Below are 72,089 nucleotides of genomic sequence, written 5' to 3'. Positions count from 1 at the left end.
CACTGCAACGAGGTGGGCCATATTGCTCCGAAATGTCCCAAGAAGAAGCCCGCACCCACTGGTGCTCCCGCCCCAGCATTAGCTAGTGTAGCTTTGGGTGGGGATTTGGTTTCTAGTGACTGGGGAGAGCTAGCAGTTATGACCCTTGTCTCGCTAGGAGACCAAGAGGTGGTCCAGGAGACCTTACTGCCCTCTAACACTAAGAAATATGGGCAGAAGGTGACCATCAATGGGAGGGAGGTTGAGGCTCTGAGAGACACCGGAGCCAGTGTGACATCCGTGAGGTGTCAGTGGGTGTCTGACGAGCAAATCATCCCTGGTGTACTCCGCCCCGTAGTGGCCGCTGACAGCTCAGTGCGCCTCTGCAAGCTAGCGAAGGTTTCCTTTGAATGGGGAGGAGTCTCTGGTCTTTTGGAGGTGGTTGTCAGTGATGCTTTGCCTGTGGACTGTCTGTTATGCAACGACCTGGAGAGTTCTCCATGGAAAGACATAGAACACCGAACTCACTTGGAGATGTTGGGTCTGCCTGCGTGGATCTGCGTGACCACGCGTGCTATGGCAGCCAGTAAGGGTGAATCAGCAGAACTGGAGCCTGAAACAGTGGCCCAGAGACCTGCCAGGAGAGGAAGAGGCAGAGGGCGCGGGAAACCAGCCCCAGCCGTTCCCACGGTCCAGGAGGAAGCAGAACCGGAGGGGGATGCCCTGGAACCTACAGGGGAACAGGTGGCCGAACTGGGAGACCTACCTGAGCTGACCCATTGGCAGCAAGAAGGTGGTCCCTCCAGGGAGGAGTTCTGCCGGGAGCAGAAGGAATGCCCTTCCCTCATTGGTCTGCGGCAACAGGCTGTAGATCAGGCAGCAGGTGGAGCAGTCAAAGATCACTATGTCTACTGGGAAGGTGACCTACTTTATAGCGAGCCTAAGTTTGCTGAGCCCGGTGCAGCCCGTGTGCTGGTGGTACCCGAGCGCTTCAGAAACTTCCTAATGGGTCTGGCTCATGACGTGCCTCTCGCAGGACATCTGGGGCAAGACAAGACCCTAAACCGGCTTGTCACCCACTTCCACTGGCCCCAGATGAGGAAGCACGTCGGTTCCTTTTGCAGATCTTGCCAAACCTGTCAAGCTAGTGGCAAGACTGGAATGAAGTTGAAGGCCCCCCTTCAACCCTTCCCAGTGGTGAGCACCCCTTTCGAGCGGGTGGGCATAGATATCGTAGGGCCCCTGGACCCCAAGACAGCCTTAGGCAACAGGTTCATCCTGGTCTTGGTGGACCATGCCACCCGGTACCCGGAAGCAGTCCCTCTCAGGACAATCACAGCACCCGTGGTGGGCAGTGCATTGATGGGGATCTTTTCCCGTGTGGGGTTCCCCAGAGAGGTGGTCTCCGACCGGGGTACCAACTTCATCTCTAGGTACATGAAGTCTCTGTGGGAGGAGTGTGGGGTAACTTATAAGTTCACCACTCCTTACCATCCTCAAGGAAATGGGTTGGTTGAAAGGTTCAACCGGACCCTGAAAGGTATGATTATGGGCCTAGCGGAGCCCATGAGACGTAAGTGGGACGTCTTGTTGCCATGCCTTTTGTTTGCCTACAGGGAGGTGCCTCAGAAGTCCTTAGGGTTCAGTCCCTTCGAACTCCTGTATGGCCACCCTGTCAGAGGACCTCTCTCGCTGGTAAAGGAGGGTTGGGAAAAGTCCCGTGGGAAAACCCCCCAGGATGTGTTCAGCTATGTGCTGGCCATCCGCAACCAGACACAACGCTTCAGGAAACTCGCTCAGGCGAACCTGGAAGCAAGCCAGGAAGAAATGAAAAGATGGTACGACCAGAATACCACTCTGGTCGAATTTCAACCTGGGCAGAAAGTGTGGGTGATGGCGCCAGTGGAGCCTTGCGCGCTCCAAGACAAGTGGTCTGGGCCATACGAGGTGGTAGAAAGGAAGAGTGAGGTAACCTACCTGGTTAACCTGAAGACTCCCAGGCAGCCCCTGAGAGTTTTGCACGTGAACCGCCTCAAACCACACTTTGAGAGGTCTGAAGTAACCATGCTCATGGCTACAGATGCAGGAATGGAAGAGGATAGTGATCCTCTCCCTGACCTCCTGGCAGTCAAAGAGCAAGATGGGTCAGTGGATGGTGTGGTCCTCTCGCCCACCCTGACCCCAGAACAGCAGAATGACTGTCGCCAAGTGTTGGGTCAGTTCTCCTCTCTGTTCTCCCTGACCCCAGGAATCACCAACTGGTGCGTCCATGACGTGGACACTGGAGACAGTCTGCCTGTGAAGCAAAAATTTTACAGGGTAGCTGACAAGGTCAGGGCCAGCATCAAGGAAGAAGTTTCCAAGATGTTGGCGCTAGGGGTGATTGAGCCCTCCAGCAGCCCCTGGGCTAGCCCAGTGGTCTTGGTCCCCAAGAAAGCTGCTACCCCCGGTGGCCCGCCAGAACTCCGGTTTTGCGTGGACTACCGTGGGCTCAATGCGGTCACGAAGACTGACGCACACCCTATCCCCAGAGCTGATGAGCTTGTGGATCGGTTGGGAGCTGCCAAGTACCTCAGTACGTTCGATTTGACTTCGGGGTACTGGCAGATTGCCTTAACTGATGGGGCCAAAGAGAGGTCGGCATTTTCAACGCCAGAGGGGCACTTCCAGTTCCGTGTCATGCCCTTTGGGTTGAAGAATGCCCCTGCCACGTTCCAGAGACTGGTTAACCAGGTACTGTCCGGGCTGGAGGAATTCAGCGCCGCATACCTGGATGACATTGCTGTGTTCAGCTCCACGTGGGAGGAACACTTGCAACACCTCTGCGAAGTGTTGAAGGCTCTGCAGAAGGCAGGCCTCACTATCAAGGCCAGTAAGTGCCAGATAGGGCAGGGATCTGTGGTGTATTTGGGACACCAGGTGGGGAGCGGCCAGGTGGCGCCCCTACAGGCAAAGATTGATACCATTCTGGCTTGGGAGCCCCCCAAGACCCAGACAGAGGTGAGAGCCTTTTTAGGACTCACCGGGTATTACAGACGGTTTGTCAAGGGATATGGCACCATTGTCGCCCCCTTGACAGAACTCACTTCCAAGAAGTTGCCCAAAAGAGTTGACTGGACTGACGCCTGCCAAACTGCTTTTGAGGCCCTGAAGACTGCCATGTGCACAGCACCGGTGCTCAAGGCACCTGACTTTTCCAGTGAGTTCATAGTTCAGACGGACGCTTCAGAGCATGGCGTGGGAGCAGTACTCTCACAGGCCACTGAGGAGAATGGAGACCAGCCAGTAGCTTTCATTAGTCGGAGGCTACTCCCCAGGGAACAGAGGTGGAGTGCGATTGAAAGGGAGGCTTTTGCTGTGGTCTGGGCTCTGAAAAAGTTGAGGCCCTACCTATTTGGGACTCACTTTCGTGTTCAGACCGACCACAGGCCCCTCAGGTGGTTAATGCACATGAGGGGTGAAAATCCAAAACTGTTGAGGTGGTCCATCTCCCTACAGGGAATGGACTTTACGGTGGAACACCGCCCTGGTACAGAACACGCCAACGCTGATGGTCTGTCCAGGTTTTTCCGCCTTAGTGAAGAGAACTCCCAAGAGGGTGGGTAGTTCTCCCCACTTTCAGCTGGAGGGGACACGTGTTAGACCTGGCATCTTTGGCGTGATTACCCCCCATCTTTTTGCCTCTGCCTCCTGTATTTTTGATGCTGTGCTGGAATTCGTTTTTGCTGGTTTAGATGCTTTGGACACTCTGCCACTGCTGATCAGTGCCAGAGTGTAAGTGCTCCCTATGTAAATTGTTATTCTGATTGGATATACATGTTTGGAATATTTGTATCACCATGAAGTCCCTAGTAAAGTGCACTGGGTGTGCCAGGGCTGGTGATGACAAATGCTACTAGTGGGCCTGCAGCACTGATTGTGCCACCCACAGGAGTAGCTCTAAAATGGTGTCTCAGGCCTGCCACTGCAGCACCTATGGGCAGTTTAGAACTGCCATGTCCTCCTGGTCAGTGTCCCCACTGACCAGGCCTAACCCTTCCCTTTTCGTGCACATCAGTCACCCCTATGGAAGGCCCAAGGTACCCCCCTGGGCAGGGTGCAGTGTATGTGAAAGGTAGAGCATGTACTAGTGCAGGTACCATGCTCTGGTAGTGAATTACAGCCATTTTCGTTTTTCACTATTGTAAGGCTATCTTGCTCCATAGGTTAACATGGGGGATGCTGGCTACAGTGGTTAACAGCATTTCTTCCCATAGGAACAAGATAGGACATAAGTATCTGGTATCCCTGAACTCAGAATTTAATAATACATCTTTTAGGAAAGGTGGTTTTTAAATCCTGTGTTTGAGAACAGCACTTTTAGAAAGTTGCTGTTCTCTTGTCTGACCCTTCTGTGTGCCTGGGCCTGTTTGTGTATTGACTGTCTGGTTTGTGAGTGACAGGGGCTGGGGAATTCCCCCAGAGGCTGGATGAGTCAGCACTAGGCTGAATGAAGCAATTGCAACCTGAGTGGTGGGAGGAGTTAGCACCTGGGCTGAATAGGGCTGTGCCTGCCTGCCACAATGCTGGCTCCACCTCCTGCTGGGCGGCTGAGGACTCTGCCCCTCACTCTGAAAGGAAAGATGCAGCCAGCAAAACAAAGTGCTCGGGATCCACCCAGAACTGGTTCAGACCGGGCTCAGGGCCCACATGCACAGAGAGGACAAAGACTTTAGGGGTATAAGTACAGGACCCCTGACAACAGAAAATTAGATCATCCTGGAAATCAAGAAGGAACCTCTGCCAAGGAGAAAGCTGACTCTGAAGAAGGAAGACTGTCCTGCTGTTGCTCTGCTGGACTGACCTGCTGTTGCTTTGCTGCCAAGGAGATGGGAAGGACTTTGCTGTGAGCTGTGTCCCCTGTCTTGAAGGAATCTCCAAGGGCCTGAGAAGAGCTGGCTCCCTGTTTTGAAGTCCCAGGAACAAAAGGACTTCACCCCCAGTCTCCCTGAACTCTGCTGAGAGAGTTCTGTCCTTCCTAGAGTGCTTGATCCAGTTGTGGGGCCTCTGGAGGTTGAATCTGAGCTGGGAAGCTTGAGACTAAGCTGAGAACTTGTGAAGCTGAAAAGTGTCGCATCGCTCGCTTGCGGAGCGCATCCCCGACAGTGCGAGAAGTTCCCCGCCGCTACGAAGGTCGAGATCGGCGCAGCGCCTGACGCCGCTGCCGGAGCCATTGCATCCTTCGTTTGCGGAACGCACCAGACCGGTGCGGGAGAATCGAACATCGCTGCGAGTGTCGTCGCAGAGCCTGTCGTCGCTGGGTGAGATCGCCGCACCGCTTGCTTGCGGACCGCATCACGTCGCTGCGAGCACCGTCGCAGAACCATCGCATCGAGGAGCTGCGAGAGAGAGGATCACCGCTGGACCGCGCATCGTCGCCCCGGAGATCGTCGCAGCCCCTACGAGATCATCGCATCGTGCCTTTTGCGAGAACAGACTTCCCACGGAACCTACGCACCGGAATCTACGCAAGCTGCCTTCCTCCCCATACAGACCGGATTCGTCGCAACACGCCCGCTGCTGCAGCGGGGCTGTCGCATCGCCTCCCCAGGGTCTCAGGAGTGACGCATCGCTTGTTTCCACCGCACCAGCTTCCTGCTTGTGGAACTTTGTTGCATCTAAAAGGTACTGTGAGTAAACGTGACGCATCTGTGAACTTTTCACGCATCTGTGGATTATTTTAACGCAACTTAAAGAACTTTGATTACAACCTGAAGAACTCTTTTGAAACAATATCCTTGAACTGTGTATGTTGGATTTTTGCCGTTTTGGTCTTGTGTAGTTTAGAATAAATATCTTTATTTTCCTAAACTGTTGTGGAATCAGTTTGTGGTGTTTTCACTGTGTTACTGTGAGTGTTGGTACAAATACTTAACGCATTGCCTCTGGTTAGCCTAGACTGCTCAGGCCAAGCTACCTTGAGGGCGAGCAGGGGTTATCTGAGAGGGTTATCTCCTTGTCCTGACTAGAAGCAAGGGTCCCTATTTGGACAGTGGTACCTGCCTCTGCCAACTAGAGACCCCCAGTTCTAACAGGGATACAAACATAACATTCCTTTACAGTTAATTATGACAACAGTCTCTACTATTTCAGATTCCCCCAATCCACGTCATGCTCTTGCACATGACACTACAGAACTGCCTGAATAAGAAGAGCATTGTACTTCGGCGGAAATATCTGCATTAGACGCACATCTGGAGTCTCAAGCAACGCTCTAAGTGGAATGAAACAACCAGTGAGCCTCTCAAAGGGGCGTGGCCGATGTAACTAGGGGTGTGGCTTAACAATTTGCACGCATAGTGGGCCAACGGCTGGTATTTTGCTGCTTCTGTTCCATTGCCTCCATATATTTAATACAATCAGTAACATTACACCTACAACAAGCCAGGACTATTGGCTTTGTCATTGGTTGTAAGTTGTGTAAGATAAATAAGAAACAACTTTGGCTTCGTTGTATAGAACATTGAAAATGCTTCAGTTCTGAGTTCTGACATGACGAGACTGAAAGAACCACAAAGTGTCTGTTTGACGTTACATCACAGGCAGTGAAGGGGGGCACTGCTGCAGTGATTTTTTTTTCACCCTGGGGGTGAGGGCAAAAATGGAGAGTCCGATAGAAACTCATCTTAGCAGCTGCTTTTTGGATCTGCCATTGCTGAGTACTAGCAGGACCCGGCCCACTTAAAACACTGGGCTCATGATTACATAGTAGAAGCAGGGTCATATGCACTCACAATGTGCATGAAAGACATTGTTGGGGCCCGCCCCGCTGCCTGCATCCTAGCTAGGAGTGCAGCCATGCCGGGGCTGGGGGCCAGGCGGGTGCTTCTCGCTCGGCCTCTCGGGGGCAGCCTGGTGCAGATGCTGATCCGCGAGCTGCCGCGGATCCCCCAACCCTGCTCCCACTGCCTGCTGGTTTACTGCGCCAAGCGCAGGGTGCCCTTCGATGACCCAAGAGCACGCACAGGCAGTACCAGACTGCATAACGTACTGCCCGCAAAACTGCAACCCCTCAGTTTGGCAAGCTGCTTGGGTGGATGCAGATCAATGCTGTGTACTTGACCCAAGCCATGTGCAGCGTGGGGGGCCTGAGCATTGGATGCGGGTGCACAAGAGTGTGTGGAAGCTAACTGCATGAGACTTGAAGGTAGCGCCTTGATGCCTACCCCGACCTAACGATGACCTTAGGGGAATAAGCGCACGCGCCTTACAGCAGGGGGAGGGGAGACAGGAAGGGGCCTGAGTGATTCACTTGCGGGAGGGAGCAGCTTGCACAGTGATAATTGCTGCCATATGCCAGCCGCTCGCTCCCACAAGGCGATCGCCAAACATGCACGCGTTGCAATAAAAAGCAATGCAACATGTGCACATTTTTGGAGAGAAAAGCTCATCCATGACATAAGGTCCTCTCCTAAGCAGCGCATGTGCGCTGCATAGGCGAGACCTAACAAATGAAACATAGAATAACAGGCAAAACTTTGCTCTGTACTAATTTGTAGAAGAGCACTTTGACTTGTCCACATGACAAGTTATATATAAGTAATGATTTAATAAATTAGAGGATAATAAAATGCCTGCTAGAGCTGTGTGTAACAAGGTAAAACTGGTCCCCATTGCAGAAGCACTCAAGGTTTAAATATTTACGAGTCCATTCTTATTTAAACTATACATCTATTTCAGGCTAAAATACCTATGGAGCCAAAGACAGGCTCGTTACCCCCAAAAGAGCTGCTGAAAAGTCTAAAAGGTAGAGTAGTATATTTGCCATTAGATGTCAAGAAAAACATTGGAACTGTAGGGGTAGATACAGATTTAGATGAAGGACATATAATTCTTGCAAATGGTGTGCCTACCAAGAACAAGAAGATATGGCAGGAGTTAGTAGATGTTACCAAAGTTTAAAAAAAACGACTTTATATCTGGTACAAAGCTATGTTTATTATAGAAATTTGGAAAGCCTGCAAGATATCACACATATGGAGGATCAGACATTTCCATCAACAGGTCAGATTGAGAAGGTGGATCAGTCCAGAACGGAAAACAGTTATAATCATTACAGCATTGACCCTTTGCATTCTAAAGAGGTTATTGGTGATGTGATTGAGGTGTTTCAAATGAAGGAAACAAAAGGAGCTCCATTACGTCTGTGGGAAAAAGGTTACGAAGATCAGTGTTTACCATATCTTTTTCCTATTGTAGTAGGGGGCAGGTGGCACAAGTAGCCTGTGCAAAACCTGCAGCCGAGTATAGATGTAGTAGACTTTATTCAGAAGACCCTAGATTTCCTCAGTGTTTTCCATATATATTTCACCTGTTATTTGAGAGTCACTTATCTGGCCTCTCATATGACATAAAACAGGAGTTAATTTAAAGAATACATCAACAAGAGAACTCTTGGAGAAAGTTCAAGGAAAAGATGCACGCTTGGAATACAATTAAATAAAACCTAATAGCATGTCAGCGTGGTACTAATGAATATTAATATCGACGCCGTGGTGAACTCAAGTGCATTTAGAGGATCCTTGGAGCACCTACTTGGTCCCTGATGCTGAGTTGTGCTGAATATGCATGGGATGACCTGCAAGAATTCTTGCAGGAGGCAAATTCAAATATAAAAGACATTCTCATCAGAAGACTCCAGGAGGACTGTGCTCAGTAGACCCTGTAAATGTTAGCAGATATTTTAATCACAGAAACACAGATTTCAAGCAAAGATGTCTTTGATCTTCAACAAAACAAAACCTCCTCATGGTGAAGTGATTGAGTTTTTTTGGCGTCAAGAGTTCCAAGGCAGAGGTGCTCCCCATATTCACATGCTGACAGTGATGTGCCTGTGTTGTCTTTTAATGGGCAGTGTGTAACTTGCTCCATCCCAAAGGAGAGTAGTGACAACATATTAAGACAACACGTTCTACGATTCCAAAGTCATAGATGCAGAAAATGTTGTCATCGAAAATACAGAGCAAAGGGTAAATTTTATACCATATGTCGTATCGAATTCCCACGACTTGTCATCTCACAAGGAAGAGTTAACAGCTTTTTGTCTGAAATCGAACATAACTTAGAAGGAAATCACCAAAGAATACATACAACCTAAGAAGAACAGAGGCCTCCAAGTATATTAATGACAACAGCCCTGTGATTTTGAAGATGTGAAATGCAAAAATGGATTTACAGTTTGTTGCTGATAACTCAATTGTTGTTGCTGGGTATGTTACATCTTATGTTGCAAAGTCAGAGAACTGCAACACCCCATGCATCCCTCTGAAGCTATGCACCATCACTTGTCAACACCACACTTATGACACATGGTTGCGCTGGTCAACTAATTTAGACATGAGCAGAACAAAGGTTATTTATAAATACAATACACATAAAATGTGTACTACGATCAGCCTCCCCGGCCTTCACTTTTCGTGACCTGTAATAATCTGAACTGTCACACTTGCATATAAAACTATAAAACACATCCAAACAAGCTTGCAGACCATTTGCGGTACAGGCCATCATCATCCGAACATAATGAAACTTTTGCTAGGATTGACTTGCCGCCATTTTATGTGCACACCCTCATTTTTGATGTAGAGCAAAGTCTTTGTTTTGCCAGGCCTAGGAAGAGAGGAAGGTGTGCAGGCAATAGGTAAAAAGGGAGGGTCAGACATTGCAGGTTTTTATCAGCGAGCTGTGTTATCTGACACTGGAATATGGTCAATGGTGGTCCCTTTGCCTCTTCCTACAAAAGTTGGAATATCTATCTGGTTTTACACCAGTAAATCCATTGCAAAGGTCAAGGTATTCACTAGTATTAGCCTTCTTAATGCCTCTCCATATGCTGAGTGCTTAGAGTGACCAGCAGGGTCACCCAACCCATTATAAATACCACACACGTGATTCTCACTATTGAGACATTTAGTTATATGAAAGCCAATAATATAGAAGCCTCCTGTCGATTTTATCTTATATATAAGGGCTGAAACAATTTTAAAGCAGAACTTTTTAGTGAAAATTGATTATATTTCAACAGACATTATCATATGACCTAATTTGATAATGCTTTTTCTAATTTTTTTAATTACATATATTGAAGCATGTCATATTTTGCTGCTGTTGACGTTTAAAGGGATGCATTAGCTTCCGGACAAAATATTCAGCCCTAGGCCATGCCTACATGTAGCCGTTAAGACCGAGAACAAAGCTAAACTTAGACCAAGAGTCTAAGGGGACATGCATCATTGAAAATACTGGTCGCATAGCATAGGGGCTGATTCTGCGAATCGGCCCCTTTGTGACCGGTATTTATGCATTTAGGATGCATCACCCAAATGCAAATTTGCAATGAAGGGAATCGCAAATGGAGTTATTACCTAAATTGCAAATGCATCATGCACTTCCAAATTGTGATTTGCGATTTGGAATCAGAAATCACCATCAACTTCAAATTTATGGCAATTTGCAAAAACTTTGAAAAATGCACAAAAGTGCATTTTTCAAAGTTCCATGTGTGTGCCACATGTGCAGACATGCAAATTTCAGGGGTGCATCAGGGTGGCGTTTTTGCCCCTTGCACCCTTGACGTTGCATGCGCAAATTGCAAGTACTTTATTGGTATTCGCAAATTGTGTATGCAATTCCCTTTCATTCCTTTGGGCCTCTAGGTCCATAGGAATGAATGGGAAGCTATTTCTTAATTGCAATGCGCAATTCAGGAATATGTAGGAATCTCATTTTTTAGCGATTCCTACATTCATAAGGAAAATCGCTATTAAGGAATCGCAATTCCTTACGTTGATGTATGTGCCACTAAGTTTACAACTGGTAAAGTTAGACTTTAACTCTAAACTTAGACTTTGGTCTAAATGTACGTCTGTAAATGGGACCCTTGCAGGGCGTGTCTTGTTCTCCTGCACTGCAGTCAGGGGCGGCTGGTCCATAGGGGCGCCGGGGCAGCGCCCCACAAAAGAAACTGCTCATTGCAGTTTGGGCAACAGGAATGTAAGCAGACGAATTGACAGCTTTCACAATTCGTCTGTTTACATTTCCGGGCCGGCTGGTGCTTCAGGGGTTAAAGTGCGCATGTCTCCAGCTCTCGCCTGCGCACGCAGGCGAGAGCAGGCTTCCAGAAGATGGTCTGACTGCGCATGTGAGTGAGGAGCATTGCCCCTTACTCACATTCATACACCATTAGGATGCTGCGCATACCCAGTGTAGTGCATGCGTCTGTAGATAGGTTCCTGCCCGGGCGGTGATGCGTTTTGCGCAAAGTCGCCCCATGCCCTATCAAATGCCAGGATACGAGGAAACAAGGGTCCGCCGCCTGGCCTCCCCCCTCCCCCACCCCCCCTCGCATTCGGTCTCCTGATTTGGCGCCGTTAGTATTTCCTGTTGAGCGTTGCAAAGGAGACGTGGGCGACGCGGGACCGAAGAAGATGCCTCATGCCTGGTAAGTTTAATTCATTGCATTAAAATTTAACCCACCCCTCCCCGCGCGGTTACCCCCTTTCCCCCCAGCCCCCTGATTCATGCCGGCCGTGACTGGAGTCGTTCCACCGGCCGCGACTGAAGAAGCAACTTTTTCATGAACCCTTGACGAAGCAAAGAGAATTCCGCCTGACTTGATGGATCCCTTCTAACTTATTCTCTCCGAGACGGCCCCTGTTGTTGTGAATGTGTGGGGCTCACTACTGGAGTACGACCCCTGTAAACATGCAATTTTGCGGCGTTTCCGGCATAATCTTTGATTTGCCACCCTTGCCACATAATCCATCACCGTTTGCATAACTTGCTGATTTTGAAAAAAAAGAACTTTTTCGAGCTCAAACAGATCAAAATGTATTAATAAAAACGGTACCGCATGTGTTGCTGCGCAGGGGCAGGCCTTCCTTCTATCGCGCTCGGCTGCAGGTCCCCTCAGACTTGTCAGTTGTTGATTGCTATATTTAGATATTCAATTGATAAAAAGGTGAAATGTTTACCCATACGGCGTTACTATATGCAGCAGTGGCAAAATAGTGAGATAGTGCTGCTTGAAAGTGTGCCACATTAAGCTGCATAATTTGCTTTGTTTTGCCTGCTTTTGAGGACAACACACATTTTAATGGTAAATGCCACTATCTGAGGGAAAACTCAGTAAGAGTTTAATACCCGTCTCTAAAGGGCAGGGATACTACTGCACGTTACACGAGGCACAGATTACGGATGTGTCGGTGATTAGTCTCCATGAGTACAGGGAAGCTGCTTGCGGGATGAGCCACAGATAGATGTCAGGAACATTCGGTTGGCAGTATGAAGCTCACAGCCTCAGCTGCTTGACCTGACCTCCTAGCCATGGGCCGCAAAGTCGAAGAATCCCACACGAAGCACCCATCTGCTGGTGGCATTTGCAGCATTATTGACACAGTGCCTTTGACATTGTGTTTGTCCGTTTCACAAGTGAAAGTAATATTGTTAAGTTAAAGCCCCCGGGGAGCCAGCCCACACAAATATCTTGCTGCTGATTTGTTTCCTGCTCCAGCATTAGCAGGAGTTTATTTTTCACAAGCGCAATACCCCTGATATTGTGAGAGGCATAAGTGGTGGAACATTGCAGTCGACCTCATTGATATTAAAGTATTGTATAAACAGTACTATAGATAACTACGTAGGCCGATCTCTGAAATTAAGGCTGACTTTACCATATTTTGCGAGGAGTATTTGTAATCATGTGTCCCACTCTACTATTGTTTCTGCAATCATGCACCACACGCAGGTATGATTTCAGTAATCATGCTTCACACATTGCTGTGATTGCAAACATCTTGACCAACACACAGGTATGCCCCCTTAATTGCTGAATAACGATGCTCCTCACTGGTGAAGGCAGTCATATTTTTCTGAGATGTTCTCTTTCAGGATTCTCCTTTAGTGGAGGGCTGGGCATCCCTTTTGCCTTCCTCAGTCCATTTGTCCGGTGTGCTTGCATTACATTCAGTCCTGGCAATAACAAATGTTCTGGCAGGATGGGGGGTACTTGCCTTTAGTCTGCTTCATCTTTGTGCAGGGCTGTGTCTAAGTAGAAGTGGAAGGATCAAAGCCCAGTGCTCTTGTTGCCGATACACCATCCTGTGATCATATTTCCGTGTCTCCTTCGAGTTCTCACCTATTATACATATGTTCTGCATGGTTGCCTATGACAGAGACCACACAGTTACTCGTTCCAGGGTGCTTGGTTTCTAGGGGGCTAGGGCTACATTCCTCATCTTGGGTAGTAACCTCCTGAGTCGTAATGGCTGACCCTTAGATTGGGAGCAGTAGTGGCTGGCGATAGTGGGGTATACCCTTTATTTCTCTACATAGAAGGAACCGTTCTCCTCACACCCTGGGTAAATCCAGTGGGGTCATGCCAATATTGAACCTGCACCCTGTGTGTTTTTGTACCAAAACTGCTTTCTCTTGCTACTGGGAGGTGTGTACGACTGAGTCCGGGCAGACCCTATGAATCTGGAACCTGGAATTCCAAGAAACATAGCAAGCTCAGACAGGTGAACAGTGATGTTTAATGGGGGCAGCGCCAGACACAAGAGGAAATGTACATATGTTGTAAATTATGTCATCCAACTTTTGAAGTTTGGATGTTATGTCAGTTTTGGGCATGTGACGTGCGAAATACAGACTGTAACAAATGTTTGACAAAACACACTATTTGGCTCCTGAAAATACTTCACCATCTAGAAATGCTTCATCACTGCCCGCTAATTATTTAATTGGTCCAGTGGGATCAGTATTGTATTGTAATTGTATGGAATATGAACTCTGCAGCCAATTGTAATTGTCCTTTTGTGGACAGAGTAATGAGTGCTTGCTCGTTTGCTAATCCACTGTAATGCGTTTACTTTTTCTTCTTTGTGCTCTATTTAACCCCTTGCACGCTGATGACGAGCTGGGCTCGTCATGAGGTAGCCTCCTCGCACGCTGATGACGAGCCCAGCTCGTCACGTAAAGTGCGCTCTTAAAAATCTCAGCGTTCGAGCGGAATTCCGCCCGCACGCATGCGGTTAAGGGGCTTCTTGAACGTTGTCCCCGTTCAAAAATGCCCTTCACATTGATACTTTCATCATTGCTTCGGTACTTGAGGGCTGTTGGGCGCTTCAAAGGATCCCTTTCATTGTGAAAGGAAAGGAGTATAAGTGCTGCTTGGAGAATTGTCTGGTCTTTGTGCATGGTTGAAAGGGTTGGCAGTGCGTGCCATAAATCCACTGTTTGCCCACTCTTTTTTCAAAATTTTCTTGGGGGAGTAGGTGGTTCGGGCTCGCTCGCTATGCTCGCTTGCTACAGTGTTGTACGTCAAATGGTTTACGCCTCACCATTTTCAAATGTCACCAGCCGCCACTGACTGCAGTCTGTGGGGATGTCGGGCGTGCCCTTCGGGCATATCCTGCACCCAGTCGTTCTGCCTTAGCTCTCTCGTCCCAGTCACAATATAATGTATTTGTGGCTCTTAGCGATGCTATTGCCAAAGAAAATGTTGTGACGCAACACATTTTACATGGAATGGTAAATCCGGCAGACATGCAAACAATAACAGCACAATATTGATCCGGTGGTCGCGCCCCAGCACTTCTCCCTGTACTTCCCTCCACACCAACACTCACACACACCAGCAGCACGTACAGAATCATGCATACAGATACATCGAGTGTACTCACGTCACGCGCTCGGCAGCAGTAGTCTCGGCTCCTCTCTCTCTCTCTGTGCAGCGGGTGTGATCTTGGCTTCCTGCCTCCTGGTATATGAGCCTCGGAGCCCCGCCCACGGCACAGAGTCTGAAAGTGCCGCTCACTTCCTGGTGGGAGCGCACTGCGCACACGAGCACTTTACCCGTGTGACTGCTCACTCCGAACCTGCCTGTGGCAGAGCCTGGTGGCTCCACGCGCTGCTTAACGGGGGCGATACCTCTTTCGTCCAGATATGGATGGGGCAGTGGTGCTGAACCAAGGATGCAAGAGGGGAGGCAGCACCCCGGATAAACAAAGAGACGGCCAGAGAAAGTCTGCCAATAACTCTTTTAACACAGTATACACTTTTCCTTGTTGCAGGTCACCTCAGTTTTTCCAATGCTGCGAAACCGAGGGGATTACAAGAGATACACGATTATTGGGAAATACACACTGTTAACAATTACAGGCCACTAATAAGTAGGACCTTTCTCTCCCGTAGTTTGTGTGTTTTCAACATCTCTGATTGTAGTTATTTTATACCATTGGAGGACATTTAAAGCAGCGATTACCCACTTGCAGTTAGGCAGAAGACACGTTTGAACGTTTTTTAAAGTTAACATAAACTTGAATTCCTTATGAAAGGGTACTTTTATGTAAAAGTTCAGCTTTTCTCACAAACACAAACGTTTTTTTTGTGTTAAATTCTTAATTATTAGCTGTTGCGGTAAGGTAGGACACTATCTGTGAGTTAAAGTAAAGGTACATCTGATGCAGTCAAATCAAGTTTGCGCTACATAAACTCTAAAAAAAAACATCTCATTGACTAATGTCAATATTTTGATGTTCTCTCAAGAACTTTCCACCCTATTATTCTTAGCGCGTGATGGCTTCTTCTGAGACCTGTCAGCCTTAGGCCTACATGCCAACATTTCAGAAGAGCAAGGAGGGAGATTTAAAAAAAAAATCGGGAGAATGGGGCCTTGAATCGGGTTACTGGCATGTATGGGCTTTGGAAGTGGCTGCTGCAGGATTGGACATTTGAAACACAAATGCGCGCTTTTTTCATAACTTTTAGAAGCATGGAGCGCAATGGCAGGCAGAGAGAGGGTGATGCAAGTGTTGTGCACCGGCCTGGCAGGTTGCTGGCAGTGCATGCTCCCCCCCGCCCCACCCCCTGCGACAGCCCGGGCTAAAACAGCTTCCTGTGCACACACACAGCCCCCCCCCACCGCCCGCAACTCCCCCAATACTTCACAGGTCTTTAAACGACCATTCCCTTGTTAATGACGCTTTGTTGTTTTTTCATCCCTTCTAGAGCCCCTGCATGGCCACTCTGACTATTGCTGGAAGAATTGGCACTTTACACAATACCGAGCCCTGTCAGATGAAATCCCGAGGAATCGGGTTTTTGCTTGCAGGAATCGGGAGGCGGGAGACTAGCCTTGAAATCGGTAGTATCACGCCTGAATCGGGAGGGTTGGCATGACTGCTTAGGGTTGTCTTCCCCCAAACATGTTGCTTACTTTTTTATAGCCTTAGAACTAACCAGTGCTAATGATTAAAGGGGCAGATTTACAAGCCCCTTGCCCCACTTTTGTGTCACTTTTAACATGGGAAAAGTGACGCAAAAATGGCGCAAGGGGCTTGTAAATCTGCCCCAAAGTGCTTGTGTCCACTCGCCTAAATGTGGTTTGATTGGCACAGTTCCTTCTGGGGAGGTATACCATATACCCAGGGTCTGTAAATTAAATGCTACCAGTGGGCCATCCACACTTATTCTGCCACCCACTAAAGTAACACTCTAAATCTTGTCCCAGGCCTGCCATTGCACCCTAATTGCAGTGTTGCACTGCCACGTCAACTTAGCATTTAAACCCCTTTCCAAGCCTTAATCTCCTCTTTTATTACATATAAGCCACCCCTAAGGTAAGGCATGGATAGCCAATTATGCAAAAGAAACAATTGATGGACGGAAAGCTGGACAATGCAAGCATTCACCCCCAATCACAAGGATCTGGGTTAAATCCATCATTCTGATGCTCACCACACCACCCCAGTTTAGACCAGACCTCTGTACTGGGGTGAAAGTATGGTATTGTTCTGCATTCTGTCCATCAATTGTTGTTTTTGCATTTGTCACGCCAATTGGGACGGGTATGCTCAGACGTGGGTCCGGTGCTCTCCATGCCACTGGAGTCAAGCTATCCCGGCTGATTAGGGGTGAAACCCCGAAACCGGTCCTAGGATGCTTGTTTCCAGTCCAAGGAGGATCTGGCCTGGCAGTTTGGGCTGGACTGTTCCTATTGGGCACAGGTCAAGACTGATTTGCATATGGCTAGGTCCAAACTGGAGTGGCATGGTGAGCAAAAAAAAACAAAGGATTTAGTCAGAGATCTCTGTACTAGGGCGAATGTATGACATTGTTCTGCATTCTGTCCATCAATTGTTGTTTTTGCATTTGTCAAACCAAGTAGGACGGGAATGCCCAGATGTGGGTTCGGTTCTCTCCATGCCACTAGAGTCAAGCCAACCTGGGTGATGAGGGTTGAAACCCCGAAACTGGTCCTAGGATGCTTGTTTCCAATCCAGGAAGGACCTGACCTGGCAGTTCGGACTGGACTGTTCCAATTGGGCACAGTGCTAAGACTGATTTGCATATGGCTGGGTTCAAACTGGAATGGCATGGTGAGCAAAAAAAATTATGGATTTAGGCCCAGATCGCTGCACTGGGGTGAATTTATGACATTGTTCTGCATTCTGTTCATGTATTGTTGTTTTTGCATTTTGCTGGCCCATTAGACAGGGTGCTGTGTAATCAAAAGGTTGGACATGTACTTTTAAAATGTACAAGTCCTGGTAGTGAACAAAAATCGCAAATTCATTGTTCACTACTGTCAGGAATAACCCTCCCATAGGGTACCAGTGGGGATTCCTTATTGCATTAATACGCTAGGATTCCAAAATGAGAGGATGCTGATATGTAATGTTTAATTCCAATGAAATATTAATGACTATCCCTCTTTAATGGAAACGTCAAATTTTTCATTACAATTTTGAAAATACCACTTTTAGAAAGTTGTAGAATGAACAGATAATACAAGGAATGCTGATAAATGTCAACTATTCATCCCTATCCAGAGATCTGGGTCTAAATCCACCTCTTCTTTGCTCAACATGACATTCCAGTTTGGACCTAGCCATATGCAAACCAGTCTTGACCCTGCTCTCAGTGGGATAAATCTAGCCCGAACTATCAGGCCTGACCTCCTTGGACCGTTAACAACAACCTGGACTAGTTTCATGGTATTACCTCTTATCAGCCAGGTAGCTTAAATCTGCTGGGGTTGGCCAGTGTAGTGCTTGGGAAGGGAATGGCACCAATTAGTGGGGTGAAGTCACTGAGGTTACCCTAGTGTTAGTGGGTAACATTGAAATGGTGCCCAAAGACCACATGCCTTCCAATACTGCAAAGTGGTATTCAGACAGAATATCGAGTTGGAAACGTTGTCTTACACAATAATTGAGTTGAAAATATCGGGATACAAAAATATCAACAAAGAATATTGTGGTGAAGAATATCAAATTTAAGGTAAGAAATATCATTTTCAAAAATATAGAAGTCATTCATATATTTGGATAAAAGATAGTTGTTTAAATATCGATTTTTTATTAGTTTTGTGTATTTTAGTCTATATTTTAAATGTATGTGGTTTGTTTTTTGTATTCATATTGTTAATGACTTTAATATATGTGTTAAATTGTTAGTAGTTATCAATTATATTTTAAGTCATTTTTGTGTTTTTTAGATTCCGTATTGGGTTGAGGGTTTATAGGGGAATAGGGTGGGAAGTTATTTAATGATAATAAATTAATTATTATTTTTTATTTATTTATTAATATTTTTTTTTAATTGAGATTTTATAGTGTTAATTTTGGGAAGTCATTTATTTGTAATTAAGTATTAATTGGTTGTTAATTAAAATGATTCAAATAATTGTTAATTCATTTTGGTAATTGTGTAATTTGTTTTACGTGTGGGTTGTGGAGTTTATAGCGGTAGAGAGTAGGAGGTAATTTATTTGTAATTAAATATTAATTTGTTGTTAATTAATGTTAATTAATTAATTGGTAATTCCTTATGGTAATTGTGTAATTTGTTTTAGGTGTGGGTTGTGGTGTTTATAGGGGTAAATGGTGGGAAGTAATGTTTTATTATTAATGATTTGTTGTTAATTTGTATTGGTTAATTGATTGAAAACTAATTATGGGAATTGTGTAATTAATTTTAGGTTCAGGTTGTGGGGTTTATAGGGGAAAATGGTTGGAAGTAATTTATGTTGAATTAATTAATAATTAGTTGAGCATTAATATTTTATTATTTGATTTTTAATTGAAGTATTTGTTTATATCTTACTGTTTGTGGTTTTGACTGCTCTAGGGGTACAGTGGAGAGAGTAAATACATTTTACTTACTTTATAACTAGTTGTTAAATACTATTATTTTTTAATTGCAAGGAAGTTTTAATTGTGTAATTAATTTGTTGACAGTTTAATGTTAACTGTGGGTTGTGGGGATTATAGGCATAAAGTGTGGGAAGTCAATGATTTTTTATGAGTTTCAATTTGTTTTTAATTAATAATACTTATTTAATTGGTAATTAATTATGTTAATTAAGGAAGTACACTTTTTAAAATGTAGATGTGGGTTGTCAAGTGTGTGGTGTTATAGGGTAGAAATTAAGAAAAGTAAACTTATGTAATTATGTTTTTGTCTCTAAATATTTTCCGATTCAATTTTTTTATTTGTTTGGAAATTATTCTATATTTTATTTAATATAATATTTGTAGGTATTTTTCATATGTATCTAATATTATTTTATGTTTTGTTTAATATTAAATATATTTGTATGTTAATTTGTATCATATCTATATACATTTTATATATATATTTTTCATGTTGTTATTATTTTGTTTCTTTTTCATTTTGAACTGACTGGAGTGAGAATAGTAATTGTAACCCCTCTGCTATCCAACACTTTCCCTACTGTTGCACTCATTGGAGTGGGAATAGAACATTTTATTTCGCCACTGTCCAACACTTTCCCTATTGTTGCACTCACTGGAATGGGAATAATAATTTTAACCCTATGCTATCCAACTATTTCCCTGCTGTTGCAATTACTGGTGTGGGAATAGTAATTTCTACCCCTTCGCTATCCAACACATTCCCTACTGTTGCACTCACTAGAGTAAGAATAGTAATTTTTACCCCTCCTCTATCCAACATTTTCCCTACTGTTGCACTCCCTGGAGTGGAAACAGTAATTTTTTACCCCTCTGCTATCCAACACTTTCCCTACTGTTGCACTCACTGGATTGTTAATAGTAATTTGTACCCCTCCGCTATCCAACACTTTCCTTACCGTTACTCTCACTGGGGTGAGAATAGTAATTTTTACCCCTCCGCTATCCAACACTTTCCTTACTGTTATGCTCACTGGAGTGGGAATAGTAATTTTTACCTGCCACTATCCAACACTTTCCCTACTGTTGCACTGACGGGAGTGGGACGTTTAAGTTTGAAGATTTTTAAATACTTTAATGTTTTAATGTATACTACAATTTTTTTATTTGTTTTTATGTTATTGGTTTTAAGCAGGCATCACACACTGAAGGCTCAGAATTGTGAGGCTGGCAGCTCACTACAAGGACCAGAATGCTCTATACCGCAACCCATTGCGGCACCCACCAAAGGGCAATCACCATGACACATAATGAGCAACGATTTGGTTCCAGTGTGTTTGTGCGGCCCCAAGATGTTTGATGCTCCTCCTCTAAAGAAGGACAAAGGTTGGCTGAAATGCATAAGGGGCAGCGGAGCTTGCAAACGGAGGAAATACAAGCTTGTAATTTTACTGTGATGTGTGTGGCTCATTCTTTCCCTCAGGGAGAGGTTACTGAAATATATATATTACCAACTGGCGGTCGCCAGTAGGTAGTTATAGTTAGGACCTATTATCCATAGGAAAACCGCAACATTCTATTGCCAATAACTCTGGCGTCTATTGATGAATCTTCTTGAAATGCTCCAAACTTTTGTCCAGCTCAGTTCTGCTCCTTCCCTGAAGGTTTGGAAGTGATTGGTGAAGCGGAGGCTGAGTAAAAAGGGGGTCCCAAAACGCATTTTTCCCATGCAATTTCTCATAGGACCTTTAGCCACGGCTACAGCTCGAACGGCTGAAAGGAATTACACCAAATTTGGCAGAGAGGTAGTCCTCAGTTCCGACTTCTGCCTTTGGCCTATCTGGTGTCAATCTGTTCAGTAGTTTTTGAGAAAATTGCAGTTCAAGTCATTTATATATCTATGGGCACGGAGGATCGCAGATTGTGCGAGGATTGGCCTCCTAGGATAAGAGCACCGTTCCGATTACGCGCTGAATTCTAATTGGCTGTCAAGCGGTTGTAATCATCCGATACCAGGAACTGTTGGCAGACATTTTGTGCCTCGGTAGAAGCGAGGGTGAAGAGGTCTGTGAAATATGTTGGCAAAACATGAACAGGGGCAGGTTAGACACACCCTGACCCCCTAGGCCTGCTCAGGGGGTGACATAGGGACCCGTAGGGCAAAAAAATTAAGAATTTTATTTTACAAAAAAAGTAACGGGATGTGCGTAGGATCTGCGCATTTGGTCGCTGAAAAAAATGAAGCATGTACTTTTGAGATATATATCAAGCTTATGTGTATAGATGTTGGGTGGTTCTACAAAGAGCCCTTGTGTTTATTGAGAGATTTTAGTAATTACAAGTAAGTACCGATGCAGAGTCTAAAGTTCATGAGGAAGACTCAGTTTCCTTCATCTGTAAAATGTACACTATCTCTTTAATAGATGACATGCATATTGAAACGCAGATTGTTGTGTTATATGGACAATATTCTATAGTCTCGTAGAAAAGTAGAAAGATTTATTCACATGTTTATTCACTTATCTGTGCAGATCAGGTGTTTCAGTCTTCCCCTATCTCGACGACTGGTTGTTGAAGGCGGGCTCCACCTAGACAGTCGTCTCCCACCTCCAGACTACGGTCAACCTCTTGCACCTGCTGGGGTTGTCCATCAATGTGCCGAAGTCGCACCTGTGCCCATCTCAGAAGCTCCTCTTCATCGGAGCGTTTCTGAACTCGGCGCAGTTTCGGGTTTTTCACTCCGAACAGCAGGTTTGGGATATTTAGGCTCTGATTCTGATCTTTCAGCTTTTATCCAGGGTCTCGGTCAGGTTGATGCTGTGGCTCCTGGGGCTGAAGGCCTGCTGCATCCTAGTGGTGCATCACGCAAGGTGGCATGTGAATAAATATAAACATAGGCCACGCAGTTTGTCTCCCGTAATACACAAATTTCAGGGGGTGGTGGTTCCTGGGGCTTGAGGGGGGTCATTGAAGCCCACATACTTGTAATGTTGTAGGGGGGGTTGGACGCAAAAGTGGTGCAAGGGAGTTGTAAATCTGGTACACAGTGTTTTGTTTTACTTTGCTTTCCTTTCTGTGATGTAGAAGATCCTGGGTAAATATAACGTTTTTTGTACAGCCAGTAACTTTTAACCCTACCCCCAAACGGCTTTCTGCCTGTTACCATAGTAACAGTTCATGGAACACTTACGTGAGCACAGAGGTTAAAAGTTCAGCACCCTATGTTGCTAATGAGTTAGCCTCAGAATTATACTTCAAATAATAAATATAATTTCTATTGATGACTGCTACCCCAAAAAAAACCAGACGTATGTACTTTTTTAATTAACTTTTATTAAAACAATAACTGGAACTATAACTAAAAGATAACAACACAATAAATAACTAGAACTATAACTAACAATATAATAAACAACATATAATATGGACTCCAAAAATATTGTAGTTAATCTGCAAAACAAAAAAGAAAAGTAGTGTTTAAAATTAGATTGATGTGACTAAATGAGGTCAAACATTACAAGTCAAAGTAACACTTGACTATATTTATATTTTTTAAATGTTTGCAGTGTGCCTGAATTGCTTCCACTGGCATTGTACATGCAGACTTTGGTCCACCCTTTTTATCAATTTTTGCAGTTTGAGATATAACGTCCCACCTATGTTATTCATCTCCTACTTTCTCCTTTCAAGTTCTCTTGTAAAGACCTTAACAACAATTAAAGGGAACATTTTCTGCATATTTTTAATAAAGCATTTGACACAATGCATATTTTTAATAAAGCATTTGACACAATGCATAATGACACCGTATTTATTGAATGTTTTGAAATAAATTTTCACAAGTCTTAAAAAAGGTGAATGGATGAAAAGTTACTTGCCGCATATGCAAGACTGCTTTCAAGAGGAGTCCCCAATAAAGAGGACTGCTGTGGAACTGCAAGAATGCGGAAGCACTTGCAGACTAAGAATCCGGTCAACTTTGCAAGGGAACAGTTAAGGAGATTAAGAGAGGCTCCTTCTGCTTCATGAGGAGGCCCAAGTACCAGTGAAGCAAAACCGTCAACCTCTACTGCACAGCCTAATATTTGTTCCCAATTTGGAACCCTTTAAGAAAAAAGGTTGGGAGCTCTGTATGCCATCCTAATACCTAATCATCCTTTAGCTATACAAAGATCTACCCAGTATCAGACCTATCCCTACAAGTGTGAATTGGAGATTATCTGCCACAGAAAACCCCTTAAGTAATTGTATCCGTTACTTTTAAACTTTGTTGAAAAGTCGTATTGTGAGTATTTACCTTAAAGTTATCTGTTAAAAATTTTGTGAATCTCTCTGGCTTCATACAACTAGTTCATGCCATATTGGCAGTCAGTCACACACCCACAAAGTCATCCATACAAACACTCATACACCCACTCATTTCTCAATACACCATGGCATTTATGTATACAAATTATATTTAAACTTTACAGAAACACACAGTAACTGAATGATGTCATCGGTGATGTGATCAGTGATGTCACTGACCATGTCAGGAATGATGTAATATGTGATGTCATCAGCAGTGCATTGCGGGGGCGCGAGTTATAGTTAGCTTAACTAACTATAACGCCGGAATTTCTATGGTTTTGTTCGAATGAAATGTCCAACTAACTATAACATGCCTGAAACCTATGGATTTGTAAGTGAATTTCAAAGATTTTTAAATATTAATTTCTAACTATAACGTGCCTGAAACCTGAATTTCAAAGGTTTTTTAATTGCTAATTTCTAACAATAACGTGCCTGAAACCTACGGTTTTTTCAGTGAATTTCAAAAGTTTTTAGTAAATGAAAAAATTTAAGTCCAATATGCATCAATTCTTTACTTTTTTAATTATATTTATATATATATATATATATATATATATATATACATATATATATATATATATATATTTGCACAGGGTGCCGGTAATCCAGGGCTCTTGGCTTTGCAGCGGTCCCTTCCTCAAAACCGGCGTTTTTGACGATATGACATCAAAATTCCTGTCTACCCTCCCGGGCACAGAAAAAAATCGGGACACTCCAGGATGCTCAAAATCTTTTATTTACCAACAATGGTTAGCAAAAGCCGACGCGTTTCGCCGTAAGGCTTGGTCACGGTAACGTTTGCACTGTTTCTTCCCATTTACATACACCCAGTGGTAATAATCAACATAGGACTGTGCCGTTCTCACAACCTTGATTTGGCCGCCATCTTGTAATGGTTTGTGATCACCAAAACGTTTTTCCTCTTGCCCCAGTGGGCTGGTTCTTAATGTATGCATAAAGTATTGATTTACATACTTTCACACTGTTAGTCCATCTTTGTTAGTATTTCCCTCTATTGTCAAATTGCTAATACCCATGTAGTCTAACATTACTATTCGATTGGGTTAGCGTACAGAATGTGCATACAATAATTCATTAATTTGTTCAAAGTCCCGAAAAACGTTTTGGTGATCACAAACCATTACAAGATGGCGGCCAAATCAAGGTTGTGAGAACGGCATAGTCCTATGTTGATTATTACCACTGGGTATATGTAAATGGGAAGAAACAGTGCAAAAGTTACCGTGACCAAGCCTTACGGTGAAACGCGTCGGCTTTTGCTAACCATTGTTGGTGAATAAAAGATTTTGAGCATCCTGGAGTGTCCCGACTTTTTCTGTGCCCGGGAGGGTAGACAGGAAATTTGATGTCATATCGTCAAAAACGCCGGTTTTGAGGAAGGGACCGCTGCAAAGCCAAGAGCCCTGGATTACCGGCACCTTGTGCAAATACAGAACGTTTCTAATCCGGGCTCCACCCCAACTACCCGTTCCTGGAAAAGGCGCCAAGAAATACAATCGAAGAATTGAAAACGCCACATTACGGGGGATATCCAGTGCCGGCTGAAGACGTAAACACGTGAGTAGCGGCAAAAACAGTGAGTGACGTGAGCGGGATTAAAGCCCTGACGGACTTGAAAACGCGAAGCGTTAATAATACTGTAATAATAACACCGCAAATCTCGTGAGGGTACCGGAACTTCAGTGTTGGGGGAGCAGATTAACCAAAGCCACCCGAATAGAAGGAGGGCCAGTAGTTAAACCGGGATGCTACACAAAAGTATTTTGTGAAAATTAACAACAGAATTTTGCCACTACAATGGTGGGTAATTGGGAAAGCAAAAGAAAAGAAGTTTCGTAACAGACTGTTCTTCACACAAATCACGGAGACTGCGGAAACTACACAGGAGGGCAATGTACAAACTGTGATGACTAACGAGGTGTTGATATTATCGCTGTATGATAAACTTGAAAAATTGCATAGAAAAGAACACGCTAAATGGTGGGAAGCAGAATCTCTTCAGAAATATATAGACGTGGGCACGGTCCCTCGAGGCCTTCGCATTTATACAATTCCGATGTACAAAGATCCTGATCCTGAGATGCTAGAGGAGTGGGCTGGGAACTCCAAGGAAAGTTCGACCGTAATGATGCGTATACTCACAAAATATGCACTTAAAGATAGAAAGAAAATCGTGGAAGAAATCGGAACCACTATGGAAGAACTTCTGAAATTGACAACTCAGGACAAAGTAGACTCCTTTATGGAAAAATTACAAGTACGTTTGAATAAAGTAGAAGAAGAGATTACAGCACGCAAACAACGCACATTTATAAGAGACTTTAAAGACTACCAAGCAGGCAGAACCTTGACGTTCCACAAAAAATATGACCATCTATTTACGGAAATGGAGCCGGGACACAATAAAAAATCTCAGAAAACAATAACAGCTGAAGAAAAGACGATGGTACAAACCGAAGACAGTGAGACTTCGGATAGTAACCTGTCGGATGTGTCTCTAGAAAGGCTAAGTCAACGTGAACCGGTGGCAACCCCAAACCGAAATAATTTTTTGAAGCAATTTCAACTAATTAACAAGGCTAAACAAGATCAAATAAACGCACAAGAAAGGGACCAGGATTTTCGGAGGGGTCGAGGACAACGCGGCAAAACGCGAGGAACAAAAGGAACAAAAAAGCCAGAAGACGGCAGAAGAAGCGCAATGCAAGCAGCCTCACCGATGGTAATGAGAGCAAAGAAAGGAATGAAATGACTGTCATCAACCTCTCAAACCGTGAGTTAACCGATAATTAAATCAATGTTTTATCGCTGGGATTATCCTTTTGTCCCACAAAAGGCATGGATTATGTGCAGACTCGAATTGACATTTTCTATTTTCTACGTAAACTTAAATTGAAGAAATGGTTCCACTTACATCCAACACCTAGGGGGGGAAAAGGTGAAATTGGAAATATACCCTCAATTTCTATTTCTGACATTACAGACTTACAAACAGTTTGTGAATTGGATGAAAATGTGGTACATCATGACATTCCATTACTCAATTTACACGACACTGATATTGCTTTAGATGCTGCAGGTTTTAGTGGATTTAAACCTAAGTCAAAATTTCTTCCCATGGTACATTGTGACGCAATTGAGGTATTTGAAAAGAGTGTCACCAAAGAACTGAAAAAAATCTGCTATAAAAAATATGGGAATGCTAGGGCTAACCTCAACAAGGAACAGTTAACTGCCATTGATAGACTTAGAAAAGATCCCTCCATTATCATTAAACAATCAGATAAGGGAGGTAATGTGGTGGTTTGGGGGTTACAAGACTATATCAAAGAAGGGACACGCCAACTGTCTGATAACAATTGCTACAAAAAGGTAGAGAAGGGAATAATGGAGAATGCACATATGCAATATGATATAATGCTTGATGATTGGAAGGACAAAGGTTTGTTGACTTGGGGAGAATACAGTAGTTTGAGATGCAAATATGCGAAAACACCTTTACTATATTTATTGCCCAAGCTTCACAAGGATTCAAAAAATCCCCCTGGCAGACCCATCGTCTCTTCAATGGGATCCAAATTAGAGACAACATCTAAATACATTGATTTTTTCTTGAGACCTTTTGTCATTGCCCTACCTGCTTACCTGAGGGATACTATGCATTTTTTGAACATGATTGACGGAATACATTGGGAATCTGATTTTTTGATGATCACGCTAGATGTAACAAGTTTATATACATCTATAAAACATGATCTGGGAATCCAGGCAGTAAGACATTTCTTGAAAGCCAGGTCTATTTCATTGTTGATGCACACTGAAATGTTAATAGACATGATAGCATTTTGTTTGTCCAACAACTATTTTTTCTTTGATGATCAACTGTATGTACAGTTACAAGGGACGGCAATGGGCACTTGCTTCGCCCCCAGTTATGCCAACCTATTCATGGGTTGGTGGGAGGAGCAAGTGTCCATTCACCTGGACCAGTTCAATGACCGTGTGGTACTTTGGACACGGTTCATTGATGATATCTTTGTCATTTGGCGGGGAGATCTAAGAAGTGCAGAGGAATTCATCAAGGTGTTAAATAATAATGATTTGAATATCGAATTGACTTCCCAGATAAGTGAAGATTGTTTAGTATTCCTAGATGTTGAGGTACAGGTGCAGGGAGATCACCTGAAAACCACACTCCACAGGAAATCAACGGCTGGGAACAGTTTGTTATGTGCATCAAGCTCACATCCTTATAGCCTAGTTCAAAGTATCCCCTATGGAGAACTGATTCGTGCTAAGAGGAATTGTAGCACTAAGGAAGAGTTCGACATAGAGAAAAATATCATGTGTGAGAGATTTAAACAAAGAGGGTACTCTAACAAAATCATCAAAAGGGCTGTAAATAAGGTCAATGAGCTAGAAAGAACAGCGTTACTCAATCCCAAAATAAGAGAGGAAGATAAGGAAAATAAAATCAGATTCATCACGACGTATTCCAGTCAGGCCTTTCAGGTTCGCAAAATTTTAAATAAGAATTGGCATATATTAAAAACTGATGCAACACTGGATAAATGCCTACATGAAACCCCACAAATAACATTCAGAAGAGGGAAGTCACTTACGGATGAATTGAGCAATAATGTGACAGCCAAACCCACTAGAGAACTGAACAGGGCTATGTTAGGGTTTTCTTGCTGCATGCACTGTAAAGCTTGTGCATACAGCAAAAATTGTACTAAACTCAAGATTCCGAACTGTGGGAGGGACTTTGAGATAAGAGGAAACTTTGACTGTAACACAGAGATGTGTGTTTATTGTTTAATTTGTCCGTGTAACAAATGGTACATTGGCAGCACAAAGAAAAAAGCAAAACTAAGAGTGCTAGAGCACAAAAGAGCAATCAGGAACAATAACGAACTATATCCGGTTGCTCGCCATTTTAAGTGTAACCATAACCAGAACGATAAACTTTTAGCCTTTGTGGTCTTGGATGCTATTAAACCTCAGACACGTGGGGGTGATAGAGAACATCAGCTTAGAGTGTTGGAGTCAAAATTTATTATTGACTTCGAAACTTTAATGCCAATAGGCTTGAACTCCAGTGAAGAATTAGCAGTCCATCTGTGAAGAATGATGAAAGTTGAAATGGAATGATAAACTTCTTGTATATAATTTACTGAAAAGCATTTTAATTGTATATAGATTGGTGTATATTTTTTATCTTTTTGCTATTACATGTGAGCACTATTTTGTTTGTATTTTCTAGGACCATGCAATCTGTCGAAAATTCTTGAAATGATTAAAACCGCCAGGCAAGATCATCAATGTAATGCCCACTTGGGCGTGACTTTGAACAAATTAATGAATTATTGTATGCACATTCTGTACGCTAACCCAATCGAATAGTAATGTTAGACTACATGGGTATTAGCAAATTGACAATAGAGGGAAATACTAACAAAGATGGACTAACAGTGTGAAAGTATGTAAATCAATACTTTATGCATACATTAAGAGCCAGACCACTGGGGCAAGAGGAAAAACATTTTGGTGATCACAAACCATTACAAGATGGCGGCCAAATCAAGGTTGTGAGAACGGCATAGTCCTATGTTGATTATTACCACTGGGTGTATGTAAATGGGAAGAAACAGTGCAAACGTTACCGTGACCAAGCCTTACGGCGAAACGCGTCGGCTTTTGCTAACCATTGTTGGTGAATAAAAGATTTTGAGCATCCTGGAGTGTCCCGACTTTTTCTGTGCCCGGGAGGGTAGACAGGAAATTTGATGTCATATATATATATATATATATATATTACCTACTGGCGGTCGCCAGTAGGTATATATAGTTAGGATTTTTTCTCTATGGGATTTTTGAAAATTCTATGTCTAATAACTTTGGCGTTTGTGGACGGAATTGGCTGAAATTTTCAGGAAAATGGAACATTTTGTTTCTGAGCAGCCCCTGACAATTTGGGGGGGGTTCATTAAGGGGGGGCGAGAAAAAAGGGGGGGTCCCAAAACGCCTTTTTCCCATGTTAATTTCCATAGGGCGGTTGGCCTCACTTTTAGCTCGAACGGCTGAATGGATTTGCACGAAACTTGGCAAAATTGTAGAGACTGTTAGCCCGATGTGCCTTTGCTAGGTCTCAATATATGTGCTCCAGTGGATTTTGAGTAATTTAGGTTCAAAAAAAGATATATATCTGGGCGGAGCCTAACCACACATCTGATCTGATTGGCTGTCAGCACTTCATCCAAGAAGTGTTGGCAGCCATCTTGGGACCAATATACATGATAGCACCTCATTAAAAAGCATTGTAGTTAATAGAGGGTTTTAGGACTTTAGTTACATTATAAATCATTTGTTGATGGTACCATACTCGTTTTAGGAATTGTGGTGGGTTCTAAGGTGATTTTACCATGTGAAAAAACCTTCTGCTGTGATATCATGAATATTGTTTGAAAGAAAACTAATATCTCATGATTTTCCCACAGTGGTTTGGAAGGGGATCTATAAGCTAAACTGAAAGCATATTTTCTGTAAATTCACATTATCTTTCTCAGTCATGTGAAAATGAAGTCTGACATTCTCAGTAAAACATGTACATCCAACAAGGACAGAGACTGTCAGTTGATTCCTTTGAGTTCTACTTCAGCCTCCTAGAGTGTTCTAAAGAACAACTAGAGCGCTAACAGTCCTACTTATTACAAAGGTATGGCACACCTGAAGCCATCTTGATTGGAATAAAGTGGTAACTCTTAAAACATTTAATTTAAAAAGAAACAACATGAGGGGGTATATTTTGCCATAGAAAGTATGATTAGTGCTGCAGAATGAAAAATTAGGGCACATTTTGAGTGACTTCTCAAATCCTTTTCTATTTCATTAAAACATTCTGACATGCAGTCTCCCAAAATGGCCACCAGAGACAAAAGAGCCCAAATGTAGCCCAAATATCACCCAGATGTAGCCCAAGTATAGCCCAATGACAATGTCCCAGAGTGTTCTAAAGAACAACTAGAGCGCTAACAGTCCTACTTATTAGAAAGGTATGGCACACCTGAAGCCATCTTGATTGGAATAAAGTGGTAACTCTTAAAACATTTAATTTAAAAAGAAACAACATGAGGGGGTATATTTTGCCATAGAAAGTATGATTAGTGCTGCAGAATGAAAAATTAGGGCACATTTTGAGTGACTTCTCAAATCCTTTTCTATTTCATTAAAACATTCTGACATGCAGTCTCCCAAAATGGCCACCAGAGACAAAAGAGCCCAAATGTAGCCCAAATATCACCCAGATGTAGCCCAAGTATAGCCCAATGACAGAATGTCCCAGAGTGTTCTAAAGAACAACTAGAGCGCTAACAGTCCTACTTATTACAAAGGTATAGCACACCTGGCGCCATCGTGATGGGAATAAAGTGGTAACTCTTAAAACATTTAATTTAAAAAGGAACAAAATGAGGGGGTATATTATGCAATAGAAGGTATTATTAGTGCTGCAGAAAGAAAAATTAGGGCACATTTTGAGTGACTTTTCAAATCCTCTTCTATTTCATTAAAATTTTTTGACATGCAGTCTCCCAAAATGGCCACCAGAGACAAAAGAGCCCAAATGTAGCCCAAATATCACCCAGATGTAGCCCAAGTATAGCCCAATGACAGAATGTTCCAGAGTGTTCTAAAGAACAACTAGAGCGCTAACAGTCCTACTTATTACAAAGGTATGGCACACCTGAAGCCATCTTGATTGGAATAAAGTGGTAACTCTTAAAACATTTAATTTAAAAAGGAACAAAATGAGGGGGTATATTTTGCCATATGAATTATGATTAGTGCTGCAGAAAGAAAAATTAGGGCACATTTTGAGTGACTTCTCAAACCCTCTTCAATTTCATTAAAAAATTCTGACATACAGTCTCCCAAGATGGCCACCAGAGACAAAAGAGCCTAAATGTAGCCCAAATATCACCCAGATGTACCCCAAGTATAGCCCAATGACAGAATGTCCCAGAGTGTTCTAAAGAACAACTAGAGCGCTAACAGTCTTACTTATGACAAAAGTATGGCACACCAGAAGCCATCTTGATTGGAATGAAGTGGTAAGTCTGAAAACACTCAATTTAAAAAGGAACATGAGGGGGTTAATTTTGCCATAGAAAGTATGATTAGTGCTTCAGAAAGAAAAATTAGGGATCATTTTGAGTGACTTCTCAAATCCTCTTCTATTTCATTAAAAAAATTCTGACATGCAGACTGAAACATGCACTTTGAATACCAGCAGCAGACGTCCCTGGTGAGCAGTAGCTTTACTACAGTGATCTAATGTGCAACTAGAGTGCTAACATTCAGAATTTATGGCAAATGTGTGACACTTCTTGATGGAACCAAAGTAAACAAGCATTGAAAATGCAATAGATCTCGCCCTCGTTTAAGTTAAAGCCATTCTGTTTGTAATGAGGTGGCTTTTTAGCTTTGCTTTTATTAGTGTTTTTTCAACTTTCATGTATGCATGCATTTATGTTTGTATTTATATAGATATACAGATGATATATGTTTATATATGTATGTATATATATATATATTCCCTGCAAAAACCATAGGTTATAGACCATATATAGTTAGGAATTAGCATTTACAAAACCTTGAAAATTCACTGAAAAAACCATAGGTTATAGACCATATATAGTTAGGAATTAGCATTTACAAAACCTTGAAAATACAGAAACATACAGTCACTGGATGTTGTCATCAGTGATGTCATCAGTGATGTCATTTGAGATGTCATCAGTGATGTCATCAGTGATGTCACTGACCATGTCATGAATGATGTAATATGTGACATCATCAGCAGTGGATTGCGGGTGCGCGATATATAGTTAGTGCAACTTATATATATATATATATATATATATATTCACAGAAAAAACCATAGGTTTGAGACCATATATAGTTAGGTATTTGCATTTACAAAACCTTGAAAATTCAATGAAAAAACCATAGGTTTGAGACCATATATAGTTAGGTGAATATTTTAATCATACAAAACCAATGAAATTCCATATATAGTTAGTTGCACTAACTATATATTTCGCGCACCCGCAATCCACTGCTGATGATGTCACATATTACATCATTCATGACATGGTCAGTGACATCACTGATGACATCACTGATGACATCTCAAATGACATCACTGATGACATCACTGATGACATCTCATTTGACATCATTGATCACATCACTGATGACATCATTCTTGTGCTAATACGATGAACCTCTTCAGACTCTAATATAACCTTAGATACACTCAGTGTATACAGACACTCACACACTGTCACTCATCCATGGAGTTACTCACACACCTAGTCAGTCATGCAAAGAAACAATCTCACCTCCATTTCCTCAACTATACAGTTATACACACCTTACTTATTCAAACATATACTAACACATATTTACTCTCTTATACAATCCCTGATACAAGTTCACAATGATCCATACAGCCAGTAACACATTCACTGGCTCTCATGCACAGTTATTTATATATGCCAACTCTCACATGTACTGTGTTTTACATATGTACTTACTATGACATGTAGCATTCAGATATCCATTCACTCATCAATACACTCATGCACACAGTCAACCGCCCATGTAGCTGTTTCCACATGCACTCTTGAACTCATACACCTAGTGAATCAACTGCTCACACATCTATGCACAGAGTCACACACCTCCCAGCCACCCCCACACACACTCAATCTCCCATACAAATACTTGAGCAACCAATCAATAACACATATAGCCTCTCGTATAGCTAATGATCAACACATGCAGCAGTTTACACCACAACAGACATACTGATGCACACATTCAGACAGTTTAGTCACTAACCCATTCATTTAGTATGACACATTTATTCACTCACTCATACAGTCAGTCACGCACCTACTAAATCCTTCATCCAAACACTTATACATCCACTCATTCTTCAATATGTAAAACATATTTAAACTTTACAGAAACACACAGTCACTGGATGATGTCATCAGTGATGTCATCAGTGATGTCATTTGAGATGTCATCAGTGATGTCATCAGTGATGTCACTGACCATGTCATGAATGATGTAATATGTGACATCATCAGCAGTGGATTGCGGGTGCGCGAAATATATAGTTAGTGCAACTAACTATATATGGAATTTCATTGGTTTTGTATGATTAAAATATTCACCTAACTATATATGGTCTCAAACCTATGGTTTTTTCATTGAATTTTCAAGGTTTTGTAAATGCAAATACCTAACTATATATGGTCTCAAACCTATGGTTTTTTCTGTGAATTTCAATGGTTTTTTAATAGCAAATATCAATAGCTGTAAAATAGATACTTCATTAAAATGAATAATGTATTTTATATTTATTTAATAAAAAAAAATTTATGTTTAATTTTATTTTAAAAATGTTGCCCCGGAGCTCTCCCGTTACGCGCACCGGTAAGCGCAACTCTGTTCAGCGCCCCGGTGCGCGTTACGGTAAGCGCCCCGTCAGCGCAATTGCCGCGAACGAAAACAACATCGTGACGCGCCGCGTAAGCGTGACGTATCACGTAACCGCGTGATGCGTTCTTTCGGCGCGCTGAGTAAACGCACCCGGAAGCGCTCCGTGGCGCGACCCGGAGCGCGTAACGTAAGCGCGCCGGAGCGCGTAACGTAAGCGAGTCGGGACATGTGACCTGAAAATAACACTTTTCATTGGTTCTCAACTTTTTTTTCTCCAAATGATGACAGCCCCCTCTCTTCTTTGAGAGAGCAAGAGATATTTGTGAGCAGAGAAATGGCTTCAGTAGTAGCTGCAGCTGGTGTACCCCCACCACCACCACCACCACCCAGAAAGGAAGGTCCACCACCCCAGATCCTTCCAGGAGTTGAAGAAGTGGAGGAAGAAGATGATGAGGAGGAACAGCGTAGGAGATTCTTGCCGGAAGAACCTAGGGAAAGGCATGTAAAAGTGCATTTTATATGGGAGTACTTCTCCATCCCTGCTGGGCAAAAAACAAAAAAAAGTGAATGCCCCACATGTCACCTGTTTAATTTGCGACAAAGTCCTCTCTAGGGGCAACCCCAACAAAAAGTATTCCTTCGGGAATCATACAATGATCCGCCACATGGAGAGGTGGCATCCTAACAATTTGGCACAGGCTGAGGTACGGAACATGATTCAAAAGAACAGAGATCCTCAGGCCAGCACCTCCACAGGTGAAATTACGGTTGCAGCACCAGAAGGGCGCCAAATGGTGCCAAACATACAAAATAAATTTGGTGGATTAAAGATGGTCTGCATTTATTGTGGAAAGACCATCTGCTACGGGCAACTAAGTATTTCCCTTATTAATGATGCTGTAGACAACCACCACTGCAGCAAGAAAAGAAAGCAGTAGCTTTTTTTATTTTTTTTTGCTCCTGTTGAGCCACTGTTAATTCACAGTTTTTTTATTTCTTCCCAAAAAAAATACACCCTCAGATAAACTAGGGGGTCATGATATGTCTACCGTGCCCCCTTTAGCCCATTCCCAACATTGTTAATCCTCCATCTTCTGTCTAAATTCGACCGAAACACAAGATGGCGGACTCCAGTTACGCTGCCGGTAAGCTTCCCGGTGCGCGCACCGGGAAGCGCAACTCCCGCGAAAAAACGCAAACATTTTTTTATTTTTTTTTTGCCCCGCGGGGCCTTTTAATAGCCCCCACATCAAACCTAGGGGGTCAGGGGGATCTACCCTGCCCCCTTTTGGTCATTTCGCACTTTGTTTTTTCCACCTCTTGTGTCTCTATCCTACCGAGACACAAGATGGCGGCCGCTCCGAACTGTTTGGAATGTTGTCAGACACCGGAGAGCCAATCCGCTTCTCCTCGCGAAGTTCCGTAACGCGCTCCGGTGCGCGCACCGGTGCGCGCACCGGAGCGCTGTCACAGATATATGTATTTTTTTGAACCTTAATTTCTCAAAATCCACTGGACCACATATCTTGAGACATAGCAAAGGCACATCGGGCTAACAGTCCCTACAATTTTGCCAAGTTTGGTGGAAATCCATTCAGGCTAAAAGTGAGTCCAACCGCCCTATGGAAAATTGCATAGGGAAAACACGTTTTGGGACCCCCCTTTTATCTCGGCCCCTGCTTGACGAATCCCCCCCAAACTTTCAGGGAAGGACCGGAGAGTAAATGTGCCATTTTCAGGAAAATTTCAGCCAATTCCGTCCATCAACGCCAAAGTTATTCAACATAGAATTTTCGAAAATCCCATAAGAAAAAATCCTAACTATATATACCTACTGGCGACCGCCAGTAGGTAATATATATATATATATATATATAAAATTTCTATGGCAAAATGAAACCCCCCATTTTGTTCCTTTTCAAATTAAATGTATTAAGTGTTACCACTTTATTCCAATCAAGATGACTTCAGGTGTGCCATACTTTTGTCATAAGTAAGACTGTTAGCGTAGTAGCGTAAGCGCGTCGGGTCATGTGAATGTTAAAGAATCTGTCAATTTTCACTACTGAAACCCATTGATTTGCACTAAAATCGTTTTTCAATTATCATTTTAGGAACAGAACACAGGTCCTATGTACAAGCATTCATTTTCACTACTGAAAGCCATTAATTTGCCCTAAAATCGTTTTTTAATTAATATTTTATGAACCGAGCACAGATCCTATTTACAAGCATTCATTTTCACTACTAAAACCCGTCTCCTTTGTAGATATCTTGCATGTTGTTACAGAAGTTATTGTAGTATATGGAATTCATACCATAGTCTGTCAGGAAAGCATAAACAACATGGAGGCAGGAAATGATAAAGACATGTTAAATACACATTGGAGATAATATAGTGGGAGATAGGAAGTAACTATGAGCAAAATTACTATGTAACATAAAAAAGTTGCACAGTACATTTTAAGTCTCTGGTGGCCATCTTTGGGCTACATTGGGCTACATTTGGGCTCTAACATATATATAGCCCAATGTAGCCCAATATATATTTTTCAAAGTTAATTTTCGTAAAAACTACTGGAGCATATATCTTGAGACATAGCAAAGGCAGATCGGGGTACCAGTCCCTACAATTTTGCCAAGTTTGGTGGAAATCCATTCAGCCGTTCGGGCTAAAAGTGAGTCCAACCGCCCTATGGAAAATTGCATGGGGAAAACACGTTTTGGGACCCCCCTTTTATCTCGGCCCCTGCTTGATGAATCCCCCCCAAATTTTCAGGGGCTGCTCAAAAACAGAATGTGCCATTTTCCAGAAAATTTCAGCCAATTCCGTCCACAAACGCCAAAGTTATTCGACATAGAATTTTCAAAAATCCCATAGGAAAAAAATCCTAACTATATATACCTACTGGCGACCACCAGTAGGTAATATATATATATATATATATATATATATATTCACTGAAAAAACCATAGGTTTCACACCAGTTATAGTTAGGAATTAGCATTTAAAAAACCTATTTGTCATGAGTGATGTAATATGTGATGTCATCAGCAGTGCGTTACACGCGCAAGTTATAGTGAGTCCAACTAACTATAATGTGGGAATTTCAATGGTTTTATGTCAGTAAAATTTCCAGGTAACTATAACTGGTGTGAAACCTATGGTTTTTTCAGTGAATTTAATAGGTTTTTTAAATGTGAATTCCTAACTATAACTGATGTGAAACCTATGGTTTTTTCAGTGAATTTCATCGGTTTTTTAAATGCTAATTCCTAACTATAACTAGTGTGAAACCTATGGTTTTTTCAGTGAATTTCATAGGTTTTTTAATAGCAAATGTCTATAGCTAAGAATGGTATTTTTTTCTAAAAATGAATCCTATATTGTATATTAATCTAATATTTTTTTGAAAAATTATATTCATTGTTTTTTGAGCGCACCGGCAAGCGCAATTTCTCGGCGCGCCCCGGTGCGCGTACCGGGGCGCGTCCCGTTAGCGCACCAAAAAAAAAGAAAAAAAAAAAAAAGTGGTGTAAAGAGAAAGAGAGCTAGAGGGAGGACTGTGTAATAGATAGTAAAACAGAGAAAAGGTATAGGAAGAAGTAACTGAGAAAAGGAAAATGAATAAGGAAGCAAAAGAAGAGAAGAAAGAGGAAGAAGACTAAAGCAGAGGTTCTGGGAGAATGTGAATGGGTGATGAAAGTAAAAGGAAGGAGAGTAAAGAATGGGGAATGAGGGGTAGTGACAGAACCAGAGAAAAGGAACAGCGGTGACGGAGGGAAAGAAAATAGCAGTGAGTGTAAGTAAAGTGAAGTGAAAGAGGGTGGATAAAAGTGAATCAGGGTAAGACATGGGGAGTGATAGAGAGAAAGAACAGAGAGAGTAAAGGAAGGAGTATCAGAAAGGGACTAAGTGAATCAGAAAAAAAAAGGTAAGTGAGGGAGTGTGGATGAGCAGGGACACTGAAAGAAGTTGAATGTGGTAGGAAAGTAAGGAAAAGAGAAGTAAACATGGAGGATAAGAATAAGTGAGGGAAGCACAGTAAGGAAACAGGGGTGACGCAGGGTGAGAGAAAAGTAGTGAGGTTAAAGCAAAGGGTGATGACAAACTACTTTTTTTAATCACACTTACCATATAATTATTGAAATCTTCAGTGCATGTTAAAACTACACTTTCTATCTGTGAAAGACAAAAGAAAAAAAAGTTATAATTAGTAAAAAATATATTTTAAAATAGAAGAAACAGGTCAAGAGGAAAACAATCAATCAAAAAAAGTGTACTAAGAAATAAAGCAAGAGTGAAGGATACAGAAACAGAAATAAAGTAATGTAGAAAGACAAAAAAGGGGGAAAAAGGAATAGAAGGAGAACAAATTAGTGAAGATAAGTAAGATACTAAAAGAATGTGAGATACCAAAACGAATTCAGGAAAGAGAAGTAAGTAAAAGGAAAATGAGGGAAAGGAAAAGGAGTCTAAATGATGATCCATTAATAAGAAACAGGAATGGAAGATGACTGAGAGAGAGTGAAGGGGAGTCACAGAGTGAAGGGATGAAAGGAATGAGGTTAATATAGAACGATAGAGGAAAAAGGAGTGAGGAAGTAAGTACACAGAAAGACAAAGGGAAAGACTAAGTGAACTGCAGTACAATGAGTGAAGATTGGAAAAAGAGTAAAAGAGCAAAAGAAGGAAATAGAGGGGAAGAGAACTAAAGCAGTGGTACTGAGAGAATGTGAAAAACCTGAAAAGTGGTGCAAGGGAGAGAGGAAATGCAGACAGTTGAAATTGGATTGAGGAGTTGTAAAAGAAGTGGAGTAATGGAACAGCGATCAAACAAAGTGAAAGAAAGGCAGTGTAAGTGAGTAAAAAGAGCTGAATAAGGGTGCAAAAAGGAAAATGAGTGTGAGACAATGGGAATACAATATAAATTACACAATGCAAACTATAGAATGACTTATTTAATATGTTACATTGTTTATTTTTGCTGTTCTCAGAATATATTGAATTTCACTTAAAACAGTGAGTTCAAACTCTTCATCATATAACAGCAGGAAAAAAAAACCACAATCTAAAAGATTGTGTTTAAAAAAAAACATCTAAATTTACAAATCATATATGTACACTAATCTTTGATTCACTTACTTTTCCTTGAGGCCAAATAGTTGATAGTGAAGGTCCTTTTGGTAGAAAAAAAGTCTGCTGTTCTCTAAAACTTCCATTTCATCGACTTCCTATGAAAAAAGATCTAAGAACATCTGAAATAATTCTCAACGTTTTTATTTTCCTCCTTGTGTTATGTTATGATTTATTACTCATACCTTGACCTTTCCTTAAGGCCAAATAGTGTCAGATATATGAGTATATTTTGAATTTTCTCCAATTATACTCTGAAATTACAGCTTACCCGAAGTTTTCAAAGAAAAGCTCATATGACATTTTCCCAAAGTTTAAAAATTCATATTCTCTTTTTTGATCACTCATGTTCATTATTTCCTATAAAACTGGTATCACTTACTAAGAGATCTGCTTACAGTACCTGTATGAAATTAATAATTTTAAACATTAGACTAACTAACTAACTAACTTTTATTAACTACTCCCGTCTTCAAAGGCCAATTACCTTTACTAAAACTTTGGTTTTAAAAACACTAGGTAAGAATTTTTAGAGTCATAAGGCAAACGTTGTTTATAAGTCAAATGAGTATCATTGCAGTAACTCCAACCTTTTTCACATTTTAAGTAGCATGTATATTGTCCTGATGTTGTCGAAGGACCATCATGATAAATAATAGCTACAGTTGAAAAGGTTCTTCCTGAAATTGATAACTGAGAAGCCACAACATTTTTGATACAAGTTGACAATTTAGTTCCATCAGGTCTACATCGTTGGAAAACTAAAATGATATACTGACCATAACTCTGTATAAATAATGTGGACAGCATTGGACACTTACATTGGGTACACACCATATTATGATCTGCTGCTTTAACTAGATTATTAAATGACACTGATTTACTGTCTGGTAAAGTCAAATATATAAATCTTTCAGTGTCTATTCTAGTAGTATTTGATGAACTACAGTTATGGCAGTCATGCTGCCATTGATAAGAAAGGCTAAAAATATTTTCTACATCTACACCTTCATCTTCCAAAATACCAAACATATAAATTAAAAATTCCTGACAATCCTGCTGAATATTCTGTGAAAATGTATCTTGACCAGAACACATGTCTAAAATATTTCGAATTTCTGTTACACTTTCTATTTTTGCTCTATCACTGCTACATTTCTCAAACACAGAATTCAATAAACAACACAATCTTTGATCCCGATTTTCAACAATATGTTCTTGTAAAGTTTGAAGAAAAAAAACAACATTAACCACTACATTAGCATAGCAGTTGACACCAGAACTGTTTTCAAACTGAAATCCAACAACATCTTCAACAGAACCTTTTTTCTTTCTGCTTACAATTACAGTTACATCTACTTTTTGTCTTTTTGCTACTACCTCACTGCAATTATTCTCATTTCTTCTTTTTCGGCCTACCACACATTTTTCAAACAGAGGATATTGAGGCAAATGTGGAGCATACTCTCTTCTTAACCTATTGTATTCTTTAACACAATCTAGATCTGCACAAATCTTTGTCTCATCACACTCAATCAAGTACAATCCTGATAAAGTTCTCACTCGTGATAATGCCACATATGCCATACCCTCTTTAAACACAGATCTTCCAATGTTCACCAAAGCACAATCTACACTTAAACCTTGAGATTTATGAATTGTCACCGCATATGCCAAACAAACAGGAAACTGTTTTCGGCGAACATATAAGTCTTTTACAAGCAAAAATCTAGCAGAACAACGACTGATTTGTTGTACTTGCTCAATGCCATCAAATTTTATTTTTAAAAATTCAATTCCATCTCTATTTCTATAATTCACAAAATCAACAACATAACCCATTGCTCCATTTACCAGACCTCTTTCAACATTTAAATTCCTTCTCAAAATGATACGACAATTTAAACACACATTCAGAGTCTTTTCAAAACCAGCTGTTTTAGAAATACTTTTCTCTAATGAATCCAATTTTGTTATCAAATTTTCTGACAAAACAATTGTTGCACCCATATGCTCTATTTTATCTATTGCTTCCAGTTTCACAATTTCTTCATTTTCTAAGTTTAACATTTTGTTGTTGAAGATAGAACATTCTTGCAGAGTTGGCATCAAACATTTCCCAGATTTCTTCTCAGTCATTTTTTAAAAAATATTCTCTGGAAGAATGTTTTCATTTGGATACAAATTTGAAATTAATCGACCATGTAAAGCTTCTTTCCCAAGCCCACTTACTTTTCCAATTCTTATATCTTGTAGAATATTTTTATAATCTTCATCCCTTTCCTGTCGCATATTTTGAAGCAGTTCAGCATATTTAAAATACCATATATTAACGTTTCCAATGCTTCCAAGGGATTTCCTGGTATCTTCATGCGTAAGTATTTTAAACACTGGTTGTCCTTTTACTGGAGTCAACTGCAGTAGATCTCCAAAAACAATAATGTGTTTTCCTCCAAATACCACATCATACTCTGTTCTAAGAATTTCTTGCATTCTCAAATGCACAAAAGCAAGCATTAGATTTGAGACCATGCTTACTTCACCAATGATAAGAAGTTTCATTTTCTTCAAGACTCTAGAAACTTCAGAACACGCATCTCCAGATAGCTTGTTGTAATGCAATTTATTATCATGCTCCACTGGCAGCATCAGTAAACGATGTAGAGTAATCCCTTTAATGTTATGTGCTGCCAGTCCAGTTGGAGCGGTTACAACACAAGACAGCGGTGATTCAGTCCTTTTCTGCAAATAAGTTGCAATGGCTTTAATCAGAAAACTTTTTCCTGTTCCCGCTTCTCCACTTACATACAGTCGAACAGGCTTAAATGATGTACATTAGCACACTTTTTTCTCATGTCTGAATCCATGTTCAATCTGATCTGTGACTTCGTCATATATCTTTTTCTGCTCAATATTTAGTTGCTCCACCAAATCTTCTAAGTTAACTACATCCTCTTGAGCTTGTTCCAGTGCTCTTTCCACCTCATCCATGGCAGTTGCAGCTTCATTTTGGATAATTGGTCCTCCTAGTGGATCCTGACTCAATGAAGTAGAACTCTGACTGTCTTGAGAACTGTCTCTAGCAATCTCTGCAGCAATTGTGGTTTCTTGCTCTATTTCTTCGTTCAACATTTGCAGATAATTTTGAAAAACAGGACATTCTATGGTATCCTTGGTTGCATTAAAAGAGTCTTCATAACAGAGAAAATCTCCAAGTAGTTCCTCTTCTGTACGCCATGGCTTAAACAGTTGCAAAATTCTCTTTTGTCTGGAGCTTCGCAACTCAATTTTCGGTGATTAATCAAATGGCCTTTTCTCTGCTTCACTAGACATCCTTCATTCCCAATGACAGCATATTTTCCATTATTGATATCTTCTGTAATGTTCCTCTTATAACTGTAGTTTTGCAGAACTTCATACAAACAAGTGTTCTCAAGGTGAGAACTTCTATTTGGATAGTATGTATCCAACATGTTTGTCTTCAAAATATCTGTACTATTTGGTTCTTTCTCCGCCAAATATTCAATTTCTTGTACAGATTTCAAAACTCGGTTTCGTGTTGCAGCAAGACCTAGACTCACCCAAATGATTGTTCTTGATTTGGCATAGCGACTTGCTGATGATAACCGATCAGAACATTCATATGCTCCAATTTCTCGATGCGACAACATCTTCAGACTGAAACTGTATAATTTCTTGCTTAGACTCTTTTCATGTGAAATGTCCTCCCACATTTCCTTTAGTTCTGTCTTTTCTTTTTTTGTGATGTAAGATGTTACATATCGAGCCACAGCAATAGAGTTGTCAGCAATGAACTGAATATCCATGTTAGCATTCCACATGGACAAAATCACTGGGTTGTAGTCGTTGATGTACTTGGACTCTTCGTTTCTTTTTAAATTGTATGTATTTTTTGGTGATTTCCTCGTCACAGTATGTCGTAAAGATGACATCAAATTATTTACTCTTCCCTTAGAAATCACTGGTCGTGGAAACGCAAAACGACATTTCGTGTAGAATTTCTCCTTGTTTTTAAATTTTCGACGACAGTACTTTCCACAACGATGAGATTGAAAACGTAAAACTTGTTGCCTTAAACTGTTTTCTTCAGTAGTTTTCGGAACAGCACATGTTGAATATTCTTCAATGAAACTCATCACTGTGTCATCCGAATCAGTTCCAAATTTGGGTGCATCTTTAATCTATAACAACATATGTATATGAGGAGCACCTCTCGCTTGATATTCCTTCCTCCAAAAGAAATCCAAAACCTCTCCAAGGGGAGGATTTTTTTTGTTGGTAATAAAAGACATCATAGCTTCAAATCTATGATTAAAATATCTGCAAACATTCACTGGATCCAAAGAACACAGTTCTCCAGGTGTTTTCAATTCTATATTTTGTATGTTTCCATTTGCCTCCCGTAGAAATTGAAGTAAGTCGTCCCATGCATACTCAGCACAGCTAAGAGTGAGGAACCATGTAAGAGTTCCTAAGTTTCTTAGCATACATTTCAATTCCCCATGATGACGGAACCAATACTCGTTTGTTGCACGCTGACATGCCATGAGATTGATTAGCTGAGATTCCAAAATGCTGTCTTGCAGATTGACTTTCTCCATAAAGTCCCTCGCCGAAACATTTTGCAGATGAGCTCCACTTTTCAGTATATGATTAACTGCATAAGAAAGCCCAGACAAATCACTTTCAAACAGTAGATTAAACAAATACAGAATGCATTGACGAAACCTTGGATCTTCAGCATATAATCTTAAAGTCCGGTATTCTGCTGCAGGAATTTGAACTGGTTGATCGTCATATCGTCCACCTCGACCTGTTGGAAATAACTGTGGAAAACAACGAGCTTCCAAACTTTCTTCCCATACACTAATAGGACTTCCTTTTGCTGCTTTCACTTGAAACAAGTGAATTGCATTCCCCATTACTTCTTTGGAATGCAAAGGATGAACAGTATAATGTTCATATATTTCTTCACTTCTAGACACATCAACTTTTTCAATTTGGCCAACTGAAGAATCACTATCTTCTTCTGTAGCTATTTCCTCTGCTCCAACACTTATATCTTTATAGTACTCATTGTTTTTGACCAAATACAACGTTGCCTTTTTGACTTTCCTAACATCCACTAAATCTTGCCAGATTTTCTTACTCTTTGTTGGAACCCCATTAACTAGAATAATCAGAGGATCCTCTTCTACTCTTTCTACACCAATTGTATCAATATTTTTCTTGACATCTAGAGGCAAATAAACAACTCTTCCCTTTAATCCTCTTTGCAAATCTGTAGGAGGTAATTTCCCTATCTTAGGCTCCATGCGAACAATAGCTTGAAAAGGATGGACACATTGAATCAAAATTGATTCATAAGTATTTAAATCCATCAATTCAGAAGGAATATCTATCAACTGAAGATTATTATGAACAGCTCTAGCAGGCATTTTATTTTCATTTAATTTTTTCAAACAATAATTACAAATACACTGATCAAAACTCAAATCAAAAAAATTCTCCACCAACAAATAACTTACAAAATCCTTCCATTCACTGTTATTTTCCAATTCACATTTTGCATATAAATCAACTAACCTAGTCTGAATCTTATAATGAGTCCGTCGACAACACACACAAGTTAAATTTGGCCTTTCACTTGATTTCACCTTAAACTTGGTAATTTCCTCGTCAAATTTTTCTGTACTTGAAATCTGTACAATGTCTTCCACATTACCATCCATAACTATATCCATTTCTACACTGTCCTCTTTATTTCCAAAATAACAAAACTCAATTTCTTCACAAATAGTGTTCACATCTACTTCAGATCCATGCAAAAGAGCACTGTTTAACTGTTTAAGCTTAAGTGCTGGACTTTTTGCATAATACAACCTTCTCACTAATTTCCTCACCTTATTATGATGCACTGCTAACATCCTAAAATGATGAAAAACACTCTGACATACTTTTCAAGAAAGACAAGCCAGTGAATGCCTATGCAAACCTGTGTTTTCTCTCACTCTGCAAGGATCTAACTCTTGCAAGATCTTCAATTTCTGTTTTACACTTTTCTTACTAAATGTACATAAGAAATTTCGAAGCAAATCGATTGAATCCTGTCGCACACTACAAATACTACTGCACTTCCATGTGTACACTGGACCCTTAGTACGTCTCCCTAAAACTTCATCAGCTAACACCTCTTCTGCATCTCTAGACACAAGTTTCTCTTTTTCCATCAGACAACCCGCATAGGTGGCCGCCGCTTCTCGGTTAACACTGGTAAGAAGTGGAATGCACTCCCTTTGAGCCTCAGAACAGAACCCAACCTCCTCCGGTTCAGAAAAGCACTTAAAACTCTACTCTTCCCCTAAACTGGCACCCCTCCTGACTATACCCCTTAGTGAGTAATAAGGTTCAGCGCTGGGATACCCAATGGGTGACTACGCGCTCTACAAAACTATAAATAAATCTTTCACCTCATATGCTCGTCCACTGGTGTCAACTGCATGCACCAAATCATTTTCCTGAAAGTAACCCTCCTCATTAAAAAATGGCTCAGAATTTGAACTATGCATCCATTCTCCAGAAAATACTTCACAAAAATTAGTCCGATTAATAATTCTTTTCCATCTACTGTTCGATTTGAAAACATCAATTGCCTTATTAAGTATCCTAATTCTATTGATTACTAAAATAAATATTTTTTTCTTAACTTCAAAAGCCTGATCAACAATCTTCTCTACACTTTTCTTTTTCTTGTAAAAAGCAGTTCTCTGTTTACCTTTTTTTTCATTTTTTAGCAAATTTAAAACTACCCTATTGCGAAACATTCGTCTACGAATGTCCCTAAATTGATTTAACCTTCTATTGCTATCCATACTCTTCTCTCCTGCTCCAATAGAGACATTTTTTGAGGGCCTCTCCTTCCTTTTTTCAGATTTGCTCTCTCCTTCTGGATCTTCACATTACCATTAACATTTCTTTTTGTTCTACATATGTTGCGAAGAAAAGACTTAATTGTCTTACCAGGAGCTTTTCTGGTGTTTTTTGAAGTACTTGTTGTAGAGGATTCCTTTAATTCCGTTGCTGATTTTGTTCTTTTACGTATGGTATTTTTTCTACTCCTTTGCCTTGAGGGCATTTTTGCTTGCTTTTAAAATGTTGATTTCAATCTGTTGTTCTGAAAAAAATAACACATTAAAGACCACTATTAGCAAACAACAAAGTAATGACAAAAAGCAAACAATATAAACACTAATTTGCAACATATTAAAGTTTAGACCACAGCAACTCAGGGCCTTATTTATGAAGGCCTTGCGCCACCAGTGCGTTCCATGTTAAAAGAGACGCACCGGTGCCACAAGGCAATCATAAATAAGAGCCAAATGTAAATACCATTGATTTGCCCCCAAAATCGTTTTTTGAATAACATTTAAAAAACTCTGCGCAGAACCTGTGTACAACCACTCAATATCACTTTTGAAACCTCACTGTTTCCCCGAAAAAAAATCCTCTATCTTGCAAATGTTCATGGGAAGCATTATCAAAAAGCAAGAAACAAACCAACAGCAAACAAACTCAGGGCCTTATTTATGAAGGCCTTGCGCCACCAGAGCGTCACTTTTTTCCCATGTTTAAAGTGATGCACCGGCAGCACAAGGCAATCATAAATGAAGCCCAAATGTAAATACCATTAATTTGCCCCAAAATCGTTTTTTGAATAACATTTAAAAAACACTGCGCAGAACCTATGTACAACCACTCAATATCACTTTTGAAACCTCACTGTTTCCCAAAATACAAATCCTCTATCTTGCAAATGTTCATAGCAAGCATTATCAAAAAGCAAAAAACAAACCAACAGCAAACAAACTCAGGGCCTTATTTATGAAGGCCTTGCGCCACCAGAGCGTCACATTTTTCCCATGTTTAAAGTGATGCACCAGCAGCACAAGGCAATCATAAATGAAGCCCAAATGTAAATACCATTAATTTGCCCGCAAAATCGTTTTTTGAATAACATTTAAAAAACACTGCGCAGAACCTATGTACAACCACTCAATATCACTTTTGAAACCTCACTGTTTCCCAAAATACAAATCCTCTATCTTGCAAATGTTCATAGCAAGCATTATCAAAAAGCAAAAAACAAACCAACAGCAAACAAACTCAGGGTCTTATTTATGAAGGCCTTGCGCCACCAGAGCGTCACTTTTTCCCCATGTTTAAAGTGATGCACCGGCAGCACAAGGCAATCATAAATGAAGCCCAAATGTAAATACCATTAATTTGCCCCCAAAATCGTTTTTTGAATAACATTTAAAAAACACTGCGCAGAACCTATGTACAACCACTCAATATCACTTTTGAAACCTCACTGTTTCCCAAAATACAAATCCTCTTTCTTGCAAATGTTCATAGCAAGCATTATCAAAAAGCAAAAAACAAACCAACAGCAAACAAACTCAGGGCCTTATTTATGAAGGCCTTGCGCCACCAGAGCGTCACTTTTTTCCCATGTTTAAAGTGATGCACCGGCAGCACAAGGCAATCATAAATGAAGCCCAAATGTTAATACCATTGATTTGCCCCCCAAATCGTTTTTTGAATAACATTTTAGAAACACAGCGCAGAACCTATGTACAACCACTCAATATCACTTTTGAAACCTCACTGTTTCCCAAAATACAAATCTTCTATCTTGCAAATGTTCATAGCAAGCATTATCAAAAAGCAAAAAACAAACCAACAGCAAACAAACTCAGGGCCTTATTTATGAAGGCCTTGCGCCACCAGAGCGTCACTTTTTTCCCATGTTTAAAGTGATGCACCAGCAGCACAAGGCAATCATTAATAAGGGCCAAATGTAAATACCATTGATTTGCCCCCAAAATCGTTTTTTGAATAACATTTAAAAAACACTGCGCAGAACCTATGTACAACCACTCAATATCACTTTTGAAACCTCACTGTTTCCCAAAATACAAATCCTCTATCTTGCAAATGTTCATAGCAAGCATTATCAAAAAGCAAAAAACAAACCAACAGCAAACAAACTCAAACCAGCAGCACAAGGCAATCATAAATAAGGACCAAATGAAAATACCATTGATTTGCCCCCAAAATCGTTTTTTGAATAACATTTTAGAAACACAGCAAAGATCCTATGTACAAGTATTCAATGCAATGTGCTTCTTAATCTGAACTCTCTATCTATATCAAATGAATCATAACTCACCTTTACAAATGCTTTGGGAGATTGAGAACAGTGTCAGATACACACACCAATATTTCTTTAGCAGAGCAAAAGGTATATTCTCCAGGCACTGCAACCATTAATGGCACTGAAAACCTTTAATTCTACACACATATTGCTCATGGTAACCAATCAAAACTCTTCCCTATGTATTTTCAAAGCAACACCCTTCCCCCCCTCAGCCCTTTCTACCTGTTTCCATAGCAACTCCCTTCTCACTGAGCTCTCAGGTTCAAAAGTTTATTCTACAATGTTGCAAATTAAGTCAGCAAGGATGTTTGACCTCTCAATACACCAGCTTATCCGCTGCAATCTTTCTTTAAATAACTTTTTCTTCACCATTCAAATTACCTCTTTCACAGTACAGAACCATGCACCCTAACTTCCAGTTTTCAACTATCTGAATCCACCAATCATTGCTTGTGATTCAAGAGCACTGAAAATCCACAGTTTTTTTTACAAACTCCTACTGTTCCAACTGCCATTTCATTCCCACACTTCATCTGACTGCATCAGAACCTCCTCTCACCATGTATTCTGTCTGGATTATTGGACATAGCTACATCCACTGGGCTCAAAGGTATGCAGCTATCAGAAACTTTCACAACCTTGATTTATCAAATGTGGAAATCAAGTGGATTGGCCAGAGAGGTTTGAGATGTCACCAATTGATACCATTAGTGAAAACCTTTTTGCATCTGCCAAACCCTGACCTCTTAATAGTGCACTGTGGTGGAAATGACTTGGGCACTATGACTGGGGTTGGTCTGGAAATGCTTTTAAAGGACACCTTTGATCAATTGATGACACGTTTCCCACAAACTGCCTTGGTATATTCCAATATATGCCAAAGACATAAATGGATCTGGTCCAACCAATTTTGTCCACAATTTGAGAAAGCACGGAAACATGTGAATAAATCTGTTTCTGCTTACATGAGAGACTATGAAATGGGTTCAATATACAACAACAACTTGCGTTACAACATGCAAGACATCTACAGAGGAGATGGTGTGCACTTCTCAGATGAGGGGAATAGAATATTCCTCCTGAATTTAAGACTGTGCATTGGAACCTACTTGTAGGTACTTAAATCAGCCACAGAACTCAAAAGCTCTTTTCAGAGCTACCCTACGTCTGATCACTCATAATGATTTTCTTTTTCTAACTTTTCTCACTATTTTTCACCAAAGTACGCTCCCCGGTACGCACCCCGGTGCGCGTACCGGGCGCTCCCCCCGCGAAAATTAAAAAAAATATATATATTTTTTTTTTACCTATATAGGCCTCCTAAGACCCCCTCAGGAAACGTAGGGGGTCAGGGAGTGTCTACCATGCCCCCTTATACCCATTCCCAACGTTGTTTGTCTGCCATTTTCTGTCTCAAATCTACCGAAACACAAAATGGAGGACTCCCGTAGCGCTGCCGGTGTGCGTACCGGGTCGCGCACCGGGAAGCGCTCCCAAAAAATGTTAAAAATTAATTGACATAAAAACCACTGGAGACACTTTCACCAAATATAAAATAGCTCATACTACATACCAATCCCTACCATTTTCCCAAATTTGGTGAAAATTCCATTGAGCCATTTAGCCTGTAGACCTCTCTAAATATCCTGAGGTAAAATACTTCACAAAAACACATCTGAAGTGTTAGAATTGACAACCAATTAAAATGTTACTTTCATTTTCTACTATTATTTCATGACATTTGATTGGTTATGTACCTGAATATATATAATGAAAGAGAGAGAAACACAGCCATTTTGACTACTACTTCCTGAAGTACATTTCAAGGGCATTTTCACTTACAACTTAAACTTCTTTTTGAAAGGTAAGATGTTATTTTGAAAACTGAAGTATGTTGTGCACTTTAAGTTAATTTGGAAAACATTTTCTGATAGTTATATACTATCCCTCTGTAATAGTTATAGATTGAAATAGACTTCTCTGTTATAGTTATGGATGGAGTTAGGCTTGTCTTCTATAATTATGAATTTACTTAGGCTTTATCACATACACTTTTTTATATTGCTACTTCCAGTCTGATACCATACACTGCCCAAAGATAAAATCACTGTTAAAAAATCCAAACTACCTGTCTAAACTTAAACCCAACAGTGCCCTATCTCTACTGATATATTTTTTTTTAATGCAAATTACAGCACGAAAATGGAAGGAGAGCAAAACATTTCCTTTGAAATTGTTCTGGAGAGCAACAATGAAAAAGTTATTGAACCCAATGATAACTTAGAATTCATGGATGAATCACGGGACTATGAACTACTTCAATGTGTACAATCAGTAGATTTCCTGATTCAAAATGAGGACATTTCCGACAATCAAATATTAGAAGTTCTGTTAAATTTGGAAAAAGAATCTGAAAAATAAATTTATATTTAATAATTCTAAAATTGTTTCAGACATTATTCATTTTTATATGTAATTCTTAAACTAGTACCAAATTGATTATAATGTAAAGTCAGGCTTATAGTATACTGTGCAACTTTTTTGTGTTACATAGTAAGTTTGCTCATAGTTACTTCCTTTCTCCCACTATATTATCTCCAATGTGTATTTAACATCTCTTTAGCATCTCCTGCCTCCATGTTGTTTCTGCTTTCCTGACAGACTATGGTATGAATTCCATATTCCACAATAACTTCTGTAACAACATGCAAGATATCTACAAAGGAGACGGTGTATATTAAATTTTAGACGCTGCATTGGTACCTACATGTTGGTACTTAAATAAATTTAAAAAACAACAACAAAAAGAACAATTAATAAACATACAATTTTAGAAAAGTCTGTCATTCTTTTTTCCCCATGGTACGCTCCCCGGTGCGCTCCCTCTTTTTTGCCCCGCGGGGCCCTTTTATAGCCCCCACATCAAACCTAGGGGGTCACGGAGGGTCTACTCTGCCCCCTTATAGTCATTTCCCCCTTTGTTTTTGCCACCTCTTGTGTCTCGATCCTACCGAGACACAAGATGGCGGCCGCTCCGGACTGTTTCGAATGTTTACAGACACCCGTGAGCCAATCAGCTTTCAGCGCGCAAGTCGCGTGTTGCGCCCGGTGCACTCTCCGGTGCGCGTACCGGGGCGCGCTTACAGATATATATATTTTTTTGAACCTAAATTACTCAAAATCCACTGGAAAACATATCTTGACACATAGCAAAGGCACATCGGGCTACCAGTCCCTACAATTTTGCCTTTTATCTCGGCCCCCGCTTGACGAATCCCCCACAAACTTTCAGGGAAGGACCGGCAAGACCATTTTGAGGAAATTTTCAGGCAGATTCGTCAACCGGCGCAAAAGTTATTCCAAATAGAATTTTCAGATTTAACATTGAAAAAAATCCTAACTATAACTACCTACTGGCGACCGCCAGTAGGTAATATATATATATATATATACATATTCTTTTTAAAAAAAATATTATATAGATGTCGCACACGCTTTGTCCACCCTACACGATGGCTGAGCGAATTCCGGTAGCCATTTTAAAATGTCACGCAGGGGTCGCAATTTTGGCGTAATTTGTAAAGTATAAAATATTTTACAAATTCCATATAAATAAAAGTTTTCCTTTAAGTGTTTCTCTAAATTTATTTATAAAGGTATGTTTAAAGTATTATTTTCAATATAATATCGACGAAACTAAACTTATGAAATGCATAGTGTAGTCGCTTAGTTTGCAGACCTCTCCATACACGTATTTCCGGGGTCGCACCGTAATCGCGCTGAGTTTGCCCCAAAGTCGCGACTCCAGCATATTTTTAAAGTTGAAAAAATTACTATAGAAAGTTTGAATATAATAATAGAATGAACAGTTTTGCTATTATACTTATTAAAAGTTTATAGAAATGTCTATTTATAGTGTATAATGATATAAATGTTTTCCTGGGTTCGCGAATGGTGCGTGACGAGTGAGCACACACTATGCGACTTCATATTAGCAAAACAAAAAAGGAATCTGATTGGTTGAATTCATTTTCATTATGGAAAAGGGAGGGTCCATCCTTCTGATATTTCCCTTTCTTTTTGATCTTATCAGAGAGAAGGCATGCGTGTTCCTACTATTAATAAATTGATCATTTTTTGGGTGACAATGGCTTCCAGTTTAGCTCAAGTGGATTATCTTGCTGTGGAAGAGGGACATCGGATGGGGCAGTCAAAGAGGCAAATGAGAGAGAGTATTGTTTGGGCCTTTTTTACTGTGCCAGAGGGGGAGAAGAAAGTTAATGCAAGAAAGGTTACTTGCAATATATGTAAGAAAGTACTCTCGAGAGGATCAGACAAGAAATACTCGTGTGGGACGAGCTCAATGAAAAAACGTATGTTACGGAACCACATCTACTGGTTAAAAAAAGAAAAATTACCTGAATGATTGCATAAGAGTATGAGAGTATGCATACTATGTGGGTGATTGGAGGATTGCAAGTGTAGTGCATGGTTATTGTAGTAGTGGATAGTTACTGCCTGACTCATTGCATGAGTTAATGGCTACTGACTGGATGCTTAGAGTATTGAAATTAAAGTGCATGGTGAATTTATAAGTGCTTGCATATTTGCACAGTGATTGGTTAAGTACATGGTGCAGAATGGGTGATTAGATGAGTGCATGGGAAGTGACAAGGGGATTGCAGGAGTGCATAAGTACTAGCTGAGTAATTGAAGGAGTAAATCAGTAGTGAGTAGGTGGTTAGAGTTCTGCATGTGAAGTGTATGGAGAATTGTAGCAGTGAATGAGTTAGTGCCTGGGTCATTGTATGAGTACAAGGGTGGTGACTGGATGATTAGAGTACTGCAAAGAGAATGCATGGTAAATTTGTTAAAGGTTTGTGTATTGACAGAGTGATTGAAAAACTACATGGTGGTAGATGGGTGATTAGAGAAGTATACAGGAAGTCACAATGTGGACTGTATTGGTACTACCTGAATAAATGAAGGTGTGAATGAATAGTGTGTTCATGGTTACAGGACTACATGTCTAGTATATGGTACTGTGGCTGGGTGACTGGAGGTGTGCACAGGGGGTGACAGTATGATTGTTGAACTGTATGGGTATTAACTGGAGAAATGAAGGGGTGAATGAGCAGTATGTAAGTGGTTAGAGGACTGCATGAATAGTGCACATGTAATTGTAGCACTATATGTGTCAGTATATGGGTTATTGCATGAGCACGTGGGTAGTGAGCAAATGATTAGAGTACTGCAAGGAGAGTGTATGGTGAATTTATAAGTGCTTAGGTATTGTCGGAGTGATTCCCTAAGTAGATTTTGCTGGATGGTTGATTCGAGAAGTGCATGGGACTGATAGGAGGATTCCTAGACTGCATAGGTACTAACTTGGTATTTAGAAGAGTGTATTAATGTTATGTAGCTGGTTAGTGGTTTGCATGGATAGTGCACACAATATTGTAGCGGTACTTCTGTTACTGACTAGGCCATTCCATAAGTACATGACTAGTAACTGGAATGTATGGTGAATTTATAAGTGCTCGGGTACTGTCAGAGTGATAGGATACGTAGATAGTGTTGGATGGGTGATTGGAGAAGTGCATGGGACTGACAGGGGGATTTCTAGACTGCATGGGTACTACCTGGGTAATTTGAGGAGTAAATCAGAAGTATGAGGCTGGTTAGAGGTCTGCATGGATAGTTCACAGAGTATTTTAGCTATGCTTGTGTTAGTACCAAAGCCATGGTGAATTTATAAGTGCTTAGGTATTGGCGGAGTGATAGGATAAGTAGATAGTGCTGGATGGGTGATTGGAGAAGTGCATGGGACTGACAGAAGGATTCCTAGACTGCATAGGTACTAACTGGGTATTTAGGATACTGTATAGATACTATGTAGCTGGTTAGAGGTCTCCATGCATAGTGCACAGAATATTATAGCTGTACTAGTGTTACTGGCTAGGCCATTCCATACGTACATGACTCGTAACTGGAATGATCACAGTGCTGCTAATTTATTTATTTTATTTATTTTAGAAGTTTTCTATAGCGCTGTCAAGACCCAGAGGTATCAGAGCGCTTTACAGTAGGAGCATAGTATATAATCAACAGAAACATGACAAGTGAGCGATGTAGAATAAACACATTGCATAGTATAGAACAACATAATTGTCCTGTGGAGCTTCTTTTGTTTCAAGGATCTTAGGGATCATGTAGCTCTATGCTTGCTATCTGTCCCGTGTTGTCCACATCCAAGGGAACGGGTAAGGAATAAGGATTTGAGTTGACTTTTGAATTCCAAAAAGGAGGGTATGGTTCTGATGTGCGGAGGGATGGAATTCCAAATTTTGGGGGCGTTTCCAGTGAAGGAGCAGTCCACTCTTCTTTTCCTTTTAGTTTTAGGTGGGATGAGTAGGAGGGAGTTAGAGCTTCTTAAGTTTCTGGCCTGACCTGCCTTTTTGAGTTTTTTTGCCAGGTATTCGGGTTTGCCTGTATGGAGGGCTTTGTGGGTTAGGCAGGCCGTTCTGAAGTTACTTCGCATTTCTACTGGAAGCCATTTGAGTTCTTTAAGTGCAGGGGAGATATGATCCGATTTTTTGATGCCGGTGATCATTCTGGCTGCCGCATGTAGTGTTTTTTCGATCGGTGCCAGGTGCGATTTAGGAATTGATGCATCCCATCTTAAAAAGGGCCCTTTCTCTGATAGGGAGCCAATGAAGGGATCTTAGAAGGGGAGTAGTGTGGTGTGATTTGGGTAAGCCGTAGACCAGGCGGGCAGCTTGGTTCTGCACCAGTTGGAGCCGCCGGATGGTGTACGCGGGGGCGCCATTGTATAGAACCTTCCCGTAATCTAAACGGGAAAGGACCATAGCGATCACGATCATTTTAGGAGCTGAAAAGGAAAAAAAACGTGAAATCTTTCGAATGGTGCGCAAAGTAAAAAAACAGGAGGAAACCACCGTGCTGATCTGAGAGTGTAAAGTGAGTTGTTGGTTGAGGGTGATACCCAGTGTCTTAACAGTGAGAGAGGGAGAAGGAGAGGGACCAAAAGAGGGGGGCCAAAAAACTAGAAGACCAAGGGTTAAGTTTACCACCAGTGAGAAGGAGCTCAGTCTTATCAGGGTTGAGCTTGAGATGGTTAAAGCTCATCCAATCCCTGATAAAGACCATTACCGACTGGAAATTATAAATAGAATCAGGAGAATCAGAGAGGTTAAAAATGAGCTGGAGGTCATCGGCGTTATTAAACACCGTGACCTCCATCCTCTGCAAGGCAAAAATAAGCAGAAAGATATACAAATTAAAAAGAAGGGGGGAGAGAAAAGATCCCTGAGGGACGCCACATTGCACTTTGCGGGCCAGGGAGGAAAAATTCGCCAGATGGACTGCCTGTGAGCGATCACTCAAAAATGAGCTGAGCCAGGCCAGGGCAGAGCCTCCAATGCCTGCCGCCTCGACATGGGAAAGAAGGATGGTGTGGTCCACCGTGTCGAAGGCGGCCGACAGGTCGAGAAGAACCAGTGCATGTGGAAGGTTAGCATCTAGCCCCTCTCTGAGTGTGTCTATTACAGAGACCACCACTTTCTCAGTGGAATGGAGAGGGCGGAACCCTGCTTGGCACGGTGCGAGATAACCGCTGTCCTCGATGAAAGAACTGAGGATTTTAGTGGCGTGGCGTTCGAGGACTTTGGCCAAGTAAGGAAGAAGGGAGATGGGCTGATAGTTTGCTAGCGCTGTTGGATCTGCGCCTGGTTTTTTTAAGATTGGGATAATAGTGGCTGATTTGTGACAAGGAGGGACAATTCCTGACTTGAGAGTCTCGTTGAGAAGGTAAGAGGAGGGGAAGGGCAGGTTAGGAAAATGTTGCGCAAGATGTACGCCGGGCAAATGTCGGAAGGAGATCCAGACTTGACTTGACGCCAGGGAGCAGAGAGAGAAAAGTTTCTTTAGACAGGGGAGTTATATGGTCAAGGTGATGGGTGTTGGGTGGTGGGTCGGGGTTTAAAAAAGCTGGGGAAGGAGGAGGAATATTGGCCTTAATATCTGCGATTTTGTTAATAAAAAAGTTATTCAGCGAGTCACACAGGGGCTGGGAAGGTACCGGCTTGGAGGTGGTCCTGTCCGAAGATGCCAATTCAAAGACAGTGGCGAAAATTTCTCTGCCCGGAGGATCTTGTTCGAGAAATAGTAAGTTTTAGCGTCTAAGATTGCTTTCTTGTACCCAGTCTGGATGGAGGAGTAGAATGATTTGGTGGCGGTGTAGTAAGTGCGTCTCCAAGCACGTTCTGCACGGATCACTTTAAGAGCCCCGATGAGGAGTTTGTGGTCCACCGTATCGAATGCTGCCGAGAGGTCAAGGAGGATGAGGAGGCAGCATTTGTCAGAGTCTAGTGATCCATGGATGTCATCCATGATGTTCAGAATCGCAGATTCTGTGCTGCAGCCTTTTCTAAAACCAGACTGGTGAGGGTCCAATAGGTTGATGTTATCCAGGTGCTGTGTTAATTGATGAAGTACGCAACATTCAAGTGTTTTTGAGAGCAAGGGGAGGTTTGATACAGGTCTGAAATTGTTCAAATCAGTCGCATCTAGACCGGGTTTTTTCAGCAGGGGGGTGACTTGCCCCATTTTAAGGCAGTCGGGAACCACTCCATTCCTGACTTCAAGTATTTGTATAAGGCGCTAGACAAGTCGACGGCGTCTTATACAAATACTTGATTGCTAACTATTGTAATGGTGCTTTTTTGACAATTTCTGTATAATTTGAATGTAAACAGAAAAAACGCTTGTTTGCCTTAAAAAAACCTTCTATTTCTCACCATCTGTAACCACCCCGCTAGTGTTGGGCACAGGCTTGTGTACCACACGGGTGTATTGTGGAAGGTATCTTCGCTTCATTGGAATTACTGTTTATTAAGTAAACTTGAAGGACCTCTGTCCGGCTGGACATGTCACTCTAAATATAGATTTGACTTTGTCTATATTTATTGGTCATACATTATGGAATGCATGGGATCACTTTTGTTTGAATGAGTATGTCCCCCGAGGTCCCCTGCTGACTGAATTGGGGCCCCTTGTTGCTGTTAATATACATGATGCATCTAAACACATTCAGAGGTTCAGCACAGGAGAACACATGATGCATAAACAAAACATTCAGAGGTGTAAGAACAAGGCACATGATGCATCTACAACACATTTCAGAGGTGCAGAAAAGAACACTTCGCAGAAATCACATTAGCACAGAACTTACATCAAAGTCCAGGGTCCAGGTTGCGCCACTGCGCCAAAACCTAAACGTAGCAGCTTCCCACTACTTGCTGGGCAGCTGAGGGACAGAACAAGGGGCCTAAAAGCTGAAGCTGGCACTAAGTGCTGCGCAGCTGTGGAAGGCCAAGAAGGGTTGAAGGAGTGCGCCTCACTCCAGAGTCCACAGAACAAGTCCCTGGGGAGGAAAACCTAAAATGGTGCAGCTGCCCACTACTTGCTGGGCAGCTGGGGCAAAACTGCGACAGGGGCTCTTGCTAGCCCATGGACAAAGACTGCCACACGTGGGAGCCCTCTAGGCTCTGACACAGATTGCGCACAAGGTGAAGCCATCAAGGCTCTTAAATACATCTGTGCCCTTTGGAGCACTCTGGCTCCTCAAACAAACATGTCCCCCAACGTAGGAAATCATGGGCCCCTCTGGGCCATCGTGGGAGCCCCCTGGGCTCAGAGAACTACTGGGGCGGGGGAGCAACCTCTGCTCCTTGAAAACACATGTCTCTCAATCACGGTATCCCACGGGGGAAAAGACCTGGGCCTCTCTGGCCCCTTAAAATCATTATGGCTCCTGTGGGAGCGGCCCTCTGCAAGACGGGGCCGCTCTAACCGAGACGCACCTCCGTGCCTCCATCAGGCACCATCACTCGCCTGCACGGAGTCCCCCCAGCCCTCTCTCACTCACCGGGCTGGACTTCCTGGCGGGGGCTCCTCCGGCGGGTCTGCTTCTCCTGCGGCCGTAGCGCTTTGAGGGGCTCTCTCACCACATGAGAGCCCCGCCTTCACAAGGTGCCCGGCACGCTTCACCCGGTCCCCCATCTTGGGACCGGGGCTTCTAAAGTGGAGCCCTCTAGGCTCCATGACGTCCCGCAGCAACTCGGGGAGGCGGGTGGGCTCCCGGCCTCCCCCACACAGCACCAGCTTCTTGCAGGGCAGTGGCAGTAACTCCGGTCTCCCTCCTAGCACGGGAGACCGGCAAAGTAGCAAAGGCTTCCCCCAGGCAGGGGGAAGCGGAAACCACGTCCTCCCGGCCCCGCCTACAACCAGGCGGCGGGCCGGACATCTCCTTCCGGCGGCCATCTTGGCGCGGCTCGGGCCGCGGGCGGTGAGACTCGGGGCACAAAATGAGGGGTAGACTCCCTCGATCATAAAATAAATATACAAGCGAGGTGGGCACTCGCAAAGGGGCCTATAAACGGGAGAATACCCGTAAATATAAAAAATAAAGTGCACACGAAGCACTCAGGGGCACACAAAGGGCAGGAGCGCTTCCCTCAGAGGGAAAACGACAGCGCTCTGCCCAGAAATGGAAAATAAAGCGCTCACAGGGTGCTAGGGGCACAGAAAGCACCAAAGGCCCCAGGAAATGACCCCCACAGCCAGAAGGGTCCCAGCAACAAGCAGGACATCACAGGACAAGGCTTCCAGTGCCACAAGGAGTCCATCAGCAAGCCAGGGGCTGGGCAGGGCCCAGGGAGGCAAGCCTTCCCCTGGGCCCAAGCAGCAGCACGCCCCTGGTAGATTCTAGTCTGCAAACAAGAACAAGAACATTTTAGAAGGAGACACAGCCCCTTTTTATACATTGAATTCCTTTGTCTAAAGGTGCAGGGTGGGGGAAAATCCAGGCGCAGCTGGTTTGGGAGCACTCTTGATGTGCTCAGCCCCTCACTCTATTTACTGGCAGGGTTAGGGTCGTTAGACGCACCACAGGGGGTGGAGCCAGCATTGTGTGGGGAAAGCCCAGCCCTATTCAGGACCCAGGTGCACCATTCCCTCACATCACACATGCTAATCTCAACACTCACCACCGGGCAGACCCATCATGACTCATGGAGCCTGGCACCCCAGCCAGCCCCAGCCAATCACACGCCAGCACCTTTATAGCACACGCACAACCATGTCTAGAAGTGGCACTTCCACACTAGACACATACATGCCGCATACATAATTTCGCAGCATTCAATCACACGAGTCCGCACATACCAAACTCGAGCCTGCACACCCCACGCATCAGGAACTACCAGGGACACATACATTCCCCATGTATTCCTATGGGAGGGCAGGCCTATCTCACCACACTCACTCAGAGTGCGCACGCACTTTCCACTGGGACACAGTGAAAGTGCGCAGAAACCACAACATCACTATAATTATTTAATAACACCAGGCAAAAAGTTCAGGGGTGAACCTGCCAGAAGGGCTAAGTCCAACAATCAGTAAGCAGTTGGTGAAAAGGTCTTGATTGCTGGAGGTTCTTTCTTTGGTCACGCTAGGTATGGCAGTGAGGACAGGCCGTCTCAGGGGTTTTGTAGATTGCATGGTGATTCTATAAGTGCTTAGGTATTGTTGGAGTGATAGAATAAGTAGATAGTGCTGGATGGGTGATTGGAGAAGTGCATGGGACTGACATTGGGATTTCTAGACTGCAAGGGATCTACCTGGGTAATTTGAGGAGTAAATCAGTAGTATGTAGCTGGGTAGAGGTCTGCAGGGATAGTTCACAGATTATTGTGGCTACGCTTTTATTAGTACTGAAGCCATGGTGAATTTATAAGTGCTTATTGGAAGAGTGATAGGATAAGTAGATAGTGCTGGATGGATGATAGCAGAAGTGCATCGGACAGACAGGAGGATTCCCAGTCTGAATGGATACTAATTGAGTATTTAGAAAAATATATCAATAGTATGTAGCTTGTTAGAGGTCTGCATGGACAGTGCACATAATATTGTAGCTGTACTAATGTTACTGGCTAGGCCATTTCATAAGTACATGACTAGTAACTGGAATGAGTACAGTGCTGCAAACAGAGTGAACGTTGAATTTATAAGTGCTTAGGTATTGGTGGAGTGATAGGATAAGTAGATAGTGTTGGATGGGTTATTGGAGAAGTGCTTGGGACAGATAGGAGGATTCCTAGACTGCATAGGTACGAACTGGGTATTTAGAAGACTGCATCGATAGTATGTAGCTGGATAGAGGTCTGCATGGATAGTGCACAGAATATTGTATCTCTACGTGTGTTAGTGGCTAGGCCATTCCATAACTACATGACTAGTAACTGAAATAATGATAGTGCTGCAAACAGAGTGTATGGTGAATTTATAAGTGCTTAGGTATTTGCACAGTGATAGGATAAGTAGATAGTGCTGGATGGGTGATTGGAGACAGACAGGAGGATTCCTAGACTGCATAGATACTAACTGGGTATTTAGAAAACGGTATCAATAGAATTGCGCTGGTTAGAGGTCTCCATGCATAGTGCATAGAATATTGTAGCTGTACTTGTGTTACTGGCTAGGCCATTCTATAAGTGCATGACTAGTAACTAGAATGATTACAGTGCTGAAAATAGAGTGCATTGTGAATGTGTAAGTGCTTAGGTATTTGCAGAGTGATAGGATAATTAGATAGTGCTGGATGCATGATAGGAGAAGTACATAGGACATACAGGAGGATTCCTACACTGCATAGGTACTAACTGAGTATTTAGAAGACTGTATCAATAGTATGTAGCTGGTCAGAGGTCTGCATGGATAGTGCACACAATATTGTAGCTGAACTAGTGGTACTGCTAGGCCATTGCTTAAGTACATGACTAGTAACTGGAATAATTACAGTGCTGCAAACATAGTGCAGTTATAGGATAAGTAGATAGTACTGGATGGGTGATATGAGAAATGCATGGGGCAGATAGGAGGATTCCTAGACTTCATAGGTACTAACTGGGTATTTAGAAGAGTGTATCAATAGTATGTAGCTGGTTAGAGGTCTGCATGGATAGTGCACAGAATATTGTAGCTGTACTTGTGTTACTGGCTAGGCCACTCATAAGTACATGACTAGTAACTGGAATAATTTCAGTGCTTCTAACAGAGTGCATGGTGAATTTATAAGTGCTTAGGTATAGGAGGAGTTATAGGATAAGTAGATAGTGCTGGGATGGTGATTGAGGAAGTGCATGGAACTGACAGGAAGATTCCTAGACTGCATGGGTACTAAGTGGGCATTTACAAGAGTGTACCAATAGATTGTAGCTGGTTAGAGGTCTGCATGCATAGTGCACAGAATCTTGTAGCTGTACTTGTGTTAGTGGCTAGACGATTCCATAAGTATATGACTAGTAATTGGAAGGATAACAGTGCTGCAAACAGAGTACATGGTGAATTTATAAGTGCTTAGGTATTGCCGGAGTGATAGGATACGTAGATATTGCTGGATGGGTAAATGGAGAAGTGCATGGGACAGACAGGAGGATTACTATGCTGCATAAGTTCTAACTGGGTATTTAGAAGAGTGGATCAATAGTATGTAGCTGGTTAGAGGTCTGCATGGATAGTGCACAGAATATTGTAGCTGTACTAGTGTTACTGGTTAGGCCATTCTTTAAGTACATGACTACTAACTAGAATGAATACGGTGCTGCAAACAGAGTGCATGTTGAATTTATAAGTGCTTAGATATTGGTGGAGTGATAGGATAAGTAGATAGTGCTGGATGGGTGATTGGAGAAGGGCATGGGACAGACAGGAGGATTCCTAGACTGCATAGGTACGACTGGGTATTTAGAAGACTGTATCGATAGCATGTAGCTGGTTAGAGGTCTGCATGGATAGTGCACAGAATATTGTATCTGTACTTGTGTTAGTGGCTAGGCCATTCCATAACTACATGACTAGTAACTGATATAATGACAGTGCTGCAGACAGAGTGTATGGTGAGTTTATAAGTGCTTAGGTTTTGTCAGAGTGATAGGATAATTAGAGAGTGCTGGATGCGTGATAGGAGAAGTACATAGGACAGACAGGAGGATTCCTACACTGCATAGGTACTAACTGGGTATTTAGAAGACTGTATCAATAGTATGTAGTTGGATAGAAGTCTGCATGGATAGTGCACACAATATTGTAGCTGAACAAGTGTTACTGCTAGGCCATTGCATAAGTACATGACTAGTAACTGTAATAATCTCAGTGCTGCAAACAGAGTGCATAGTGAATTTATAAGTGCTTTGGTATTGGCCGAGTGATAGGATAAGGACATAGTGCTGGATGGATGACTGGAGAAGTGCATGGGACAGACAGGAGGATTCCTAGACTGCATGGGTACTAATTGGTAATTTAGAAGAGAGTATTAATAGTATGTAGTTTGCTAGAAGTCTGCATGCATAGTGCAAGAATAATGTAGCTGTACTTGTGTTATTGGTTTGGCCATTACATAAGTACATGACTACTAACTAGAATGAATACAGTGTTGCAAACAGAGTGCATGGTGAATTTATAAGTGCTTAGATATAGGCGAAGAGATAATATAAGTAGATAGTGCTGGATCGGTGATTGAAGCTGTGCATGGGACAGAAATTAGGATTCCTAGACTGCATATGTACTGACTAGGTATTTAGAAGAGTGTATCATAAGTATGTAGCTTGTTAGAGGTCTGCATGGATAGTGCACAGAATATTGTAGCTGTACTAGTGTTACTGGGTAGGCCATCCCATAAGTACATGACTAGTAACTGGAATAATTTCAGTGCTACTAACAGAGTGCATGGTGAATTTATAAGTGCTTAGGTATTGGTGGAGTGATAAGATAAGTAGATAGTGCTGGATGGGTGATAGAAGAAGTGCAGAGGACAGACAGGAGGATTTTATATTTACTTAAAATGTATATCAAATGTAATTTATTCTTTTAAAGATAATATTATTATTTTATATTTTTTAAATATATTATTTTATTGTATTTATATTTTTAAATCAATATTTTTTCATCCATATTTTTAACTTCGATATTTTTTATTCAATATTTTTGTACTTACCTGTTTAAGTATAGGGACTCAGTATTTTTACTATCAGTGAACAACAAGCGAGTAATGTGTGTGGAAATATCATGAAAGAAATCAGGTGGGTCCACATTTGGGACATAAACACTGACCAGTAGTAAAGCTTTAGCAGCTAATGTGGCAGAACACAATAGGAAGCAGCCCTCAGGGTTCGCTATCACCTCCTGCATGACAAATGGGACTCTTCGGTGGATTAGAATACAAACCCCTCTAGAATAAGTGCTATAGCTATAAAAAAAAAAACGATATTCCCCCAGGTTGAGGCATAAGGATTGGAGGAGTTTGGTGCACATTGGGTCTCTGTATAAAGGTCAGTTGGATTTCATGTCAGGACAGGTAAGACACTTGTCTCCCCTTGCGGGGTTAGTAAATCCCGTGACATTCCAAGTCATACTTCTTACGGCCAGCGCCCCAACCCCACTAGTCGGTGGTCCCATGAGTGTGAAGGTAAATGTATGGCAGTGCACTGAAGCTGTAATTGCAGGCAGGGTTAGGCTACCTGAGCAGCCCCCAATGAAGGCGGCTAAGTGTATGGTTGCACGATAATGTATTCTAGAGGTGTGATGACCTCTAGGATTTGCTTTTATGATTGCATTTTTATAATTGGAAGGTATATAAAAAGCACACAACACATACTTTGCTAATTTTAAATGCTTTATTCAGGTAATAATGTTAACAATGATTATTAAAAACAGTGCATATGTGTTATTAACAGTAATGAGTGCATTTAACATATTATATTTATTGATTATTGTATTGTTGTCTTTTTAACATGTGGTTTGTTGATCTTAAACGTTTCACCAACCCAGCAGACTTACCCTATCTCTTTTTATGACCCCTTTAGGGTATTAAATGTGACAATGTGTATTGTCATCTATGATATTTTTCATTAGCCTATGTACCTATATGTAAATTACTGCATAGTATTTAGTAGTGTGTTTGTAATAAATGTACTTTTTATTTTTCTACAGAAAAAATTATGAACTGGACAATTATTCATTAAGGGTTATTATTGAGTGCCAGTCAATGGTCATTACTTGCCTACACTAGCTCCCATAAGTAGGGCTCAGACTGATCTGAATCACAATCCTACAAGAAAGTCAAGCGCTACAATGCGGTGCATGCTTCCCTGTAAGGAGAATTGTGGACCTATTCCTTGTTCAGGTCACACAGTTAATAGTCCCAATTTATTATGTAGGTCTTCTGACGTTTCCTTCGAGGGACTTTGTCTTTGTGATGTTCAGTGGTTCTGATGTTCTTTCCACATCATTAGTGACTTAAGACATAACTAAGTTGTATTTCTAAACAATACTTTGTTTCTCAGATGGATAGGAGTAGAGATTGGAAATTAGTTTTGAGCTTAGAAGGGGTTGGTTGATATTATTAAAATCCCAGGCCATGTTCTTGATTTCTTTGTTTGTACAGTAAAGTACAGTAGTGGAGACTTTAGAACAGAAAACTGGAGATGGAGAAAAGAGAGTACTTGCTTACATCAACTATCCATCCTGGGCTATAGGCCGTCAGGCAGGATTCTTCAGACATCTCTGTCCTTCCTTCCATATGACTCCAGGTGTAACCCATCGCTGCAGTCAGGATCTTGGCCTTCCTCTTTTCTTTTCCAGCCAATTTGGAGGATTTTCCTCAGAAAGGTGTTGATGAAGGTCTGGACTTTGTTGGTGGTGTTCACTGTAGTCATCTAAGTCTCAGCTCCATACAAAAGGATCAATTATATGCCAGTGGTAAAAAGCTTGAACTTGCTTTGCAGTGTTTGGTCCTTGGAGCTTAAAATTTCCTTTATCTGAATGAAGGCAGCCTTTCTTTTGTTTATTCTTGCTTTGACTTTGGCATATGTGCAGCCCTGCTTGTTTATGACACTGCCAGGTAGGTGAAGACCTCAATATCTTCCATTACACCATCTGTCAGAGTGACTGCAGCTGTGTTGACCGTGTTAGTTTTCAGGATCTTGGCTTTTTCCCTCTGGACGTTGAGGTCAAGTTAAGCTGATAAAGCTACAACACGTTTGTCTTCTCCTGCATCTGGAGGTGGGTATGGGAGAGTATGGCCAGGTCACATGCAAAGTCCATGTCAACAAGCAGTTTCCAAGGTTCCTATTGGATCCCATTTCTTCTCCTTGCTGTGGATGTCTTCATGATCCAGTCTGTGGTCAACAAGAGGAGAAAAGGCAAACGCACACTACCCTGATGAACTCTGATCCTCACCTTGAAGTCTTCCATGAGTTATCCTCCATGGACTATTTAGCAGGTGATTTTCTCGTAAGGGTTCTTAATGATTCTTATGAGTTTATCTGGCACACCATAGTGGCAGATGAGTTTCCAAAGGGTCTCAATGGCCATCTTTTCAAATGCCTTTTCATAATCAATGAAGTTGACATAGAGGAGGTGTGTTCCATTCCATTGACTGCTCAGTAATGATACACAGTTTTGCATGCAAGCAGGTCTACGCACTACCTACCTTTATAGAAGCCATGTTGCTGGTCTCACAACTCATTGTTGACTTGTTCCTTCATTCTGTCAAGATGACTCTGTTGAACACTTTGATTGATAAAGGAGATATTCCCTTCTTGGGGACCTTGATAAGATAGCCCTCCTTCCTATATGATGGTAATTTTTCCTCATCCTTCCAACCATGGTGTTAACCATGTCTACAGATTATTCAATGTTTGAATTCAGTGTCTCCACATATTTCTCACTTGGTTGGTTGGCTGCAGTTGACTGGTAAGCATGTGTCAGCTAGCTATATGTCTGGTGGACATTGTGGCACTTGCTGGTTCAGCATTTCTTCAAAGTGCTCAACCCATCTTTGGGCCCGATTCCGATCTCGCTTGGAAAGCCTTCCCAATAACACGGATCTGGAATGCCTTTCGACCGACACATATGCGTGTAGTCCGATGCATATCAAATACAACTGACTCGCACAGAGCACAATACTGACCGACTCGTACGGAAATGAATCTGTGTGAGCGAATCGTACAGCAAAAAGCCAGATGGGACCGACTTGAACGCAAACGCTGCAACTTAGCTTATCGTGAATGGGACAGACTCTGACCATCCTGCCAATACATGAACAAGCATCCAGTGCAGTCAATGGATCGTTTTGGTTATGCTTAACAAAATACATTAGAAACTGACAGAATAAGTCCAAACAAGCAATGTCAATGTAAAAAAAAAAAGTAAAGATTTGAAATAAGTCACACCCACAACTCCACCTATATAAAGGGCCAAAATCCCTACCATGATCCTTTGCAACTTCAACAGAACTGCCAGCACATACCACTATTACACTGCACTGATGCATGCACTCACTACTAGCACCTGTTCACTACTACACTTAAATGTAATGTAATGTAAATTGCTTTTGTATAGCGCATAAATCACCCGCAGGTTTCAGAGCGCTTGCAATGACACCAACACCAGACAGACTTACAAACATATACACATTTACTCATACACACTTCACACTCACCCACACATCCATCTCTACCACCGCCCATCACCATGCCCCCAAAGAAGAATCCAAAGTTCACAGAGAAGGAGTTGGATTTCATGGTAGACAAAATTCTCAGAGTAGAGCAACAGTTATTTGGGAGCTTAGTCCAACAGACCCCCCTGTCCCAGAGAAACAAGATGTGGGAGAGGATTGTCAACAAGGTGAATCCTCAAGCACCTTGCCTGTGCACAATGGACGATATCAGGAGCAGGTACTATGATGTGCAAAGGAGGGTCCAGAAACTGATTGGCAAAGGCCATATATTGACCGAGTGGACTGGTGGTGGCCCTCCTGCAAAACCTGTGCACTTCACTTCCTGGGAGGAGAATATGTGGGCCATGCTCCCACCGGATGGCGTCAATGGAATATCAGGAGTACCAGAGCCTGGTGAATACATTCTCAAATAGCCAATATTGTTAGCAAATACACACCCACAGACATCACTGTCAACGGGACAGTGATCAAATCACTGTTAGCAAAGCCATAACAATATGAAGCAAATGAGCATGTGATGTGTATGCCAGTTTGACAAACAACATACATGCAATCTCAGAGTAATATGTAACTATTTCATGTCATGTACCAACTTACCAAAAAACACAGCAAGGCTTGGTGCCCAAAACAGCAGCCACCACTGTCAGCCATCTTGCCAGCACTGTTTCACTCACTCACAGGAAAGCTGAGTCACAGGAATAGAGGTTGGGATTGCTGGGAAGGTGGTTGTGGATAAAGGAATGATGGGAGGCATAGTCACAGCTAACTTTCCTCTTCCCACATAGCTCAACAAGATCACCAGGATCTGTGCTTACATAAGAGTCAATGGAAAAGTACTGACAAGATGGTTGACTCTGGGCTCTAGTGTGCGGAGCACAAGGCCCTGATGTGAGTTGTGATCAAACAAACACCAGGCACCACTGTCAGACATCTTGAATGTACATTTGTACTCACTGTCATGGAAGCATGATTCATGGTGGTCAACTTACTCTGGGTGGGAGGAGTAGTGGTAGCCCTGACTACATCTACCAGCAAGCCCTGTCCTACACAGCCCTCTCACCAACACCAAACAGCACACCTGGGACTATGCTGTCCCTGAGAGTGAATCAAAATGTACTGGTAAGATGGCTGACAATGTGGTCAGGTGTTGGTAGCACAAGTCCATGATGGAAGTTGTGGTCGAAAAATAGATTTTTACGAACAACTTACCTGCAATGTAACTTGAAAATTCTGAAATTACAAAGATGTACAAACTTAGCACTACTTCACTGCAAGGCAGTGGGATCCAAACACCAGTCACATGCATCAGCCATCTTGTTTGCACACATTTTCCCTCCCCGGAAAGCTGAGTCAAAGGAAGGGTGCTTTGGATGGCTGGGAAGGTGGGTGTGGCTAAAAGCATGATGGGAGGAGTAGTCACAGCTAACAATCCTCCTCCCACATGGCCTAACAAGCCCACCTTGAACTATGCTTATCTCCCAGGGAGTTGAAAGGTACTGACAAGATGGCTGACACTAGGCTCTGGTGTAGGGAGCACAAGTCCCTGATGGGAGTAGTGGTCAAATAAACACCAGGAACCACAGTCAGACATTTTGACAGTACATTTCCATTCACTGTGAGGAAAGCATAGTACCAGGTGGTATAGTTGGGCTATGTGGGAGGAGGATTATTAGCATTGACTGCTAATACCATCATGCCCTACTCTACACACAACTTCTCAGCCAGAACAAAAAGCACTCTCGTGACTAGGCAGTCCCTGAGAGTAAAAGGAAATGTACTTGCAAGATGTCTGACACAGTGCTCTGGTGTGGGGATCACAAGGCCCTTTTGGGAGTTGCGTTTGAGTTTCAGTTTGAGTTTAAGGGTTTTGTAGAGCGCTCGTACACCTGGCGGTTTCTTGGCGCTAAATGGCTACTACTACTCAGGGGGCAGGAAAATTTGGGGAAGTGACTGTTTAAGAGGGGAAGGCTTGGTTAAAAAGAAAGGTCTTGAGGCCTTTACGGAACAGAGGGTACTGGGAGCAGGTTCTCAAGTAGATTGGGAGGGAGTTCCAAAAAGCTGGGGCCGTGGTCGAGAATTTGGAGCCCCCCCACTTCTTCCGTTTGAAGCGAGGGACCACGAGAAGATGATGGGAGGAAGAACGAAGTTCTCTCGATGGGAAGTAATCTTGAATGGCTGTGTTAATGAAAGAAGGGGCAGAGTCTGTCCGGGCTTTAAAGATGGTGCAGCCAAGCTTGAATAAGGCGCGCTGCCGGACAGGGAGCCAGTGCAGGGAGACAAGGAGGGGTGTAACGTGATGTGATTTTGGTAAATTAAAGACCAGCCGAGCGGCTTGGTTTTGGACCAATTGGAGGCGCCTCATGAGGTAGTCCGGCATGCCATGATAAAGGGCATTGCCGTAATCCAGGCGAGATGTTACCATGGCCAGAAGTATTAGCTTGAGCGCATCTGAGGAGAAGAATCGTGAAACTTTGCGTATTGTCCTGAGAGAGAGAAAGGATGAAGAAACAACGGCAGAAACTTGGGAATGTAAGGAGAGTTGATTGTTAATTTTAAACCCAAGAGTTTTGACGGAGGGAACAGGAATAGGTGGGGGACCTAAGGAAGAAGGCCAAAAAGAAGAGGACCAGGGACTGGAGCAACCACCTGTCAACACCAATTCCGTTTTATCGGGATTGAGTTTCAGGTGGTTGAAGTTCATCCAGTCCTGGATGAAGGTCATGATGAGTTGAAAGTTAGAAATTGACTCGGGGGAGGAAGAGAGGGAGAAAATAAGCTGGAGATCGTCTGCGTAGTTATACACAGAGACCTCCATCCGCTGTAAAGCAAAAATGAGGGGGGCAATGTAAAGGTTAAATAAAAGGGGGGACAAAGAGGATCCTTGTGGGACCCCACACTGGATGGGCCGAAAGTCAGCTGAATACTCACCCAGACGGACAGCCTGAGTCCGACCGCTCAAGAAGGAGGATAACCATAACAGGGCTGTCCCCCCGATTCCCGCCGCCTCGACACGTGAAAGCAAGATGGTATGGTCCACCGTGTCGAATGCGGCGGAAAGATCTAGAAGGACCAGGGCCTGAGGTTGATTAGTGTCCATTCCCTGTCGTAGGCTATACAGGACGGATATAATTACGGACTCAGTTGAATGAGCTGGGCGGAAACCGGCCTGTCTAGGAGCCAGGACACTATTTCTTTCCACAAAATCACTCAAGGTTTTGACTACATGACGTTCCAGTACCTTTGCCAAGAAAGGCAGAAGAGAGATGGGGCGGTAATTTGCTGGATCCGAAAGGTCCGCCCCAGGTTTTTTTAAGATCGGAACGATCACTGCCGATTTGAGTGCTGGGGTAACAATACCCTGGGACAGCGAACTGTTAAGGAGCGTAAGGGGCGGTGAGGGGCAGTGAGAGTAGATCTGCTTCAAAATATAAGCAGGGCAGGGATCCAACGGGGAGCCGGATTTAACCAGCGGGAGAATGGAGAAAAGTGAATCAGTCGTGAGGGGAGGAATTGAATCAAGACGTGCTGTAGCTGGAGGACAGCAAGGGTCAGTGAAAGCCGGGGACGGGGGGGGATCTTAGCTTTAATCTTAATGATTTTATTAAGAAAGAAGGAGTTAAGGGAGTCGCATAGTGATTGTGAAGGAGAAGGTTTGAGTGAGGCTCTATCGGAATAAGAGAGATCTTGAACAATGGAGAATATTTCTCTTGGCCGGTTCTCCGCGAGCTGGATTTTGGATGAAAAGTAAGTTTTTTTGATTTCCAATATGGATTTTTTGTATTGTACTAAAAGATCAGTATAACGAGTTTTAGAAACAGGAGAATAGTTCCGCCTCCACTGGCGTTCCGCTTGGCGGAGATTTAGTTTTTGGGTTTTAAGATCGTCAGAGAACCATCGGTTAGCATCCTTGGGGCGCTTGGACGAGATGCGTTTTAAAGGAGCGATGGTGTCGCAGCCTGCCCGCAGCCAGCTGCTGATGGCTTCTGCTTGTCCAGAAGAGGGCAGCCCGATAAGGTCGGGGCTGGAAGTGGAGAGGGTGGTAGATAGGGTCTCGACATCAACACGGTTCCATGATCGTGCCCAGACGTTTCTCGCAGGAGTGGACTTAGGTAATGATAGAGGTGATAAAGAAACAGTGATCAGAGAATGATCTGACCAAAGACAAGGGGAAATAGAGAGTGAGGTAACCGGGCAATCCCGGTGCCAGATTTGGTAAAGGATATGTCCCAACCTGTGCGTAGGGGCCTTGACGACTGAAGTGAAGTTAAGCGACTGAAGGGAGTCTGAAAACTCTTTGGAAGTGGCACATTCCGCAGGGTCGGAGGGCCAGAAGTTAAAATCACCCAGGACTATAATAGAAGAGTGGTTGACTACCAGAGTCGCCATTAGGTCTTGGAAGTTGGGGAGAAACGTTTGAGGGGGGGACGGGGGCCGGTAAAGAAGGACGCATGTGAATGGGGGAGTAAGAGAAAGTGAGCGGACAACTAAACAGTCTGATGTTCCCAGGGAAGGGGAGGCTAGAGGTTGAAACGTGAGTTCTTTACGGGCGATTAGGGCAACCCCTCCACCGGGCCTACCAGAAGAACGGTCGGCTCGGATAGCGTAATAGGATGGGGGGAGTATTGCCAGCAGGGAGGGGAGAGAGCTGTCCGAGAACCAAGTCTCGGTGAGGAATAACAGGTCGGGTTTGTGAGATTCGAGTAAAGTGAAGAGATCGAGCTGATGTTTGACTGCCGATCTAGTATTGAGATACATGGCAGTTACCACAGTGGGGGGGAGGGCCAGTTAGGGGCAGGGTTGGAAGGTGATTAGTCGGAGGCGGTGACACGGTATTGGTGTGGAATTGGTTATGGGAAGGCAATAGTCCAAGACTAGAGATTCGGGCTGTGGTAGCAGCAGGTAGTGACCACTTGCCTTGAAGATCGGTCAGTTGCAAGCGGGAATATTGCGTGGGAGAGGCAGAGTGACTGGCCTCTGGCCTTGGTCGGTCGCGGACGGGCGCAGATGGGCTTTCCTTAGGCGCGCCTTCGGCGCGCAAACGGCGCG

Source organism: Lissotriton helveticus, chromosome 4_1, assembly GCF_964261635.1.
Source record: "Lissotriton helveticus chromosome 4_1, aLisHel1.1, whole genome shotgun sequence".
Taxonomy (NCBI): Eukaryota; Metazoa; Chordata; class Amphibia; order Caudata; family Salamandridae; genus Lissotriton; species Lissotriton helveticus.
Note: the sequence above shows the minus strand (reverse complement) of the source record.